Source organism: Malus domestica, chromosome 13, assembly GCF_042453785.1.
Source record: "Malus domestica chromosome 13, GDT2T_hap1".
NCBI lineage: Eukaryota > Viridiplantae > Streptophyta > Magnoliopsida > Rosales > Rosaceae > Malus > Malus domestica.
In genome coordinates, this window is record NC_091673.1 from 33269202 (window position 1) to 33341290 (window position 72089).

Below are 72089 nucleotides of genomic sequence, written 5' to 3' on the forward strand. Positions count from 1 at the left end.
ATTAAAGAGACAAAACAATTTTGTTCTCATTTTATTTGGGCCAAAAGGAAACTATGACCACAACAATTGGGCCATAATGCAAATACAAAAACTTTTGGGGTCACTTTGTAAAAACACAATAGTCCACAACTTCATGTAATTACAACTAGATCCCAAAATTTTATTAATGTAATAACATCATTAAAGGATCAAAACAATTCGTCCCTTAGCGTTTTAGGGCCTTAACGTAAAAACGTAAACTTTTGGGCCAAAGTGCAAATACACAAAAGTATCAAAACTTTATGTAATTGCATAAAAGACCCCAAAAGTACCCCCACTAGGGGGTGGCCGGTTTTTAGAGAGGTAAAGTAGTGTGAAAGGGTTTTATGCAAGTTGTGCATGCATGTGCAATATGCAAGTTGATTTTGGTGGGTGATGTGAAATTGATGGTTTGTAAGAAAATGTTTTGTAAAACATTTATGAGTTTTGACAAACATTAAATCCAATTTTAATGCTTCACCAATATCCATCACCCATCAAAATTAAACCAAAACTTTATGAAAAACATAAAACTTTTGAATCAAAACTTCAAACCTTTTTGTTCTTGGCAAGAACTTCAAGAACATTTGAAGAACACCATGAAAACTCATAATAGCTCCATGGATGTTTTCATTCACCAAAACTCAAATTTTCACCTCTCAAAAGAGGGCTAATATCCTAGGGTACTTAGGGGTTCCAAAAGTCACCTTAAAACCATTTTAACAAGACAAACATGAACCCAAAAAATCACCCTAGGGATTTGGCCGAATTTCCCAAAACTCATGGCACCAAATTTTAGTTCCAATATTCATGCTTAAATGAAATACATCTACAACATTTGAGATGCTAAATTTTCTAGCAAAATTTATATATTCAAAAGCAAGAACAAAGCTTGTAACATTTACAACATTTAAATCACAAAATATGAACATCACAAAACCCAAAAGGATTCACCATACACTAGGCCTAGGCTCTGATACCACTTGAAGGAAAAATATTGTCCTAGCTAAGAACAAGTATGAACATTTGAATACACATGCAAGCTATTAACACTTTAAAGTAGGCATGCATCCAAAAACAATTCATAAAACCCATGACTTTCAAAGCCTAGTATATGGTGAACCAAAATAAACTCTTTAACAACATTAAAGAGAAGTAAAGATTTAGTGATTCTTTACCCTTGAAGCTCATCCTTGATTACACAAGGGATTCACCCAAGTGGAGGGCCTTCAAGTCACCTCCAAGCTCCTTGAATCCTCCTTGTGTTTTCCTCCCTTTAGTGCTCCTTTGATGATTTGAGGAAAAAGGATTTGTTCTCCAAAACACCAAAAGCTTGATGTCTCTAAGTCTCTTCACCAAGGTTGTATCTTGTGAAGATGAATTGGATGACTAAGGGAAGAAAAGATTGCTAGATGTCCCTCCCCTTAGTGGCCGGCCTCCTTAGAAGAAAATGGAGAAAATGTTTCACCCAATTTCAACAAGAAAAACCCTAATTAGAAAATAGCTATAAAGTTGCTTTTATAACCTTTTCTTTGGTGAGTGGCAAACTTGTAATAAAGCAAACTTTGCCCATTCACCCTAATGGCCGGCCATCCTTTGTTATTGGGCTAATTTGCCTATTTTGTTTTAGTTGTCATACAACTTAAACATAATGGGCCTTGTGGACCAAAACGCTTTTGGGCCCCGAAACCCAAAACCAACATATAAGCCCAATACGAACCTTTCGTATAATTAATTAACTAATTAATTAATCTTGACCATTCTTCAATTAAACCATTTAATTGCTTATCCATTTCATTTGATTTCTTCACATACATCCTTACTCGGTGTACGATCCATTAGGTTCCAATTAGCGAGGCAGTGGGCGATGTTACTCTTAACTATCGATTTGTGAATTGAAACCACATTTCAATTCTCCCTTTAATGATTAGTGTTACCTAATCATTTGGGCTTCCACAAACCATGAGTGACACCTAGCAGTATGTCATGGTTACCCAAGCTAAGTAGAATTGGTTGGAGAACCTATCCAGTTACAACTACAATGCAATACGGTCCTTCTCTAATACAATACTCTTAATCACATTGTTTACGTGATAGTTTGTTTCATGTCTACTATCCAATGTGATACTTTCCTATATGATTCCCATGAATATGATTTGGAACAAACTTCCTAAGTCATATTCATTTGCTTTGGCCAAAGACATTAGAATCATATCTTAGAGTACTCTCCCTCCACCAAGGAAGGTTAGAGATCCCTTGTTGTGCATTCATATGCCTACATGACTAGATAGCTTGACCCCAACAATGTCGTGGACACTCCAAAGGAATGCCGTTGACAGGATCAAAGATCAAGGATCTAACCATTAGACATCGATGATGCCTCAGGTCAAAGGACTACTTTGCATATTGTAACTTTAGAGTTCATACATGACATGTATGTTCGAACTCTCTTTTGATCGTAGTTCAGTGTACTCGATTACTCTTTCGAGCACCTATGTGTTTGTCTTAGTGTCCAACACCAAATGACTTGAGACTAGTCATACTCACGCTTGAGTCAACACAACACATACTAACCTTAGCGGATTGTCAATGCCCAATTGGCAATCCTATGGCTAGGAACGTTTTAGGAATGAACATAAGAGAAAGGTCTCGATAATCTAACTCACTTAGATCACTTATCTCTTAGAACAAATACATTCCTTGGATTCTCTTATTGCTTAAACACATGATACAATAAATAGTGATTAACAATAAGATTTGCCCTTCATTAAACATATAAAAGTTTAATACATTAAGTATTCCAAAAAGCTATTACATCAAATGAGTGGCTTTGTGGGCATACTTCCAACACGTCAAGGGACACTGAGGCGTGTTTCTTGATCGAAGCATTTCTTCAAGGGCCGTAGAGGCTTGGTCTTGAATTGAAGTGGTGAATTTCGTCAAGGGCCGGTGAGGCGTATTTCTTGCACGGAACATTTCTTCAAGGGTTGTTGAGGCTTAGTCTTGAAAGAAATGAAAACTTTTCTGCAAGAGCCGTAGAGGCTTGATCTTGATGAAATGAGCTTCTTTTTTCAAGGGCCGTAAATGCTTGATCTTGAAGGAAAACTTGAAAATGGACAAATCAGCACGTACTTATTGTGTGTATTAATTTTCCATAATTTTTTACAAAATGCATTTGGCGCATTCTGAACTTTTCCTTATGGTTGTAGGAAAACAAACTTCTTGTGGTTGTAGGACAACAAACGAAGGTGACTTCCTTCAAAATGTTGGAAAGCTTTGGTGATTTCTTTCAAGGTTTTGGGAAGATTTAATGCTTATCCTTAAGTGAGTAGGATGTGCATTTTTACTTTCCTTTTTTTTCTCTTTTCCCACAGCAAGGGGGAATTTTTATTTTTTATTTTTTATTTATTTTATTTTTTATTTTATTTATGGTTTCTTATTTTCTTGTTTTGATTTCACATGGAATGAAGGAGGGATTTTGTCCTTTCTTCTTTTGATTCAACAGCAGGGAAGGAGTTTCTTTTTTTTTTCCTCTTGTTTTGATTTTCCACAGCAAGAAAAGAGTCTTTCTTCCTTGTTTTAGCTTTCTACAGCAAGGGGGAAGTATTTTGATTCCCCATGGCAAGGAGATATCCTACTTTCCTTTTTTTGTTTTGGGAAACATGTCATTTGATTTGTACATCCAGTTTGAGGTCGATCTCTCTTCTGGAAAATTTTGAAAAAAATATGAGAAACGTAGCTTTGTTTCTTATCTTTTCAGGCATATATTGCATGCCACTAGAAAAAATCAGGAAAGCCTTCAACTTTGCATTTTCCTACAGCTGCGCAATCCTTACGGGAAAACGACTTCTGTGAGAATGATTTTGAAAACTGGAACGTTTGGCTTTAGCAAAAATTATGAAATTTGGATACAATGATCCTCATCCACTTAGCTTCCTTCTCCAATTGACCTTGCATCAAAATGCTTTCAGAAAGTTAAATTATCACCAAAAACGTCATGCCTACATAGATTGGCTGGAACTTGCTATTTTTTCTTGGAATTTGCTTCCTTCTTTTGGTGGGAATGTACTTCCTTGTTTTTTTTATTTTCCTTTTGCTATTTGGGTATGCATTTCCCTTATAGCATTAGGAATATATATAGGACCATTGGGTGTGTATTTTTTTTCATGCTCACAATTGCTTGCAGTAGACTAGCTTGAAGCTTTTGCCGTGGGTTTGCTGCTACTACCGTGCTCAATAGCTACTGCTTGGAGCTTGTTACCATGTGTCACTTTTACCGTCTGGGGTAGTACCTTTTGGTCACTACTTTCCTTGGGTGGGGAGGGGTGACGTAGTCATGCCTCTTGCCGCTGCTTAGAGCTTGTTGACGTGCGTCACTTTTACTATATGGGGTAGTGCCTTATGGTCACGACTTTCCTCAGGAAGTGACGTAGTTGTGCCTCTTGATGCTGCTGCCACTGCTGTACCCAGCAGTTGCTGCTTTGAGCTAGTTGCATTGCGTCACTTTTACCCTATGGGGTTGTGCAAAAGACTGCAGCGTTTTTACACTGTGTAGTGCCTTTTGATCACAACTTTCCTCGGTGGTGACGTTGTCCTGCCTCTTGCCGCTGCTCACTTTGCTATGCTCGATCAAGCTTTGTGGCTAATTTCTTTCATCGCTGCGACTTCATCAACATCATCCATTGACACGTCATAAAAAAAAATTTCTTTTCTTCTTGTGCCCAACTCTTGCTTATGTTGCTTTGTTTGTTTTGTTGTAGCTATGGTATTTTTCATGTGTTTCAAGAACAATACCATCACCATTCTCGCAAAGGAAAGTGATTCACGAGATAGGGGAATGACATTGAAGCTTTGTGCGCCGTTGATTGGACCTAAGGTGCTTATTCTTCCTGTCAAAGACAACTTAATGCACATTAAGTCGTGGTCTTCTGAAGTGTCTTGGGAGCTGACAGATTTTGGTCAACCAACTCCGAAAAAGAAGGCAGTACATCAAAGATTCTTATTTTGAATCCTTTGCACCATGCTCGTGACAATTCACCAACTTTGTTTGAGCTTCTTGGCGATCGTATCTTTAGCGGAGCCATGACTTGGAGTGGTGCCTTGTCGACTACTGGCGAAGCCGCCTATGTTGAATTTTATTATAAGTAGCTTGAAGATGTCTTTATGGATCCGATTTTGGTATCGGGGTTCCATGAAGTACAAGAGACCTTTGAAGAAAGTGGCTGCAACAAAACAATGAAGCCGAAGGGAGACTTGGATCCATCAATTGTTATTAGTTCAACTAAGCATCGCCCCTTTGCCGATTGGAAAGTGTTTGACGAACTTGGCGTAGCATAAGAGCACGTGCAAGAATCTTACTTAGCTGTTTGCTTAGATTGTTGGCTTTGTAAGTTTGTTCTCCCCAAAGACGACATCAACTTTATCTGTCCTTCAAGGTGTTCTTTTGGAGCAAGAAGCCACACTTTATTAGCATCAGGAGGAGATTTCATGCCTAGAGCATGGGAGACTTTGAAGACTTTAGAAGGCATGCTTGAAGATTGTTGCCATGGTTTTAGGGACATAGCTTTCAAGTAATGTCTTCCATCCTTTGTACTTTAGGCCTTTTGTTTGCTTTTGCTCTTTTTGTAATAAGGCTTTGTAGCCCAAATTCTTCCTTTAAAGAAATAAAGTATTCACATTTTGAATTTGCTCTTTATTCTTCAAAGTGTTTATGTTTTTGTTGATGATGTGATTGTACTTGAAGTTTTTAAAGTTTCAAATTGCCTATGTACCCTCGGTTGAGGAGGGATCATGTCATGATGTAGTTCAAAGGAGTGATGGATTGTTTTTTTTATGGTTTTGATGGTGATTTTGATGGTGATTTTGCCATACAGAGTTTATGCTCTTGCGGGACAAGAGTCTTGGGTGTCGCCTTTTAAGCTTGTGAGAACAAGGAGCATTGTGCCGTGTAGTTTAGGCTCATCTAGGCGAGGAGCTTTTTCCTGTGTGCAGTTTAGGCTCATGTAGGCGAGGAGCATTAAGTGTCACCTTTTAAGCTCGTGCAAACAAGGAGCATTGTATGTCACCTATTAAGCTCATAAGAATAAGGAGCATTGTACCGTGTGTAGTTTAGGCTTATGCAGGCGAGGAGCATTGGGTGTCGCCTTTTAAACTTGTGCAAACAAGGAGTGTTGAGTGTCGCCTTTAAGCTCGTACGAACAAGAAGTGTTATGCCATGTGCAGTTTAGGCTCGTGCACGCGAGGGGCATTGGGTGTCGCCTTTTAAACTCGTGCGAACAAGGAGTGTTGAGTGTCGCCTTTTAAGCTCATGCAAACAAGAAGTGTTGTACCGTGTGCAGTTTAGGCTCGTGCACGCGAGGGGCATTGGGTGTCACCTTTTAAACTAGTGAAAACAAGGAGTGTTGAGTGTCGCCTTTTAAGCTCGTGTAAACAAGGAGCGTTGTGTCGTGTGCAATTTAGGCTAGTGCAGACGAGGAGCATTGGGTGTTGCCTTTTATGCTCGTGCGAACAAGAAATGTTGTGCTATGTGAAGGAAAAAAAAATTAGTAGCTAAGAACATGCGAGAACATTTGAACACATAAGCAAACTAATAACACTTTAAAGTAAGCATGCATTAAAAACAATTCTAAAACCCATGACTTTCAAAGCCTAGTGAATGGTGAAACACAAGACTCTTTACACAAGGGATTCACCCAAGTGGAGGGCCTTCAAGTCACCTCCTAGCTCCTTAGATCTTCCTTGTGATTTTCTTCCTTTTGATACTCCTTTGCTCCTTGAGGATGTGAGGAAAGGATCTCCAAGAACACCAAAGGTTTAGTGTCTCTAATTCTCCACACCAAGGATGTAGTGTGAAGAGAAGATGGAGGACTTAGAGAGATTTTTTATGCTACTAAAAGTCTCCCTAAGTGGTCGGCCTCTATAGAGAAAAAGGAGAGAAAATGTTTCTCTTGTTTGCCTCAAGAAAACCCTAGTGAGTAAAAGCTACAAAGATGACTTTATACTACCTCACATGTGAGTGGCAAACTTGTAATTAATCCAAGTTTGCTTCCACTCACCCTTATGCCCAGCCTTGACTTTGTTATTAGGCTAATTGCCCATTTTGTTTTAGTTGTCATACAACTTAAACATAATGGGCCTTGTGGACCAAAACACTTTTGGGCCCCTGATACTCGAAACTAAATTGAAAGCCCAATACGAACCTTTCGTATAATTAATTAACTAATTAATTAATCTTGACCATTCTCAATTAAACCATTTAATTGCTTATCCATCTCATTTATATTTCTTCACTTTTATCTTTACTCGGTGTATGATCCATTAGGTTCCAATTAGCGAGCAGTGGGCAATTGTTACTCTTAATGATCGATTGTGAATTGAAACCGCATTTCAATTCTCCCTTTGATGAAGATTAGTGTTTGCTAATCTCCAGGGCTTCCACAAACCATAAGTGACACCTAGCAGTATGTCATGGCTGCTATCCATTGTGATACTTCTCTATAAGATTCAATTGAATATCATTTGGAACAAACTTCCAAAGTCACATATTCATATGCTTTGGCCAAAGACTCCTGAATCATATCTCAGAGTATTCTCCTTCCACCATGGAAGGTTAAAGATCCTTTGTTGTGCATTCATATGCCTACATGAATAGATATCTTGACCCCAACAATGTCATGGACACTCTCGATGGAATGTCATTAACATGATCAAAGATCAAGGACCTAACCATTAGACATCTATAATGCCTCAGGTCAAAGGACTACTTTGTATATTGCAACTTACAAGTTCTTACATGACATGTATGTTCGAACTCTTTTTTGATCGTAATTCAGTGTACTCGATTACCTTTTGAGCACCTATGTGTTTGTCTTAGTGTCCAACACTAAATTACTTGAGACTAATCATACTCACGCTTGAGTTAACATAACACATACTAACCTTAGCGGATTGTCAATGCCCAATTGGCAATCCTATGGCTAGGAGCATTTTAAGAATGAACATAAGAGAAAGATCTCGTTATTCTAACTTCCTTAGATCACTTCTCTCTTAGATTAAATACATTCCTTGGATTCCCTTATTGCTTAAACACATAATATAATAAATAGTGATTAACAATAAGCTTTGCCCTTCATTAAACATATAATAGTTTAACACAATAAGTATTCGAAAAGCTATTACATCAAATGAGTGGCTTTGTGGGCACACTACCAACACTATGTGCAATTTAGGTTCATGCAGGCGAGAAGCATTGTGTTTTTGCCTTGGGGGTAGTAGCGCTTCAAGAATCTACCGTTGATGGGGCTGATCTTAAAGCCATCTTCTGCCATGATTAAGTAAGCACCGTTGGTGTAGACCTCTTGTATTACGTAAGGACCATCCAACTTTGATGTGAACTTGCTTTTTTTCTTGTGAGTTATGATGATGGGCCTTCATAATGGCAAGACAAGATCTCCAGTTTGGAAAGACCTTGGGTGGACTTTTTTGTTGAACACTTTGGATAGTTGTGCTTGGTAGCATTCCAAATGTTCTTGAGCTTCGAGCCCCCTTCGTCGAGTGCTTCCAACTCTTGAAGTCAGAGCTCTGCGTTTTCCTCTTTAGTCAAACCTTATTGTATAGCCATCCTTAGTGAAGGGATTTGATTTTCAAGTACCAGAACAGCTTCCATGCCATATATGAGAGAATAAGGCATCACTTGGGTAAGAGTCCTATGTGTCATCCTATATGCCCAAAGTCTTTTGCTTATTCTTTCGTGCCAGTTTCACTTTGTTCAACTGTTTAACTTCTTCAAGAGGTTGCACCGTGTTTCATTGAATGGTTATGCAAGACCATTGGCCGGAGCATGATACATAGAAGACTTGTGCTGCTTGAACTTGTATTTCTCGCAGAGCTTGTCCATAAATCGATTGGAGAGCTATTTTCTGTTATCGGTGATGAGGTAGCGAAGCACACCATATTGATAGATGATATGCTCTTTGATGAAACGGATGACAGTTTCCTTCTTGACTTCCCTTAAGGGTACGGCTTCAACGTACTTGGATAAGTAATCTATTGGGGCTAGGATGTAGGCCTCTCCAGCAGATATTTTTGGTGTAATTAGTCTTACGACGTCCAATCCCCATGCATCAAATGGCCATCAAGCAACTGTAGTGTGTAATGGCTCAGGCGGTTGATGTATGAAGTTGGCGTGGAATTGGTAGGCTTGGCACCTTTTGGCATGTTCCAAGCAATCCTTCACCATACTTGGCCAGTAGTAGGCCATCCTTTTGAGCTGGAAATGCAACTTTGGTCTAGGCTGATGCGATCCGCATACACCTGAGTGTGATTCTTCCATGGCTTGATTAGCTTCTTACTCACCTAGGCATCTTAGAAGTACTCCTTCAAAAGAGCATCGATAAAGTGTTCCTTTGTAGTAGAGGATGCGGGGTGCTCGTCGACGTATTTTAGAGCAGTGTCTAGGGTCATCTAGATGCTTTCCATGCTCCAAGTAGTTACTCAGCGACTGTCTCCACTCTTCAGTGTCTACTGGAAGTACTGAGATAACGTTTGTATCATCTAATAGCATTTCAGTGACTGGCGAGATCACCCATCTTTGGCAAACTGGCATGTTTACAGTTTTGCCTCTTTTTGTGTTATACTTGAGGCTAAGTTAGTGAAAGCATATACCATTTGATTTTCTTTTCTTGGCATACGTTATAACGTCACGGCCTCAAACTTTCAGAGCAGTTCAGACGATATCATGTTTCCTTACTTCATATTCAGTCAAGAGTTGTTTGATTATGAGCTTGGAGTCACCATATACTTATAGTGTTGGGATTTCCATGTCGACTGCCATTTGGAGTTCGATAATTAGCGCTTGGTATTCAGCGACATTGGTGGAGCATAGCTCGCTTAGCCGGAAGGAATAAGGTAGTATTTGTCTTTATGGTGACATGAATACTATTCCTACCCCTGCTCTGTCTGCTCGTGCGGATGCATCGAAGAACATTGTCCATGTCGAGAAAATGTCGACGTAGACCACCTCCTCGTCAAGCAAGTTATCTGAGATTTTCCAATTGGTTGGGATTGGATGATCGGTAAGGAATTCTACTAGCGCTTGTCCTTTGATGGCTTTAGTGGGAACGTAGATGATCTCGTATTGATTGAGAAACAATGCCTATTTTGCTAGTCGCCATGTTAAAACTGGCTTGGACATGACGTATTTGACTGGGTCAGTTTTGGTAACCAAGTGGATGATGTAAGCATGCATGTAGTGTCTATGCTTTTGGACAACAAAGACTAAGGCAAAACACATCTTCTCTATTAGGGTGTAGTTGAGATCGGCCCTAATAAGGGTTCTACTTAGGTAGTAGAGTGTCTTTCCTTTTGGTCTTCATTTCCTTGCGATAAGAGGTTGGAGATGAAGCGTCTTATGAAGGCAAGCCATCCTTGTAGACTTTTCAGCTCATGTAGATTCCTTGGCTCGGGCATGCTTTAAATGGCCTTAATCTTTGATTGGTCCACTTCAATGCCATGATGTTTGACACCAAATGCACATTTTAACGAGTTCATCTTGAGGTTGTAGTGTTGTAGTCTGTCAAACACTATTCGTAAATCCTTTAAGTGATCGGATCTCTTCTTGGTCTTGACAAATACATCATCTACGTAACATTCTACAATTTTGTGCAGCATGTTGTTGAAAATCCTCTACATTGCATGTTGATATGTAGCTCAAGTGTTCTTTAAGCCAAAAGGCATTACCTTGAAGCAGTAGATACCTTTTGGAGTGCTGAAGGCTGTTCATTCCTGGTCTTCGAGAGCCATGTGGATTTGATTGTACCCAGAGGAGCTGTCCATGAATGATAGCGCCTCATGGCCAGTGGTTGCGTCCACCATGATTTAGATGATTGGCAAGGGAAAGTCGTCCTTCGGGCAAACATTGTTGAGGTCTGGGAAGTCTACACAAACACGTATTTTTGCAGATTTTTTAAGGAGAAATAGCGATCCACTTAGGGTATTGTACCTTTCGAATGAAGCCTGCTTCAATTAGCTTGTCAATCTCGGCCTCAATTTGTGGGATGAGTTCGGATCGATAACGTCTTTGAGTTTGCTTTATTGGTCATATTCCAGGCTTGATTGCCAGACGATGCATAGTAATGGTAGGGTTAAGGCTGGGCATTTCCTTATAGTTCCAAGCAAAGACGTCTTTGTAATCCAATCCAATAACAATTGGTAGTAATCCTCGATATCATCTACGCTTAGTAATGCACTTACAAAGATAGGTTTTGGCTTCTTGCTTGTGCCCATGTTAAGCTCCATGAGATCATCATCCGTGGCTTGCCCCTCATCTTCGAGTTGTGGTGGCGCAGTAGTGACATCCTCCTCGAGAACTTCATCTTCCTCGTCATCTTGGATCGTGATATGGAAAACGTCTTGGACCTCCTCTTCAGTGTCGTCTACTTGGGCTTATTGTCATAAAGATTGCCCAGTGTGGATGATGGTGTGTTTCTTTACCTTCAGTTGCCCTTTTGTGTCCACTTCTAAGGTTGTTTGGCCCTTTTGTGTTTTTCCTGCTAGACCGTCGAGCTTTTCTTCCTTTGGCATTGTCTTCCTCTTCCTAGAAGTCTTCTTGGTCTCTACAAGTCTTTCCAAAGTAGACCGTCACAGAGGAGAGTTAGCCGTGTTGCTTTGTTTCTTTGGTTTTGACAACATTTCGAAGACAGAGCTTTAAGGTGTTGGCGTGTTAAGCCGTTTAAAGACAGAAGTTCGTTCTTGACCTCCAATGCAATCAAGTGCCGAAATTTTGGGTTTTGAATGATTTAACCTATTGAAGACTAATGTTCGAGATGTGAGTTTAGGCTTTTCTTGATTTTGTTCAATGCTTACGCTGATGTGTTGAGCGCTAGCGTTTTTGCTTTTCTTGAAATCTTCACGAGTGTATTTGGTGTGAAGCCAACTCCGCTTTGTTGTTGTCAACTCCGTAACCATGCATTCTCAACCTCTTTTGAGTCTCGGTGAGGTCACGTTCTTTGTCATTGACGATGTTTGCATTCTTCTTTCCAAGAGTTGAAGAGGAAATGAAATTGTACCCAGCCTTTGACATAAGTTTGTAAGCGTTTGGGTTGAAACCTTCTTCGGTCTTCTTGGTTGGAAGAGAGCTTGTTTCGTCCCTTTTGGCAGGGGTTGTACGAAGCCTTGCAATGGTATTGAGATTTTAGCGTCGCCTAGCTGTGTCAGAGGTAAAACTGCATTTGCCTTGAGCAGTTTTATATCGTCCTTGTGCAGCTGTGTGTCGGCTTTGCTTGTTTCGAACTGGGATTGCCTACTCTTTCTTCTCAACATCAGGATGTATCAAAAGACGGGTGTGTTTGATCCTTTTGAGGGTGTCACATTCCCTTTGGTTGTTGCGGGCTTAGTAGGCTTATCATTGTTTTTGGTTGAAGATGGCATGGCTTCCCTTTCTTGCTCTCTAGGCACGGCTTGCCACTCTTTCTTTTTAGGTGCAGCTTTGCCTGTGGACTTGATCCTTTTTGGAAAAGCTTCAGGCACCGTATCTTCATCCATGTAGAACTTGGCGTCCGCGAAGTGTGATTTGGCTTCAGTGAATGGCTTGGTGTCACCTTGTATCACTTTCACTCCTTCTCGGTATTTTAAGCATTGGTAGAGGGTGGACGGCACCATTCCATTCTCATTGATCCAAGGCCTTCACAAGAGCAAATTGTAGGAAGTTCTTAAGTCAATGACATGGAATATCGTGCTTGACTTGAGTTCGTCAATGGTCATTTTGACGCGGACCATGGCCATCGTTCTTTGTCCTCTTTGGTCGAAACCTTGGATTAGCAAATGGCTTCGGGTCAGTTCACCCACCTTGATGCGGATTGTAGCCATTGTTGACTTGGGCATGATGTTTATGGCTAAACCACAATCCACAATCATGCGGTTGACTTTATGCTCCTTCACATACCCAGAGATGAAGAGATGACGGTTGTGAGGCTTTGACCCTAGCAACAAGTCTTTATCAGTGAAGGTGATTACATCATGGGTGGCACAACATATGGCGTATTCATGTGGCTGAAGCTCCAAGCCTTTGTCCTTTCTTTCTTGCACTTTGTGGTCGTCAAGACTCGCTAAGACCGCTATTAGTGCTCTTCGCATCTCCTTAGGCAATCGTAGTGCCTCCTCAATGCTAATGTATGACGCCAAGCTTTCTTTAGGCGTAGGAGTTTTCTCTTCCTCGATGGTTATAGCTTGGCCCTTTGAGGTCTCTTCTATCTCTACTTCGACCATGTGACTGGCAGCGATAGTGGACTGTTGGAAGAAATCATTCGGGAAGTACTCGTGCAAGGAGATGGGAATATGTGGCTCTTGCTCTATAGGTTCCCCAGCATATGTCGGCTTAGCAACTTTTACGTTTTTCTTGGGCTTCCTATTATTGTGGCGGCGATGATTTCTCGCTTGTTCCACTTTTAGTTTGATAGCTTGTGGTCTTGGTTTCCTTGTCTTCTTGTAGGTCACCAGTGTCCCCCCCTCTTCATCGTCGGTAAATGCACTTTGGTCACTTGCTTTCCGGGATGATTGTGTAGTGGGTGCCGTGTGGCTTGAACATGGACATAAATGAGCATGCGTCACTTGGAGAGGCACGAGATCGAATGATCCAAACACAATTGCAGTAGTGTGAGTTGCAGCCGTGTCTTCAAGGTCAAATTTAATTTACTCTTGTTGTGCCAGCTTCATGATGAGCTCTTTAAGGATAAAGCATTTGCCAATAGGATGGCTCACTATACGATGGTTTTTGCAGTACCTAGGATCGTTTACCCAATTCATCTCTTCAGGATGCTTGTATTCAGGGAACTCGATCACTTTCTTTTCTAGCAAGTCGTCTAACATTGCAGCCACGTGAGAGTCTGGAAAAAGGTAGGTCTTCTGCTCCAGCTCCCTCAAGGTGTTTTTGTACGTATCTTGGGTGCGAGAAGGCTCACTCCCTTTTCTCTCCTTTACTTTGTTCTTGGAGGAGATCTTGACATGCGCAAAAGAGGTTTTGACGGGGGTAGTGTTAACGGTAAAAGCTTCCTTGGCAGGCTTCTTCCCAATCTTGTCTACCTTCAAAGTGAACACCTTTTCCTTTTTTAAGTTGGTTATTAGCTCTTTCTTCCCATGATTGGTGATGCTTAGCTCCATGTCGCAGGAACGAGTCACCAATTCCTCAAATGTCCTTGGCTTTATGCCTTGGAGGATGTAGCGTAGCCCCCAGTGCATGCCTTGAATGCACAACTCAATGACGGAAGTTTCAGAAAGCTGATCCTTGCAATCCAGACTTAATGAGCGCCATTTGTTGATGTAGTCAACGACCGGTTTCTTTTTCCATTGTTTTGTACTTGTCAGCTCTAGCATGCTTACGGTACGGTGCGTGCTTTAGAAGCGGTTGAGGAATTTCCTTTCAAGCTGGTCCTAGCTATTGATGGATTCAAGCTCGAGGTTGGTGTACCAATCAAAGGCGTTACCTTTCAGTGAGCGCACAAACTACTTGATGAGGTAGTCTCCCTCTATTCCAGTGTTGTTGCAAGTTTCGATGAAATGGGCAATATGTTGTTTGAGATTGCCTTTTCCATCGAATTGCATGAACTTTGGCAGCTAATAATCCCTTGGCATCCGTAAGGCATCAATCTTCTTGGGGTAGGGCTTTGAGTACAACATAGAGTCATGTGAGCTTCCTTGGTACTGCACCTTGATAGTGCTAGTGATCATCTGATGATACTTTACGGACATTTCACATGTTAAACTAATCTAGTTTAAATATAAAGGGTAAAGATTATTGTTTGAGCCGTCTCATATAAATGTTATATGCTTAAACGATAAGTCCAAGGAATATGTGATTGGAAGAATACGATCTAAAGAAGTTAGATTCATGAGACCATTCTTTCGTAGACACATCCTAAACGTTCCTGATCATAGGATTGCCAATTGGGCATTGACAGTCCGTTAAGATCAGTACGTCCTGTGTCTTCTCTCAGGGAGAGTGACTAGTCTCGAGTCATTGGTGTGTGTGACATCAAGACAAGTACGTAGGTGCTCAATAGAGAATGAGTTCACTGAACACGATCAACGAAGAGTTCTCATATTCATGTCACATGAGAACTCATGGTTGGGATAATGCAAAGTAGTCCTTTGACCTGAGGCATCACAGTTGTCTTGTGGTTAAGTACTTGATCTTTGATTATGTCAAAGTCACCCCATCGGGGTGTCCATGGTATCGTTGGGGTTAAGCCACTTAGCCATGGAGACAAGTGAATGTGCAACAAGGGATCTCTAACCTTCAAACCGTTTGAGGGAGAATACTCTATGATATGATTTAGAATCTCTGGCGCCAGAGTATGAATGAGATTTAGGAAGTCGTTCCAAATCACATTCAAGGTAATCATATAAGCACACGAATCACATTGGATAGTAGACATGAATAAATAAACTATCAAACCAAACAATGTGGTCAAGAGTATTGTATTAGAGAAAGACCGTATTGCATTTGTAGTCCTAAACTGAATAGGTTCTCCACCTCTTCTGATTAGCTTGGGTAACCATGATATGCTGCTAGGTGTCACTCATGGTTTGTGGAAGCCCTAAACGTGTATAATCACTAAAGGGAGAATTGAAAGTAAGTTTCAATTCACAATCGATTTGAAATGGTTTTAATCGCCCACTGCCTCGCTAAAAGGAACCTAATGGATCGTACACCGTGTAAGGTGGAGATTGAAGAAACAATGGAGATGAGTAAGAATAATTAAATGGTTTAATTATTTATGGCAAGGATTAATTAATATGTTAATTAATCAAACGAATAAGTTCGTTAAAGACCTAGGGATAGTTTTGGACCTTAAGGCACAATGGGCTTCGAACGTCAAACCCATTAACTTAAGTTGTATGACAACTTATTGAATAATGATTCACAAAGGCCCAATTAGTCCAAAAATATCCCAATGGCCGGCCATATTAGAGATGGAGTGGGTTTTGGACTTATTTACAAGTTTGCCACTCTAATGAATTAAGGTATAAATATGACTTTATAGCCAAAATTCATTTAGGGTTTCTTTTGGAGAAAATTGGAGAGAACCTGTCTCTCCCTTTCTCTCTAAAGAGGCCGGCCACCCTTGGAGGGTGTATCTAGCAATCCTACTACTCCAAGGTCACTCATTTCTTCTCCAATCTAACCTTGGTGAAGATACTTAGAGGTTCTCAATTTTGGGAACTTGGAGAAACCTTTTCATCCATCCAAATCCATAGATTTTAGATGCAAGGAATGAAGGCCCTCTCTTTGGGTGATTAGCCTTTGCTTATGCAAAGAGGAATCTACAAAGGTATGATTTCAACTCACTTTGTTTTGAGTTGAGTTTTGGTTCACCAATCTACTAGGCTTTGAATTTCATGGGTAATGTTTTGTTTTTGAGTGCATGCAAGCATGATTCCGCCTTTAATTGTTAATTGCATGCTATATGATGTTGCTCAAATGAACATGTTTTCACAAAATCTTCCTTCAAGTGGTATCAGAGCCTAGGTCTAGTAGTTGGTGAATCCTTTTGGGTTTTGTAGTTCATAGTTTGTGATTTAAAAGCTGTAATATGTTACAAGCTTTATTCTTGTTTCTTTGAATGTAAATTTTGTTAGAAAATTTGCCATCTCAAATGTTGTAGATGTAGTTCATATGAGCATGAATATTGGAGCTAAAATTTGGTGCCATGATTTTGGGGATTTTCGGCCAAATCCAAAGGGTGGATTTTTGGGTTCTTGTTTGACTTGTTAAAAGTGTTTTCAAGTGACTTTTGGAACCCCTATGTACCCTAGTTTGGTTATATGTTATTTCCCTAAAGTTTGAATGGTTTTGGGATGTTTTTGGATGAAAAATGTTCATGGAAATTTTTTGGGTTTTTCATGAATGTTCTTCATTGTTCTTGACATTTTTGCCAAGAACAAAAAGGTTTTGTGTTTTGATTCAAAGTTTTGATTTATTTCATAAAGTTTATGTTTTATGAATTTTCAAATGTTTAAATGTTTTAGATATTTGTTTAAATGGTGTAAGAATTATTGGTGGGTGTATAAGGATTAATTCCCTTTCACACACACCACTTGCACCACTTGATTGCTTTATGTCTAAACTCACAAATCAACACACACATCACTCCTTTCCTCTCCCAAAACCGGCCACCCTACATTATAGGGTACTTTTGGGGCTTTTATGCAATTATATAAAGTTTTCATACTTTTGTGTATTTGCACTTTGGCCCAAAAGTTTACGTTTTTACGTTTAGGTCCAAAAATGCTAAAGGACAAATTGTTTTGCTCCTTTAATGAAGTTTTTGCATTGTTTAAATTTTGAGTTCTAGTGTAATTACATGAAGTAGTGGACTTTTGTGTTCTTACAAAGTGACCCCAAAAGTTTATGTTTTTGCAATATTGCCCAAAAAGTTGTGGTTATTGCATGATGGCCCAAATAGTTTGAGAACAAAATTGTTTTGTCTCTTTAAATGAGAATTGGATTTTCATTTCATTTAGCTCCATTTAAATCAATTTTATGGATACAAAAACCAAATGAAAATGTTGCATTCAATTTAATTAGTTAAAGCGTTAATTAATTAAAGGGTGATTATGAACCTAAGCCTAATATAATTGAGCTATGTGATAGGCCGTTTCAAATTTGTTTGAACCATGGGAATGTGTAGATTAGATTTTGGTTGTAATTTGATTTGATCAAATGTTGTAAAAGGGCATAAGCTCTTCTTTACTTTAAAGTAATTTGTTTTATGCAAATGTTGTAATGAGCATAAGCTCACCTTTACTTTGAAGTACTTCTTTCTTGCTTTATATGATATGCATGAAAATGAAGTAGTTGGGTCCAACGCCCCTAAGACAACACGCCTTAATGTGATTAAACGCGTAACTAAAATCAATCACCATCCCTAGACCGAGATTCAACACAAGGCTCGTGTTGAATCTAAACAAAGGTTCATAATCATCCTAAGGCCCTAAAGCAACTATATAGTCCATCAATGAATGCAAACCTTATGTTCGTAGTATCATATACTCTTGCTTTAAAAACCGTTTTATAAGCATAGTGGGAGTATTATATACAACTAAAACAATCAAATGGACTAATAGTTGTAATAGGACCAAAATTGTTTTAATATAGATTAAAATGAATGTTTATATGTGATGAGATCTAAAAACCCTCAACCAAACCATTATTAAGTTGATAAGCGAGAGATGTTTGGAATATCTCTTCGTGGCCTTCCACCGTGGTAGCTCCAATCGTTTATGACTTGTACACCGCCTTCACCCTATCATGGGGAAGTACAAAGTGCATGCTTATACTCAGGAGGAGTCTATACACATACTTGATGAGGTGAGTGTAGGCAACGAGGATGGCCAACATCATATCATTGTGAGGCTATTCTTGAACCCCTTCATGAACTAAGCATGGTGGGAATGACTTAATTAAGTGCAATGGAGCCAACATCATATCATTGTGAGGTGACATTCTCTAGAGGCCAAATAAGATGGGTACTTGCATTAGATGCAAATGAGTAAGCGTACTCTCTCATTATTATTAATGCTAGCCAACATCATATCATTGTGAGGTGGGCTTGGTAGTAGTGAGTCTCCCATACCCTACTAAGAGTTTCCTCCAAAACTCTCGGATTCCAATGAGGGATATGGAATTTGCCAAAAATAGTGGGTGGTGCTATTTGATTTAAAGACCCGAATCAAATGGCTTAAAATCAATCAATTTATATTCGTTATGTATTTGTTTACCAATATATTTGCAAACGCTATCCAACACTTGACAAATAAAAGCCGAAAGCTTTAGTTTCCGGACTTGGTACTACAAAACCATAGATTGTCTTTAATGGCTTGTAAATGTACCTAAGTAGTCTCATCCTCACAATCTTCCTATTGGTAAAGTATCATTAGAATAATATGTTAGATAAAGTCTATCATAAAGAGGACAACACTTTTAATGTCATAATTCTTCAATTACAAAATGTTGTATAAAGAAATAAGAGTTGTTTTGAACAACCCTTAATCAATGCAAACATTAGTGCTTGTTTCTTTGTTACATGAACAAGGAACTTTAGAAGAAAGCACAAAGGCATGGACACTTTATGTGCCATGATTCTTCACTTACAAATTGTTGTATGAAGAAATGAGAGTTGCCTTGAACAACTCTTGAAAGTTTGTAATTATGTTTAGAACATAATGGTTGGTTGACAAAAATAGTCCATCAACATGGACTTATGATGATTTTGAATTATTGAGTGTTGAAGTGATAAACTACTTAACGAGACGGAAACTAGGCAAGGACTTCACCTTTGTTTCCCTATCCTTATAGTTCAATAAGTTTATTGTAAACTATGTAGTGAACAATAAACCACATGCTCTCCAAAATGTTTGATGTGTATAACACAATTGAAATAAGTTTCAAGAGAGATAGTGGGAGTTTAGGGACCATGACTATTGTAGTCAAAGGTGAAAGTCAAATGAAGAAGATAAAATAACTCCAAGAGAACAAACTTTCTTTATGAAAGGATGGACATTGGAAGGAGTATTTGCAAGAAATGTCTTGCAAGTGTCAAGAACACACCTTTCGAAGGTGTTGTAAATTGTTCTTGAATAGTTCAAAACAGTTGGTTCTTCTACTTGAATGCTTGATTCCGTATTAGTAACTATGTCTTACAATTGTTGTAAAAGTGTGACTAATAAGAAGTAGAAGAAATATGGGAGAAGAAAAGGTGCTTCACATTCGGAATGTGAATAAAATATAGATCTTTGCGAAAGCAGATAGTGCTTACTTCCTCATATGAATTACCAAAGAAATTGGAAAAACCAAAGATTGTCTTTACATTCCAATTTTAAGGAATTTAATTCCGTCACTATAGTAGAGATGGATGAATGTTTTGTTTGACAAAACATTGTTCTTTATTAATCAATGATTGGATTATGGTAATCTAATTGATTGTCTCTATAGTAGAGATGATATGGTAGTGTTAACTGTTTAGAATATTACGATGCTTAAAACCCAAAAGGTTGCAAAGTAGTGACTAATCCCAACTAAGTTGTGATACCTCTAAAAACATAAGTTACGAGTTGGTGAAAGATGGATGCTTTGGATCGTTAGATCCGGATCCAATACCTTCTTGTTAAAATTGTATAGAGGCGAAATGTTCGAATCTTTATTCTTTTGGAAAGAAGAAAGAATCACAAAGTTGTTGAGGTTAATTCACTTAGATGTTAGTGGCACTTGTCCACAACATAATCATACTCATGTTATATGACATTCACCGAAGATCACTCTCGGTTGGACTATAGTTTGTTTTGAATAAACACAAGTCCGAATACTTTGTAAAATCTTTCAAAGAATTCAAGCAATGTAAGTTGATGAGTAAGACATCTAAAGTAATTACCTCCTTAGATTTGATCCAAGGAAAAGTAACACTTTAGATGAGTTTCCTTGATAGATATCAAGGAAAATAGCATCATAAGATAATGAATTTCTCCATTACGAGAAGAACGAACTCGAATAAGATTTGGTTCGTTAGATGTTATCTATTACCCATATATAGGATATATATACTTCTAAAACAATATGATTGTCAATTAGAAGATCTTCCAAAATTTTCATAACTCCATAAGATGTAGTTGGAAAGAAAGACAAATCTTAAGCATGCTAAGATTTGGGGTTGTGTGCTAAAAGCAATATTTGTTTGATAACAACCTTGTGGGATATCCTTAAATTAACTTTTGGATATCACTTCTATAAACCAACTAACAAATGTTGTTTTATTGGGTAGTTCATTGTAATCCTACAATGTGATTTGCCTAAGAGCAAATGAACGAAAGATAGAACTCAAAAGAATAGGTTCTTTGTGAGACAAGAAACTAATCAACAAATATAACAACCTAGTTCCTATACCAAAAGCTCCAAGGTAGTCGAGAAGGATTTATAAACCGTCTCAGTTGAATGGTTTGAACCTTATGACTATGTCATAGAGTTACACCTCTTAATTCGAAAGAAATAAGAATGAAAATCCTTATGACTACATTGAGTGTATATATGATATATACTCAAGGAAATGGTAAAATACCATTTGACCCGAAATAATGAAACCTTCATAAGCTAATTGGTAGCTTAAGGTGACTACAATCAAAGAGAATGGTTGACTTTGAAGAAACCATCTTTGAGATAGTCTTGGTTTCAATTAATTCGAAGATTGCTGGCTACAACTAAATGGTAATTCAATGTTTGGACATAATATGGGTTTCCGAAACCATTATTAAGATAGTCTTAATAACATATGTCTAAAACTATGAATCACAAGACATGTAAGTTGTAGAGATCCATCCATCATGAATCTTAGCAAGCTAGTGGGAGCTATAAGCATCTTATGAGAAAAAGGATCAAATCGTTTGATTTCTCATAAAGATGTAAATGAATCTTTTGTTTACTAGGTTTACAAAAGATTAGTGGGAGTTAATCATGTTCCTAAAATTTAAGTATATATATATGATATATTAATTTTGGAAATGAAATGAAAACTTCTTGGTTAAAGTTATGACTTTAAAACATTATATGAAGATAGAATGTATATGGGAGTTAATCATGTTCCTAAAATATAAATATATATATGATATATTAATTTTGGAAATGAAAAGAATACTTCTTCGTTAAAGTTATGACTTTAAGCATTCTATAACGATAGAATGTATATGGGAGACATAGTCTATAAACATGGGATGGAAATCTATAATGATAGATTTTAGGATATAATTGGATTATATCAAGCCCTAAATAATAGACAAGAGATGCTAGGAAGTTTCTCATATGATGATAAACTTCAATCAAATGGACAACTCTAGTAAGACTAAGAAGTTGCTCTTCTCAAAGAGAACGTACTCTTTGACTCCCAAAGAAATAATGCGTAAATAGAATCCTTTATGCATACGCGGAAAGGTGATTTATGTATTTCATATTGTATGAAAAACATTGATATGAGTTGTACCTAGAACAGGTACAAGACGATGTCAGTGCAAGCCCAGGATCAGAACCATGGCAATTGTCAAGTGAATCCTTAAGTATTTAAGAAATACTAAAGGATAAATTCCTCAAAGATCAAGGAAGAATTAGAGTAACGTAATGGAAGCATAAATGAATTAGATTGTGAATCTAATCCATCATTGGATGTTTCTTCATTATGAATGAAGAGATAAACAGATATCTCTTTATTATGACTAAAGAGATATTTGGATGGAAACATTAAAGTAATGACTTTAGTGTGTTCCATTATGAATGCAAAATATATTGCCATATAGAAGTTTACAACAATGTTGTTTGGATGGGAAAGTTCATTTATGAACTCTCTATTCGGTTCCAACCAGAAAGTGTATGACACTAATGGAGCGATAGCTCAAGCCAGGGAATCAAGGTCTCATCAAGGTCCGAACTCAAATGAGAGACTGAACCACATGATTGAGAATCATGTATAATGGTGACGTCGTTATTCTCAAGGTTGCTTCTATGGATAACATATAGATATCCATTGTCTAGGCCTACTACTCAGCCATTTATGAAATGACTACAGAAGAGGTATCATCACAGATGATCAAGCTGATTGGCTCTAGTGTAAGTGGGAGATTGTTGGAAATGTGCCCTAAAACCAATCATGTGATGATACTTTACGGACATTTCACATGTTAAACTAATCTAGTTTAAATATAAAGGGCAAAGATTATTGTTTGAGCCGTCTCATATAAATGTTATATGCTTAAACGATAAGTCCAAGGAATATGTGATTGGAAGAATACGATCTAAAGAAGTTAGATTCATGAGACCATTCTTTCGTAGACACATCCTAAACGTTCCTGATCATAGGATTGCCAATTGGGCATTGACAGTCCGTTAAGATCAGTACGTGCTATGTCTTCTCTCAGGGAGAGTGACTAGTCTCGAGTCATTGGTGTGTGTGACATCAAGACAAGTACGTAGGTGCTCAATAGAGAATGAGTTCACTGAACATGATCAACGAAGAGTTCTCATATTCATGTCACATGAGAACTCATGGTTGGGATAATGCAAAGTAGTCCTTTGACTTGAGGCATCACAGTTGTCTTGTGGTTAAGTCCTTGATCTTTGATTATGTCAAAGTCACCCCATCGGGGTGTCCACGACATCGTTGGGGTTAAGCCACTTAGCCATGGAGACAAGTGAATGCGCAACAAGGGATCTCTAACCTTCAAACCGTTTGAGAGAGAATACTCTATGATATGATTTAGAATCTCTGGCGCCAGAGTATGAATGAGATTTAGGAAGTCGTTCCAAATCACATTCAAGGTAATCATACAAGCACACGAATCACATTGGATAGTAGACATGAATAAATAAACTATCAAACCAAACAATGTGGTCAAGAGTATTGTATTAGAGCAAGACCGTATTGCATTTGTAGTCCTAAACTGAATAGGTTCTCCACCTCTTCTGATTAGCTTGGGTAACCATCATATGCTGCTAGGTGTCACTCATGGTTTGTGGAAGCCCTAAACATGTATAATCACTAAAGGGAGAATTGAAAGTAAGTTTCAATTCACAATCGATTTGAAATGGTTTTAATCGCCCACTGCCTCGCTAAAAGGAACCTAATGGATCGTACACCGTGTAAGGTGGAGATTGAAGAAACAATGAAGATGAGTAAGAATAATTAAATGGTTTAATTATTTATGGAAAAGATTAATTAATATGTTAATTAATCAAACAAATAAGTTCGTTAAAGACCTCGGGATAGTTTTGGACCTTAAGGCACAATGGGCTTCGAACGTCAAACCCATTAACTTAAGTTGTATGACAACTTAATGAATAATGATTCACAAAGGCCCAATTAGTCCAAAAATATCCCAATGGCCGGCCATATTAGAGATGGAGTGGGTTTTGGACTTATTTACAAGTTTGCCACTCCAATGAATTAAGGTATAAATATGACTTTATAGCCAAAATTCATTTAGGGTTTCTTATGGAGAAAATTGGAGAGAACATGTCTCTCCCTTTCTCTCTAAAGAGGCCGGCCACCCTTGGAGGGTGTATCTAGCAATCCTACTACTCCGAGGTCACTCATTTCTTCTCCAATCTAACCTTGGTGAAGATACTTAGAGGTTCTCAATTTTGGGAACTTGGAGAAACCTTTTCATCCATCCAAATCCATAGATTTTAGATGCAAGGAATGAAGGCCCTCTCTTTGGGTGATTAGCCTTTGCTTATGCAAAGAGGAATCTACAAAGGTATGATTTCAACTCACTTTGTTTTGAGTTGAGTTTTGGTTCACCAATCTACTAGGCTTTGAATTTCATGGGTAATGTTTTGTTTTTGAGTGCATGCAAGTATGATTCCGCCTTTAATTGTTAATTGCATGCTATATGATGTTGCTCAAATGAACATGTTTTCACAAAATCTTCCTTCACTTTACTCATTTGAGCTAGCTACTCCTCGATGGAAGTCGTGCCAGTAGTCATGACTTGCATAGCTACGGGGCACGAGCTGCTCGAGTCGGCATCAGAAGTCAAAGACTCAAAGTACCTCCTCGGACTTTCTTCCACTGGCGCCTTTAGCAAGGATAGGGTGATCACAGGTTTGTGCCTTGGGTGCTCTTGTTCTTCGGCAAAGTTGATGGAGGGGTGGAAGGCACAACAGAGAGAGTTCTTGCCTTGCTTCGAGTTGTGATGCCCAAAGTGCCACAACTTGCGGCAAATATTCCCTTGTTCTTCGCGTTGGTAGCGAGAACAACTTGATTCTTTCTTGATGCCATTTGTACAGTTTTTAAAGACAAAGATGAGAGGCAGAGAGGTCCCATCGAGCGTGCCAATTTTGTAAACACAAAAATTCTGTATCAAATGAGACGAGAACATGTGTAGGTTACAATCTCTGTTTACAACTTTTCCTCTGATTCAGTCTTCAAATTTGATGTAGATGGTTAATTGTTGATCTAAGGGTGGTGATGACTTGATCTCGGACGAACAATTGAATGATTGCTTCAAGTTTAGAACTTGAAACAAACGTGGGGACGGTCTTCACCTCCAGGTGCGGCAAAGATAGTGTGGATGCGGGATTTCGTTGCTTTAAAGGTCTTGGAGAACTTATTTTGAAACAAACGTTGTTATAAGTTTATAAGCTTGCAACAAAGTCTTGAAGGAATCAGCACGAGCGCTTATTGATTCCTTAAGGAAGTGCTTTAGCTTTGGTTAAATGTTCTTCAAAGAAAGCCTTCGCAGCGTACTAGTCTTCAAAGGTTTGGCAGAGGTTATTCTGTGTAGAGATTTTTCGACCCCCTAAGGCTTGTGGGAGGACCTTGTATTTATAGGCTTCTCAAGGCTTGGCTTTGGGAGGATTTGGCTTTGATTTATGTCCTAATTTGTCCATGAGAAAATTTAGGCATGTTTTGTGTATTAATTTCAGCCACTTTCCTTGCTTTAGCCTAATTTATGAACCTTGTTGCCTGCTTTGTGAGCAATCTTCAATTCTTACTTGTTTTATGAAGATGCTTTAACTTTTTTTCCGATTTTGAAAGATTTTGGACCTCCTTTGCCGAATTTAAAGATGTTTCTTCTCTTAGCCGAATTTAGGGAATGTTTTATACTTCCTTTGCTTGATTTGTGCCACATGTCATTGATGACTTGTCCATTTGTGATAAGTCATATGCCACGTGGAGCTTTATGATGCATCGTTTTATATGCAACGAATTTTACATGTGTAGACAAGTGCCCACTTCAGAACAAACTTCTGAACAAACAAGCAAGGAACAGAAACAAAAAAAAAAAATCCAATTTACCACATTCACAACGCCACTCTAGTGGTCACTAGTCTAAGAAATCGAGCAATTGTTACCAATGGCTGTGACAGATTTCGATCAAAACAAGCTTAATAGACTTAGTACAGGTTTGGTACTGAGGTGCTTTTATAAAAATTTGGTATAAAAAAAAGCTGAGATCAAAAAGGTGTTTTTTAAACCCTTAAAATGAGCTTATTTTCACAACACAGCAGCAGTTTTTTTTTTTCAAAGCACAACTATACCAAACCAGCCCTTGGTGGGTCTAGATCGATAAAGGTGCGAAAACAGACCTGGTGATTGCGGTGGTGAATGCATATTAGCGTGACAAAATAGGTGTTATGCAGTGTGATGGGTTCGCTGGATCTCGTCTTTGGTGTAGAAGGAATTACATGTTGGAATTTTTTAGATCGACGACCCCAGGAAGGGGGCACTCTAACGACACCGATATTATCCCCAACTTTACCACCTAGAGTAGGGTAATCATATTTAAAGGCCCCCTTGTTGACTTTTCTCTTCGATGTGGGACTGCCAACACGCCCCCTCACATGAAACCCCATTTAGTGGTTCACACATGTAGATCCACACATCGGCAATTGAAATTCAAAGGTCAGCTTCAATGGAAATTCAGGAAGTGCCTCTTAAGAACTCAGAGGCCAGCTCTATGTTAAGAGTCCAAGCTTGTTTCCAAGACCACACTTCTTTGTAACAAGCCTTTGGCTTGCACAGGCCCGTAACCTTGGGCTCTGATACCATGTTGAAATTTTTTAGATCAGCAGGCCTGGGGGACCCTCTTAACATCTATGGAAGAACTGAAGAATGGTATAAATAAGAAACACATAAAAGCTTAAGGAAGAAGAAAACTATTCTCAATTGTATTTCTCTCTCTTTCTAGGAAAACAGTTATTACAATACCGACTCTAACTTAGAAATAGATGGAAAAGGCTATTTATACAAGGGAATTAAAACCATCTAGCTTATCCCATACGCTACAGCACATGTGGCAATGATGACATGGCAATCTAATCTACCGATATTACATGCTTATCTAATACCCCCCCCTCAATCTTAGCTAAGGTAACCAAGTCGAAGATTGAAATATTGTTTAAGAAAATCAGGACCATGAAGTCCTTTGGTAAGAACATCAGCCACTTGCTCTTGAGTTGGAATATATTGTACAACCAAATCACCCTTCTGCACTCGTTCTTAAACATAGTGAACATCCATTTCCAAATGCTTAATCTGAGAATGTTAAACAGGATTTAAACTCAAGGCAATTGGAGATTGATTATCACAGTAGATAGCAAGAGGTGTAGACAAAAACTCATGAAGATCTTTGAGTATGAGACAAATCCAGGCAATATCAGCAGTTGTATGTGCCAAAGCTCGATATTCATCCTCAGTAGAGCTCGTGGACACCGATGCTTGCTTTTTAGATTACCAAGAAATAGGATTATCCCCAAGTACACTACATAGCCAATGATGGATCTTTGAGTGTTCAAATCTGCTGCCCAGTCAAAATCACTATATGCAGTTAAAGACAAAGGAGAAACTGCAGTAAAAGTCAATCCACACTTGAATGTTCCCTGTAAATATTGTAAGATGCATTTAACCATTCCATAATGGATATCTGTTGGAGCACTCATATATTGACAAACTGTATTAATAGCAAAGGCTATATCCGGCCAAGTGAAAGTCAGGTACTGTAAACCTCCCACAATACTCCTATATGTAGTTGGATCACTCAGAAGAACACCATCAGTAGTAAGAACCGAATTATGAGGTTTACAAGAAGTTGAACAGGCTTTACTATTATCCATGGCAGCTTTGTGAAGAAGATCATTGACATATTTAGATTGATTGACAAAAATATCACCATTGGACTTATAGAAAATCTAAAGACCAAGAAAATAGGCCAATTTGCCCATATCTTTGAGATCAAAGACTTCACTCAGAGTATCTATCACAGTTTGAACCATTGGAGAAAGAGAACCTGTGATGATAATATCATCAACATAGAGCAACAAGATGACTACATGAGTTCCATCCTTTTTGACAAAAAACCTGGAATCAGAAAGAGATGCTTCAAATCCAATAGCAAGCAAATAAGTTGTAAATTTGTCATTCCAAGCTCAGGGAGCTTGTTTCAAGCCATATAAGGATTTGACTAATTTACAAACATGAGATCGACAGCTAAAATTCACAAACCCTTGAGATTGCTTTATATAGACCTCTTCTTGTAATTCACCATGAAGAAAAGAGCTTTTAACATCTAATTGCCTAAGATCCCATCTATGCATTGCAGCTAAGGCTAGAATCAACCTAACAGTAATATGCCTCACTAATGGACTCAGTATAGTCCAATCATTTTTCTTGGATAAATCCTTGAGCAACAAGCCTAGCCTTGCCTCTAGAGATGGAACCATCTGAATTTCTTTTCATTTTGAACACCCATTTACTGCCAATCACATTTTTATTAAAAGGAGAAGGAACAAGAACCCAAGTACCTTGGGTTAGAAAAGCATCAAACTCTTCTTGCATTGCAGCTTGCCATTGGGGAATCTGAGAAACTTGCTTGAAATTAGTAGGCTCAGATGAATCACTAACATCTGCAATAAATGTAAAACCTCCAGAGAAATGATCATCATCATATAAATGTTAAGATTCAACCTCAGGAAATACTGCAGTAAGAGTGGTGTAATCCTGTCTAGTTATAGCACCAGTTCTTAATTTGGTTTGTATACCCTAAAAGATAGGTACCAACTCTGAAATTGAGGAGGGGGACGCACTAATTGAAGGTGAAACAACTTCCAATTGATGAGGCTGAAGGACAGGCAACGGTGTTGAGGAAGAGGAAAAAGTAGCATGTGAACTTTTAGAAATAGCACTTGAACCTTATTCCTGTACAAAATTAGACGACCTCTGAATACTCTGATCACCAATATTTGAAGTAGAAAGACTATGACAAGATGATAAGGCAGCACAACTTAGAGATTGACTGTGAACATGATCTTGAGTCTGTACTGGAATAACTGTGGAGTCAGCACCAGAAGAAATGTGAACAATAATAGGCCTTGGAGAAACATTAGTAGGAGACTGAGATACATTGGATGAAGAAACCTTATATTTGTATGGAAAACAACTCTCATCATATATAACATGTTAGGAAACTACAATCTTCTTTGTAAGGACATTATAACACATAGCACCCTTATATCCAAGAGAATATCCAAGAAAAATGCATTGCATGGATCTAAACTACAGTTTATTTATGTTATATGGCCTAAGATATGGATAGATGGCACAACCAAACACATTAACTGTTGACAACTCAGGTTTCTTTCCAAACACTTTTTCAAAAAGAGACAACATTTGAAGAACTTTACATGGCATCCTATTAATTAAAAAGACTACATGTGCAAGTGCATGATACCAGAATCATTGAGGAAGTTTAGCAACCGATAACAAGGTAATTGCAATTTCAATAAAATGCAGATGTTTCCTTTCAGCCAAACCATTCTGCTGGGGAGTATAAGGACACGAAATATAGTGCAAAATCCCATTATTAGCCAAATAATCTTGAAACTGATCGCTCATAAACTCCCCACCACCATCTAATTGTAGAATCTTAATACGAGTATTGAATTGATTGTGAAAATAGGCACAGAACTTAAGAAAGACACTAAAAACTTCAGTTTTATTCATCAAACGATAGATCCATGCAAACCTAGTAGCTTCATCTATAAAAGAAACATAATATCGATAGCCCTCAATTGACATAGTAGGTGAGGGTCCCCAAACATCACTATGAATATTAAGAAAAGGAAGATCAATCCTATCAATCCTATCTGAAAAAGGTAACCTACTCATCTTGCCATTTAGACAGTATTCACACATGTTTACATGATCATCAGTACTACATGAGATTCTAGAATCTTTAAACATAGCTTGCAAAACCGCATTAGAAGGATGTCCAAGTCTCTGGTGCCATAAGGAATTCTTCACTGCATGTCCCACAAAAGCTGATCCCATAACTGCTGACTTCAATAATGTTGGAAAAATATGTACATGAATCTTGAACAGTTCATTATTGCTACTCTTTCCTCGATGTAGAATCACCTTTGTTTCCTTGTCCTGCACAAAAAAAATTGTTCTTCATCACAAATAAACCAACTGTGATTATCTTTACAAAGCTTTTTCACAGACAGAAAATTAACAATTAACATAGGAACATGTAAAATATTCTGAAGATGTAGAGTATGAGATTGAGTCTTTAAAGAGCCATTGCCAATATGTTCAACTGACAAACCTTCACCATTTCCAACTATAATTTTCTCAGTGCCTTCATATGGAGTAGCTCGAGTGAGAACATTAACATCTGGACTCTGATAGGAGCATATTTATGCAACTTAGTGAGCTTGTTTCTTGGCATTTACTTACTTTAATTCTAGTTATTTTAGTAGTTTAAGCTATTTTCGTCTGTTTGTAGGTTCAAATAACAAAGTTGGCAACAAAGTGCTATTTGGAGCACTTTGGAGCATTTTTGGGCCAAGATTGGATAGTGCAAGCATGGAGACATGAGGATGGACGTTTTTGAAGATTAGAAGGCTAGAAATCAGCATGTGTGTGTGCAAGTGTGTTGACCTACAACTACAAACACTCATCCACTACACCCATTACATCCACTCATTACCGAGCATCCATCCACTACACCCATTACATCCACTCATTACCAAACACTCATCCACTACACCCATTGCAACCACTCATTACCAAAACATACACCACTACCACCTTAATTAGATCGTGGTCCTCTCCCTAGCCTATAAATACATCCACCCTTCACCATAACTAAGGAGAAAAAGACCTATCAAAAGATACTACATTCACATCTCACAACTCCATACACTTACACTTTCATTCCTGGGCCGTGAGCACCATCCATTCATCCATTCATTTCCCATATACCTTAAAACACAACTCGATACTCTCCCTTCCCTTGACCGAGACAATACACCCTTCATCCAAACACATCCATTCCTCCATACAACCAACCCTTCAAACACTCACCAACACCTTGTGCCGTAGCAAAGGAAGGGAAGGAAAGTGCTTGGACGTGCTTGCTGTCCAACTTGGATCGTTGGAGCGTTTAGGTGTTTTCTTTCGTTTGTTTTCAATGTCTAAATTTGTTTATCTTTGCTTTGTAAGTATGAGGAACGAAACCCCCCTTAGCTAGGGGGAATTCGAAACCATGTTCATGCTTGCAATATGATTTGATTACCTTCAGTTGTGATTTCATAAGTTGTGAATTCAATTTGTTTAACTGCTTGATTGATAACTTATTCGTGTATGTTTATTAAGAATGCACACTTAGTTTGCATGCATGAATATCATGCTAAAGTATAAGGGAGTTTCACCTAATAGTTACAAACTTATATTCACAAGTAGTAGAGGTCGCTTATAAACGATCGCGTTAAATGAATTCTTGGCAGGAGTTTCATCCTCATCATAGTAACAAATGCCTCGTCAATACTTATAGTTTTCATAATGCTTAATGATCTTTGATTGTATCTTTATTGTGTTGTTCATGTGAAAGACTTTTGAAGAATGCTTGAATTGTTGTATGCGCCTTCCCATCCAATTCAATAACTTAAGGAGAACTTGAAGGTTAATTTAAGCGGACTTAATTAACCTGGGGTGTTGAGTTTCATGATTGATCGAAAGAACAACTGAAAATTGGTTTATGTGCAAGTATGTCATGTGTGGAGAAGAACCCTCTAGCAAGCCCATCATCCATAGTTTACCCAAATTCGTCCAAAATCTGTTTTAGTTTACAATCTGTTTGTTTTGTCTTCAAATTCGTCAAAATCAAATCCCCCTTTACTTTAAAGTGTTTTATTAGTCAAAATCTGTTTTGATTTGTGTTTTTAAGTGTCTTAAGTCAAGTTAGAACCTAATTTCATCCAAAACCATCCCTAGAGTCAGTTTAGAGTCTAATTCATTGTTTTAAGCAGTTTTGAGTCTTTTAAACTAGTTTTGAGTCTTTTTAGTTTGTATCGCATCTTTTGAGTCTAGTTTGGTGTTTTAAACTTAATTTTATGTTTTTAAGTCAGTTTCAAGTGTTTTAGAAATCCCTCCTAATCCCCGGCCTAGAACGATCCCTACTTACATTCTTTACTACAATTGACAACAAGAGGGTTTAATTTGTGTGTTATGATAATTTTCGCATCAAATTTTTGGCTCCGTTGCCAGGGATTAGCAATTTTGCTAATCCCTTGTTATTTCTTTTTGTTTATTTTCATGTGTTTTTGTTCCTAGTTGCTAACTTTATTTGTTTTCTTGTTTTAGGTGGTTTATGACTCGAAGTTCTCAACCTTTTCATCAGCACATCCGTCACTTTGACGACGATTTTGAACGAACTTCGAGACAAGCAAGGAATCAAGAAGAACCCTAACCATCTCAACCTACACCATATCTTGGAGAAGACAAAGTAGAAGAGCAAGAGGAGCCCACGGCACAGATTGTAGAGGAAGATCCCAACATGGCAGCGGACAATCAAACAATCAAGGAGCTTTCCGCTTCAGGATTGGACAATGCCGCTCCCTATGCATCAAATACCCCATGGTCGCCCTAGGGAAGACGAACGAGTTCGAATTAAAATCAAGTTTGTTGCATCACATTCCTAAGTTCCACGAAATGTCCATGGAAGATCCTAATAAACACTTGAAGGAGTTTGAGGTTGTTTGCTCAAGCATGACCCCTGTGAACGTTGATGGGAGCTTTCTGAAAATGAAGGCTTTTCCCTTTTCTCTCTTAGAAAAGGCTAAAGATTGGTTGTATGAGCTAGCCCCCAGAACTGTCACATCATGGGAGAGTATGAAACAAGCATTTTTGGAGAAGTTTTTCTCAACTTCTTGAGTCATTCTACAACGCAAAAGGATTAGTGGCATTCAGCAAAACCAAGGTGAATCATTTCCCACTTACTATGAGCATTTTAAAACCCTTGTTGCTTCATGTCCACAGTACCAGATGAAGGAGGAACTTCTTCTTCAATATTTCTACGAAGGGCTTCTACCAATTGAACGTCAAATGCTAGACGCCTCAGCGGGAGGAGCTTTGATGGACAAAACACCCATGTTTGCCAAGACCTTAATTGCTAACCGAGCATTGAATGCTCAACAATATGAAGGCGTTGGTCAAAGGGACACCCCACGGCAGCAAGTGAATGAGGTAAGTTCCACATCCGACATTCAATCATAATTAGCTAATCTTACTTCCATTGTGTCTCAGATGGCTGAAGGAATGAGGATGAAAGAACCAAGTGTATGTGGTATGTGTTCTATCCAAGGACATGCCTTTGAAAAGTGTCTGCAATTGATTGAAAATGGTGGATGGGAAAGTGCCAATGCAATTGGATTTCAAGGCTAAAACTAGCCAAGGAACGATCCATATTCTAATACGTACAATCCAGGTTGGAGAGACCATCTAAATTTCAAATGGAGGGAGCCCCAACAACAAGGAGGCTTTAGGCAGCAACCTCCGGGCTTCTATACCAAACAATACGCACCAACACAAGCCCCATAACAACCAGCCCAAAATACCTCAAGTACATCTTTAGATAATGAGCACTTCTTAAGTTACTCACCAATTTGTCTCAAGGGCAAGAAAATCAAGCCAAAGCAATGCAAAACCAAGACAAAAGGGTGGACCAAATGGAGAAGCAAATTGGGCAGATTGCGGAGTTTGTAGGACAATTCAGAGAGCAAGGTAAGTTGCCTAGTTCAACCGTTGTCAACCCGAATGGAGGATTCGAATCTTCCAAAGCCATGAGTTTACGAAGTGGAAAACAAGTTGGATCTGATCCCCAACCTTCCAAATCACATTCCAATGAGGTTGAAGAGTTGATAATTGAAGAGGAGGAGCAAAGCACCCCCACGGAAAGGGTGGAAACACCTTTGCCGCAAGCCCCAAAAGCTCCTAAACCATCCAATTCGGCCAACAAAGGTAAGGAAGTTCCAATTTTGATTAATTCTAACGTTGTTCCTCCAAATGTACCCTTTCCTCGTAGGTTTATGCAATCAAAGAATGAGGAGGCTAAAAAGGATATTTTGGAAACGTTTAGAAAAGTTCAAGTTAATATACCACTTTTGGATGCAATTAAGCAAGTTCCAAGGTATGCCAAGTTTTTAAAAGAACTTTGCACAACTAGGAAGAGAATTTCGAGCAAGGAAGTTGTCAAGGTAAGTGAAAATGTCTCAGCTGTTTTACAACGTAGACTGCCCACTAAATGCAAGGATCCGGGAAGTTTTACCATTCCTTGTGTAATCGGTAATACTCGTTTTGAATCGGCCATGTTAGACTTAGATGCATCTATAAATATAATGCCTTATTCAATCTATGCATCTATGCACTTAGGTGAATTGAAAAATGATGGTGTGATTATACAATTGGCCGATCATTCTAATGCCTATCCAAAGGGAGTTTTGGAAGATGTTTTAGTGCAGGTCAATCACTTAATCTTTCCGGCGGATTTCTACATGCTTGAAATGGACGAGTCGAACCATTCCCCTACATTGCCCATTCTCCTTGGACGGCCATTCATGAAAACGGCTCAAACCAAGATTGATGTAGCCAAAGGATCAGTAACTATGGCATTTGGTGGTGATATGATTAACTTTAATATTCTTGAATCTATTGAGAATACTAATGATGTTCGTTCTTGTTGTGCCATTGATGTAATTGAAAATATAGGGCATAAACGTTCAACACTAATAAAAAAGAAAGTACCTCGAACCACCATCGAGGAGGAAATTGGAGTGAACAACAAGGAGTGCACGGCCACACCTCTCAAAACCCCAAATCTAGCCAAGAGCAATCCTTATGCACTTATTGATAATGCTGCCACTTCATTGCAGCATATTGGTACGTCACCTAACCTAATTTCAAGTCCCATTTCAACTAATAGGTTGTTACCTTATTTGGTGCAGGTACCTAATCGAATGCAAGGTAGTAAGGAAGTTTACATCAATTGTTGGAAGCAACACACCAAAATCAGGAATGACTACTATCCCGTTCCTTTCAAGGATTCAATGTGTGAGCACTTTGAAAAGCATGTCATGGAGAATGTACCCCTCCATGCCGTGGGCCCTGTTCAAGCTTAAATGGAGGTATCGTCAGGCTGGAAGACGTTAAAGCAAGCGCTTCTTGGGAGCCAACCCATGTATTCAAATAAGGAAGATTTTTCAATTGCTCGACAATCAATTTTGGGTTTCTAAAAACCTTCCCTTTTCTGCAGTTTTATTTTTCCATGATTGTCATTTTTATTTGTTGCTTGTTTAATTGTTTTTTATGTGGGTTTATTTTTGAAACACTGACAGATATGCAAGGTATTTTTACATTCATTTTCATGAAAAAAAAAGCAACATAAGCAGAAAAATACAAGAGGGAGTCTTCACAAAGGCTGCTTAGGAGAAGTCTCAGTAGTCGACGGAGCCTCAGTAGTTAGCGGAGCCCCAGAAGGAGGAGGCATCGAAGGTTGATCATTTGGAGCTTCATTATGTGGTACAGCCCTAGAAGACGAAGGCAAATGATGTTGGAACAAACCCACAAACCTCTGATGATGAAATAAAATTTGACCATCAGATTCCTGCATCTGGTCAATATTCCTTTTCATGTTTGTAGCATAGTTATGTGTGAGCTTGTGCAACTGTTTATTTTCATGCTTGAGCCCTCTAATCTCCTGTTTGAGACTTATCACTTCAGCCGCCATTGATTCAACTTGACGGGTTCAAGCAAATAGGCGTTGGGCCATATTAGACACAAAACCTGCACACTGCACACTGAGAGCCAGAGAATCCTTAACAGCCAACTTATCAGACCGTTTGGCAAGTAATCTGTTATCTTTGGGAGTGACAAGGTTCTGGGCCACCACCACAGTGGTCATATCATTCTTTATCACCGAATCCCCGACGGTAAGAGGACCAGTAGGGGATATGAAGGATGGGCGTCATATGTTGTCTGGAGAAGGCATGGCTGCCTCTTCACCAAGGTTCATGTCAAAACGATGGTCGGAAGGGCCAGACATTTTCAAAGGTGTTGAAGGAAAAAGTGGTTGAACAAGTCAAGATCTTATAAGTACAAGAAGGGAGTTTTTACAGGCAGAAATTCAAGTGTGCTTTGAAATGTCCTGCGTACCTCTATAAAAATCAGCACTCGATGGGATTTCAGAGATCGAAAAGGCGAGCTCAGAAATTGAAGAGGCCAACTCAGAAATCGAAGAGGCGCTAGCTTTCTCAAAAGATGGGCTTGCTCAGAAACCACGGGCCAATCTTCTTTTCCAGATTTGTCCGTACTGGTCACATGCAACCTCTGCACTCGACGGAGCTCAGAACTCGAAGAGGTGAGCTCAGAACTCGAAGAGGCAAGCTCAAAAATTGAAGAGGCATCTGCTTTTCCAGACATGTCAGCATCTGTCACATGCACACTCAACTTTACGAAAATCACGGGCAGTTTGTCGAAGCGTCGATTCCAGATATCGAAGAGGCACTTGCTTTTTTAGACGTGTTAGCGCTTGTCACATGCACACTCAGCTTTCCAAAATTACGGGCAATCTGTCGAAGATTTCTGGTGAAGTATAAAGCACATGAAGTTTACTGTTAAATCATCCAACGATTGCCGACAAGAGTGAAAGAATAGTACCGGTTATTAATTCCTATAAATGTCAACCTTCACCCTTCATTGCAAGGCAGACATACATAACCCTTCTTCCTCTCCGAGAATGCCTTTCCAACAAAGCCTCTCGAGTCACTCCGTGTTCCTTATTCCTTAGGGTACCTCTGCAAACAACTCATGCAAAGCAAAAGTATTTCATATCATGAAGGTTGAAAGCAAGAGTATCTCATATCATGCTTTCTCCCTGTCCTTCTCCTTGTCGTTGTTTTGGGACAAGGAGCAAGAGAGCAATCAGCCAGCACTTGGTATCAATCTTCCGATCTGGAACTGACTGCTTGGAACCCCTTCTTGATTGCTTACCTAGCCTTGCTCTCGAGTACTCATCTTCAACATCTTATGCTTCCTCTTCGTCTACCACATCTACCTGGGGAACAGATAAGGGAAGTGAAAATGATACCTCGAAGCATGTGGAGACAATGTGCCAATTCATCCTCAGCTAAGGACAATGAGAAAGAAAGCAAATGGTCGGCACTTGGACAGATTGAACAAAGAAACAGACCAACACCTTTACCTCGTGCTTGCCTGCCGTGCAGAAGAAACAAACAGAGAAGAATGCAGATTGCACAATCAAATCAACCCAGCAAAATAAGTCTGATTTGAAACCAAGGAACTCTCAGAGTCCTCGCTCAGAATTCCAAACCAGTTTGAGATCAAAGCCGTGGAAAGTCAACAAGATCATCTATCTCCAAAACCAGATTTGTGTTCTTAAACTCTACCCTATCTGGTTTTTACTTTGCCATACTTGTCATGTTTATTCGTTGTTTGTTTTTGTGTGAGTTTATGCTTGAAACATTGAGGACAATGTTTGATTTAAGTGTGTGGGGGGGGGGGGTAACCAAGTTGTTTTGCATGAAATTCGTAGGAGCTTATCACCCATTACTTCTAGTGTTGTTCCTTGCTATTTTAAGTGTTTTTAAAGCTGTTTTGGAGTGTTTTGAAATAAAAATCCGAAAATCTCATAAAAATTTGAAAAATTGTTTTGAAAAACCCAAAAAGAGTTGTTTTTGTATGTTTATTTGTGTCTTAGGGTACCTTCCAACACAATGATCAGGATTTGGTTTTTAATTACATGACTGTTAAAGAGAGTTATAAACATGGATGAAAATTTGATTTACTCTTTGGTGCATGCTTGGTTGTGGTTATAATTTATGAATTCACATGCAATCATAAGGAAAAATCAGTTTTTGTAACATGCTTGAAAGAAGGAACTCAAATGAATGCTTCAACCTTGTGAGACTTGAGCCTAAACGTTTATTTGGAGAGTTAATAATCTGTGCATCATTGTTTTCAAAGTCGTTGCATGATCTCATTATTCTTTGCTTGGTTGCTACGTAGAAGGTGTTTCATCATTTAGTTCCAAATGCTAGAACTCATGCCTATTTCATTCAAAGCATGTTATTGATTTGCATAACACATATTCAAGATGAAGTTGTTTAGTGAGCCAAGAGCCAAAAAGCCTATCCCGTTCATTATGTGTTTAAGTTTAACCTTGTTGAGCCTTGTGTAGCCTATGTTCTTTGTTACCCACACTATCCTCACCTAGCCTAGATTAGGACCATCCATACCCTTGTTCTTGAAGCATAGTAAAGCATAATTTAGAAGGAATTCCTTTTTTTGAACTCTTGCAGAAAAACAAGTGTGGGGGAAGTGATTCTTTTGTGTGTGTGTGTGTGTGCCAAAGTCCTTAATAAGGCACGAGTAGAGAAAAGAAAAAAGAGTATGAGAAAGAGCTCTAAAGTGTTGTTTGTTAAAAAAGGGTCCAAAACATTGAATTTGGCCCTAAGTGTTGCATTAATCTTCCCTTTGTATGTAAAAGTTGATTCTGCATTCTAAAGAGAATTCCAAGTGTCTATTTCATTACTTTGCATGCTACCGCTTTAAGAACGTTTGTTATTCCTATCCTTTCTTTGTTAGCCATTACCCCCAAGCCCTGTTACAACCCTTGACTTCAATCTTGAGTGTTGTGTGTTTCAATTTGTGGAGTTCGAAATTGGTATGAGCATATGGTGTCACTGGTTCTCGCATCTAAGTAGTAGCATACCATTCATGAGATTATATCTAAACATGCTTATTAACTCCAGAAATTGATTTCTTTGTTATAACATATGTGAGTACTAGTCTTCCATGTTTACATCAATCTTCTCACATATAACTAGTGTAGGGTGTGTAGTCAGAAAATGTGTGTGAAAATAGAGAGTATCTAGTAAGGAATTGAGGGAATTCTATAAGGCATGTTACTACATTCAAAATGTTGTTTTAATTGATTAAATGTGAGCTAGTGAATGGTGACTATGATTAAGTATGCTCGAGGGTAAGGATTACTTAAATCTATGTAAGTGGTGATCTTTGGCATGTCATGTTTCATTGAAAATCCCTGAGGCAAATGTTGGAAGGTCTAGGTTATGTTTTGTTTGTTTCATTTTGTTTCTTTTGTTTTGCTCGAAGACTAGCAAAAGCTAAGTATGGGGGAATTTGATAGGAGCATATTTATGCAACTTAGTGAGCTTGTTTCTTGGCATTTACTTAGTTTAATTCTAGTTATTTTAGTACTTTAAGCTATTTTCGTGTGTTTGTAGGTTCAAATAACAAAGTTGGCAACAAAGTGCTATTTGGAGCACTTTGGAGCATTTTTGGGCCAAGATTGGATAGTGCAAGCATGGAGACATGAGGATGGACGTTTTTGAAGATTAGAAGGCTAGAAATCAGCATGTGTATGTGCAAGTGTGTTGACCTACAACTACAAACACTCATCCACTACACCCATTACATCCACTCATTACCGAATATCCATCCACTACACCCATTACATCTACTCATTACCACAACACTCACCCACTACACCTATTACATCCACTCACTACCACAACATACACCACTACCACCTTAATCAGATGGTGGTCCTCTCCCTAGCCTATAAATACATCCACCCTTCACCATAACAAAGGAGAAAAAGACCCATCAAAAGACACTACATTCACATCTCACAACTCCATACACTTACACTTTCATTCCTTGGCCGTGAGCACCATCCATGTTGGAAATGTGCCCTAAAACCAATCATATGATGATACTTTACGGACATTTCACATGTTAAACTAATCTAGTTTAATATCAAGGGCATAGATTATTGTTTTAAGCCGTCTCATATAAATGTTATATGCTTAAACGATGAGTCCAAGGAATATGTAATTAGGAGAATGTAATTTAAAGAAGTTAGATTCATGAGACCATTCTCTTTCGTATACATATCCTAAACATTCCTGATCATAGCATTGCCAATTGGGCATTGACAGTCCGTTAAGATCAGTATGTGCTATGTCTTCTCTTAGTGAGAGTGACTGGTCTCGAGTCATTGGTGTGATTGACACCAAGACAAGTACGTAGGTGCTCAACGAGGAATGAGTTCACTGAACACGATCAACGAAGAGTTCTCATACTCATGTCACATGAGAACTCATGGTTGGGATAATGCAAAGTAGTCCTTTAACCTGAGGCATCATAGTTGTCTTGTGGTTAGGTCCTTGATCTTTGATTATGTCAAAGTCACTCCATTCGCGGGTGTCCACGGCATAGTTGGGGTTAAGCCACTTAGCCATGAAGACAAGTGAATGTGCAACAAGGGATCTCTAACCTTCAAACCATTTGAGAGAGAATACTCTATGATATGATTAAGAATCTCTGGCCAGAGTATGAATGAGATTTAGGAAGTCATTCCAAATCACATTCAAGGTAATCATATAAGTAAATGAATCACATTGGATAGTAGACATGAATAAACTATCAATCCAAACAATGTGGTCAAGAGTATTGTATTAGAGAAAGACCGTATTGCATTGTAATCCTAAACTGAATAGGTTCTCCACCTCTTCTAATTAGCTTGGGTAACCATGACATACTGCTAGGTGTCACTCATGGTTTGTGGAAGTCTTAAATGTGTATAATCACTAAAGGGAGAATTGAAAGTAAGTTTCAATTCACAATCGATTTGAAAGAGTTCTAATCGCCCACTGCCTCGCTAAAAGGAACCTAATGGATCGTACACCGTGTAAGGTAGAGATTGAAGAAACAACGGAGATGAGTAAGGATAATTAAATGGTTTAATTATTTATTTATGGCTAGAATGAATTAATATGTTAATTAATCAAACGAATAAGTTCGTTATAGACCTAGGGTTAGTTTTGGGCCGCAAGGCCCAATGGGATTTGAATGTCAAGCCCATTAACTCAAGTTGTATGACAACTTGAATAAACAAAGGGCTTGAAAGCCCAATAAACCCTTATGGCCGGCCATTTAGAGGAGGGTAGTGAACTTGCTTTAATTACAAGTTTGCCACTCCAATGAAGAAAGGTATAAATATGACTTTATAGCCAAAATTCATTTAGGGTTTTTCTTTTGGGGAAAGGATGAGAACACAAGCTCTCTTTTCTCTCTAAAGAGGCCAGCCACCCTAGAGGAAAATAGCTAGCAATCTTACTTCCTCTAGGTCACTCATTTCTTCTTAAAATCTTACCTTGGTGTGGAGACTTAGAGGTTCTCAATTTTGAGAACTTGGAGAAACCTATTCTTCCATCCAAATCCATGGATCTAAGAAGCAAGGAATGAAGGCCCTATCTCTTGGGTGATTATCCTTTGCTTTTGCAAAGAGGAATCTACAAAGGTATAATTTCTCAACTCACTTTGTTTTTGAGTTGAGTCTTGGTTCACCTAACTACTAGGCTTTGAATTTAATGGGTAATGTTTTGTTTTGAGTGCATGCAAGCATGATTCCGCCTTTAATTTGTTACTTGCATGCTATAGATGTTGCTCAAATGAACATGCTTTTCACAAAATTTCCTTCAATCCATTCATCCATTCATTTCCCATATATCTCAAAACACAACTCGATACTCTCCCTTCCCTTGGCCGAGACAATACACCCTTCATCCAAACACATCCATTTATCTTCACATCCATTCCTCCACACAACCAACCCTTCAAACACTCATCAACACCTTGTGCCGTAGCAAAGGAAAGGAAGGAAAGTGCTTGGACGTGCTTGTTGTCCAACTTGGATCGTTGGAGCGTTTAGGTGTTTTCTTTCTTTTGTTTTCAATGTCTAAATTTGTTTATCTTTGCTTTGTAAGTATGAGGAACTAAACCCCTATTAGCTAGGGGGGAATTCGAAACCATGTTCATGCTTGCAATATGATTTGATTACCTTCAGTTGTGATTTCATAAGTTGTGAATTCAATTTGTTTAAAATCTTGATTGATAACTTATTCGTGTATGTTTATTAAGAGTGCACACTTAGTTTGCATGCATGAATATGATGCTGGAGTATAAGGGAGTTTCACTTAAAAGTTACAAACTTATATTCACAAGTAGTGGAGGTCGCTTTTAAACGATCGCGTTAAATGAATTCTCGGCAGGAGTTTCATGCTCATCATAGTAACAAATGCCTCGTCAATACTTATAGTTTTCATAATGCTTAATGATCTTTGATTGTGTCTTTATTGTGTTGTTCACGTAAAGGACTTTTGAAGAATGCTTGAATTGTTGTATGCGCTTTCCCATCCAATTCAATAACTTAAGGAGAACTTGAAGGTTAATTTAAGCGGACTTAATTAACCTGGGGTGTTGAGTTTCATGATTGATCGAAAGAACAACTTAAAATTGGTTTATGGGCAAGTATGTCATGTGTGGAGAAGAACCCTCTAGCTAGCCCAACATCCATAGTTTACCCAAATTCGTCCAAAATCCGTTTTAGTTTACAATCTGTTTGTTTTGTTTTCAAATTCGTCAAAATCAAATCCCCCTTTACTTTAAAGTGTTTTATTAGTCAAAATCTGTTTTGATTTGTGTTTTTAAGTGTCTTAAGTCAAGTTAGAACCTAATTTCGTCCAAAACCATCCCTAGAGTCAGTGTAGAGTCTAATTCATTGTTTTAAGCAATTTTGAGTCTTTTAAACTAGTTTTGAGTCTTTTTAGTTTGTATTGCATCTTTTGAGTCTAGTTTGGTGTTTTAAACTTAATTTTACGTTTTTAAGTCAGTTTCAAGTGTTTTAGCAGTCCCTCCTAATCCCCGGCCTAGAACGATCCCTACTTACATTCTTTACTACAATTGACAACAAGAGGGTTTAATTTGTGTGTTAAGATAATTTTTGCATCAGACTCATGTGATGAGATGCTCCAATATCAAGGATCCAAGAATCACCTCCTGGAAAGTCTTGAGAGTTGTGAGCAGATATGGCAGGAAATCCTCTTTGAGATGGATTATAAAATGAGGCAACATTGCCCTGAACAATCTATGAAGGATATGGAAAGCCAGATGGCTATGGTTGATATGAAAAATTAGCTGCCAATGAAGATGGTGGTTGATTGCCTTGATACACATAGTTACCCCGATGTCTGCAATTAAAAGCAATATGTCCTCTTTGCCAACAAATTTGACACTCTTGAACACCTTGACTAGTATCATTCCTATAGAGACATGTCACTGTTATATGGCCCTTTCGAGAATAAATCTAACACTGAGGGATCGTCTCAAACCTGTTAAAAGAATTGCCTAACCAAGACAGCCAAGAATTACCAAACTTGGAACCATTATACCTAGGTTTATATCCCCTATTTCCTCTAGGTCAAATTGTTACCATTGTATCGATGTGACTGAAAATTGTTACCATGAGACTGAAAATTATTCCCAATAGAGTGAAAAGTATTCCCATTTGACTGGAAATTATTCCTATTGGACTGAAAACCTCCTGACGATGAAGACCGATTACCCTATGAAGAGGAAGATGTAGTACCAGCAAAGCCATAACTAAAACCCTGTTAAGATTGAGAAGATGCAAGTGCATACGAAGAACCAAAAGAACTAGTGTAACCAAGAGAAACATATGCACTTGAAGAATCATGAACATACATAGCAGCCATGCTATGAACTAAAGACTTAACTCTAGCCTCAATTGTCTTTTCTGCACCCATAAACTGAGCTCTAAATTCCTTAAGAGTAATAAGAGTATCCTTTGCCAAAATAACTGTTCAAATCATATCATAATCTGCAGGTAAGCCAGTCAATGCAGTAATGACAAGATCATTATCAGAAATTTTTTCTCCAGTTACTTGAAGTTGATCTTTGATACCTTTTAACCGCAGCAAGTATTTATCAATACTATCACCACCCTTTTGCATAGTATGAAGTTCAGCTTTTAAATGATTCACACTAGCACTTGAAACAGCCATATAACGATCTTGTAAAGCATGCCAAGCATCATATGAGGTCTAACACCCAACAACATGTTCTATGGCATCATCACCCAAAGTAGCAATTAACAAACTTAACAGAGCCATATCTTCTTTAATCCATTCTTTATATGTAGTACTAACTTCTTTAGTAACACCAGATTCAGGAGTAAGAACAAATTTAGGAGGACAAACAGAATCCCCAGTGAAATGATCAAGAAGATCATATCCACGAAGTACAGAACAAAATTGAAAACTCCACTTAATAAAGTTACCATCATTGAGCTTGATGGTAAGCATACCCAATAGACGTTCAATTTTCACAGTAGTAGACATGATTATCAAGAGGAATAGACAACTTAGAGGAAAGCCCAGATCAAGAAATCAACCCAGATTAAGAAAAATGATACAGAATAATACAATTCAATAGTATACACTAATCTTTATGCAAGAGACAATTCTAAACATACATGGCATCGGCCTTGAGTCATGTCGAAAAACCCAGAACAATCAATGTATCTATCTTGGCATTGGCCTTGAATTAACATCAAACAATTTGCACGAAGTATGGCATCGGCTTTCAATCAAACAAGGATGGCATCGGCCTTCATATATCTTTCTAAAAAAAAAAACTCCTAAATCTTCAAGAATACACAATTGTATAGTAAATTGCAAAAAGTGAAGAATAATGTCACCTCAAGAAAAATCAAAGCAGTAGAAAGATGCCACCAGAAATAGCCGCGTAAGCGATTCCTTCTCTGGATACCATCTTAACATCCATTGAAGAACTGAAGAATGGCAGAAATAAGAAACACAGAAAAGCTTAAGGAAGAAGAAAACTATTCTCAATTGTATTTCTCTCTCTCTAAGAAAACAGTTATTACAATACCGACTCTGACATAGAAATAGATGGGAAAGGCTATTTATACAAGTGAATTAAAATCATCTAGCTTATCTCATACGCTACAGAACATGTGGCAATGCTGACATGGCAATCTAATCTACCGATATTACATGCTTATCTAATAGACCCCACTCTAACGACACCGATATTGTCTCCACCACCTGCCCAATCCATCAGGTGTGGAGTTTTACCATAAAAGGCCTCGGTATTAGTTAGAGTAGGGTAATCATATTTAAAGCCACCCTTGTTGACTTCTTCACCGATGTGGGACTGCCTACATTACAGGCGAGGTGTGTAGTAGCAGATAGTGGTTCAATGGTTGCACCAGTCAAGTGCGGTGCAGTAGAGTTGGATTCAGGTGCGGGTACATATTGAGGTGATCCAACATGGAGACAAACTCGATCCAAGTTTGTGGTTCTCAGGTCTCGGTTTCATCAAAACCAATGGCAGGTATAAGAATGCTAGGGATGCAGGTCAGACGCTGGAGTACCGGACAAGAACGAACGACGAACAATGAACAACGACAACTTTTTTTTTTTGGGTCTACACCCAATTTTCACGATTGATCTAAACTGGAACAATCAAACAATGGAAGGCAACACAAACTGATATAGGACATGCAAGAGCAGATTAAATCCCGAGGGATCAAACCTGCTATAATACTAAAATGCGCGATGAACAAGACTACAAAATAACAAGAATATTATTAAATAAAGAATAATGCCGAAACAGCTACAAAACCCTAAAAGACTACATCGTCACTAACTTGTTATATTAAACAGTTACAAAGTACCATATATTTAGAAAACTAAGGGCTTTCTAGCCAAATAGTGCTTGAGATTTGCATAACTCATCACTTTGGTCCCTGAGATTTGAAATGAATTGAAGTGGTCCCTAAGTTTGTTCACCATCAATCATTTTGATCATTTCTTGAAAAATTATGTTAAATAAGGACCAAATGGCAAAAATAGCCTCAATGTAATAAGCAATGAGCCAAAAAAATTTGACAAAATTGAGGGTATTTTTGTCTATTACCTTTATTTAATGGAAATATTTCTAGGAATGACCAAAATGATTAATGGTGGACAAACTTAGGAACCAATTCTATTGATTTCATCTCAAGGACCAAAGTGAGAATTATACAAATCTCAGGGACTATTTTGGCCAAAAAGCCAAAACTAACATCACCCTAACTGGCAAAGAAACGAAAGTCTAATACTAATGGGCTAGGCCCAAAAAACCAAACATTAATAAACCTAAACACTAATATTTCCAACAGTTGGTCCTTGGCATTCCTCGTTTGTTATATTTCTTATGCTGATTAACCTGCTTACCAAAGCTATCCATCAGCCTCGTCATGGTGTTTTTTGCTCCAACTCAGCCAATCAGGCTCGTTCAGTTTGTGGGTGGGTGTGGGTGGGGTTGGGGTGTTAGAATAGATTTGGTTAATCTAAAATCTTGTCCGTAATTATAGGAATGTAATTTTCTATTGTAATTCTTTAGAATTCCTTCAACATATGAGTTTTGTCAGACCCTTATATATTGTAAATATTGTATCAGAATAATTGAAGGAGTCATAATTCTTTAGAATTCCTTCAACGTATGAGTTTTGTCATACCTTATATATATTGTATCAGAATAATTAAAGGAGTCATATTTGTACAATAAATCTAAATCTCCAAGCTTTGTTTCGCACTAGCAAGGAATTAATTATTTTGTGTAAATGAAAGTTGGTATGATCCAAGGGGAAAATGGTGGCAGCATCACTGTGCGTAAATCAGGAGAGTTCCATGTACAAAAGAATACTTCTAATATGAAGAGTCAATGAAAGCGAAATGACATAGAGGAACTCCAAAAATATTTGGTCAATGATCAAACAAATGCAAAGGCCATTGTAAATGTGGGATTGCAAAATCTAAAAATATAGGTGTAGACATCGAAATTTCGGTAAATAAATGTTGATCGATAAATCAAAGTTTCAACGCTCATGTATTACATAAATTTTACACGTAGCGTGTGACTCGACGAAAAATTGAAATGAGTTGGAAAAGTCATCAAACAGGACACGTGTCAACACCTGGCAAAAACGACTTATTTCATCTGGAATATTATATTCAAAATTAGGCCTTGGAAATTTCTATAAATAGAAGGCTAATTCATTCATTTGAGGGGAACCAATTCATATTACACCTCGAAGCTCTGAAGCTCTGAAACTCCGAAGCTCTCAAGCATCCAGGTTCCAGAAGAATCAAGAAAGCCTTCTTCGTTCTTTGTTCATCGTTCTTCCAAGATCAAGCCCCGACGGCCCTTGAAGAAAGTGTTCTTCGTTCCTCGTTTATCGTTCTTCCAAGATCAAGCCCCGACGGCCCTTGGATCAACAATCACCAACTCAAGATCAAGCCCCAACGGCCCTTTGGATCAACAATCATCCACCAATTCAAGATCAAGCCCCAAAGCCCTCTTGAAGAACTTCCACCAATTCAAGATCAAGCCCCGACGACCCTTGAAGAAAGCACCATCGTTCATCATCCGTTCATCTTAAGATCAAGCCCCAACAGCCCTTTGGATCAACAACGTTGACAAATCCACACATCCAACCGTTCTTCAAAATTAAGCCCAAAAGCCCTTGAAGATCCGTTCATCACTGTTCTTCAAGATCAAGCCCAAAAGCCCTTGAAGATCCGTTCATCACCGTTATTCAAGATCAAGCTTTAACGGCCCTTGAAGAAACATTCATCCTCAAGATCAAGCCCCAACGACTCCTTGAAGATCCGCTCAAATCCACCTTCAAAGATCAAGCCCACAGCCCCTTGAAGAAACTTCCAACAGTTCATCCAAGATCAAGCCTCAACGGCCCTTAGATCAACAAAACATCCACAAATCAACACCTTACGGAGATCGAATCAGAGGATCAAATTTGAGAGAGATTGTAACCCAAAATCATCAAATACAAATATTTGTTTGTGCACGTTGTTCTTGTCTCTTTCGTTTCAGGAATTTTCCATGTTCACAAATTGGCACGCCCGGTGGGACAATCTCTACCTCTCATATCTTTCTCCGTTCAAGAAATTCAAGCACACTTCCAAAATCAATGGCATCAAGCAAAGGATAAGCTGTTCTCACAAAGGGAAGATGCCTGAGCACTTCCACCATGAACGGAGCATCCATTGGCGCCACAACCGCTCCTCAACATGCCACTTCAAAGTTGGTGCCGCTAAAGGAGCAAGGGGAGCATCAAAGACGCGAGTCCGTCATCAACCTGACCTCGCTGGGGGCACCGAAGCATGATGCTGAGGCACACAAGATGACGTCCCAAAGCAGCCAACGACGTTCTTCGTCAGCATCCTGGATGTCTAAAGGAAAGTCACGTCTATTGGTTGCACAAGTCATGACTATCGGCGTTACCTCCATCGGCGAAAGCCTCAAACCAGAAGATGATCCACCAAAAAGAGGAGCTGGCGAAGAAGATGAGCCTCCGGTGGAGAGAATCGATGTGAAGCCGGAGCCAGACCAAGCAGAGGCACTCATGGGATCTCTTTCTATCCAGCAGCTGCAGGAGTTGATCACCAACACTATCAAGGTACAGTACGAAGGGAGCTCAAATACCTCCGGGTTGTACTCGAAGCCGTATTCAAAGAAGATTGATGCCTTAAGGATGCCGAGGGGTTATTAACCGCCAAAGTTCATGCAATTCGATGGAAAGGGAAACCCGAAACAGCACGTTGCCCACTTTGTTGAAACTTGCAACAACGCATGGACCGAAGGGGACTACCTCGCCAAGCAGTTTGTGCGCTCGCTGAAAGGAAACGCATTTGAGTGGTACACGGACTTAGAGCCTGAGTCCATTAACAACTGGGAGCAATTGGAGCGGGAATTCCTCAATCGCTTCTACAGCACCCGCCGCACTATGAGCATGCTAGTGCTAACGAGCACAAAGCAGTGGAAGGACGAGCCAGTCATTGACTACATCAACAGATGGCGCACTCTAAGCCTCGACTGTAAAGACAGGCTATCAGAAACCTCTTCAATCGAGATGTGCATCCAAGGCATGCAATGGGGTTTGCAATACATCATTCAAGGCATTAAACCACGGACCTTCGAGGAATTGGCCACTCGTGCCCATGACATGGAGTTAAGCATCGCCCATCATGGGAAGAAGGAACCGATCGCCGACTACAAGAACGACAAAGTTCTTGAGACAAAGGTGGAAAAGGCTGTATGGAAACCCACCAAGGAAGCGATGACGGTCAACACATCTCCCGTCAAAATCTCCATACGAGGCAAGGTGATTCAAACTGAAGCTTTTCGTGATCAAGAGATGCGTAGACGCACTTTGAAGGAGCTTGAGGAAAAGGCTTATCCATTCCCCGACTTTGATGTGGTTGCCATGCTGGATGACCTGTTGGACAAGAAGGTGATCGGTTTGCCAGAGAGCAGACGGCCGGAAGAGATGAATCATACCGATAGTCTAAGATACTATAAATTCCACCGCTTCATCAGTCATCCGACAGAAAAGTGCTTCGTGCTGAAAGATCTCATCATGAAGCTGGCTCAGAAAGGAATCATCGAGCTAGATCTTGACGATGTGGTGAAGTCAAACTATACCACCATCACTTCTGGCTCTTTCGACTCAAGGTTTTTACCTCAGCCGCTGGGGGCATCCTCCAAGACAAGCAAAGTTAAAGGATGGACTTAAGTCACTCCTAAGAAATTGCACAAGAAGCATACGTCTCCTCCACAAGTCCGCCAATCAGAAAGGGGGCAAAGAAGCTCTTGTCAACCTTCAAAGCAAAGTCAACATGTTGAAGATGATGAAATTTCGACACATAGATCGTCCATCCCCATCACGATGCGCGATTTCTTTCCTGAAGACTTCTTCAATCACTCGGTCAAGGCTCCTTGCTATGAAGATTGTGAGGAATGCCTCTCCAAAATTTCTTGACAAATTCACCAATTCTCCTCGCCCGTACGAGTCAAAACTGCATGGCACAAAGCTCCTGGTCTGCACGAGCATAAAAGGCAACACCAACGCTCCTGGTCTGCACGAGCATAAAAGGCGACAACCTAAGCTCCTTGTCTGCATGAGTTGAAACTGTAAATGGCACCAAATGCTCCTTGTTCGCACGAGCCTAAACTGCACGAACCAAAGCTCCTGGCCCGCAAGAGCATAAACTGTGTACGGCAAAATCATCATCAAAATCATTGTTGAATTCATCGCTCATTTGAACTACGTTTTGACTTGATCTCTTTCTTTGGAAGGGTACATAGGCAACTCGAATATTCAAAATTTGAGTTCAGTCACACCAAAATAAGGAATAAAGATTTAATTAAAAGTTTTTACAATTTCTTTGTACAAAAAAAAAAGAAAAAGATAGAGAGATACATGTTTTATGTATTTACAAAAAAAAAGAAAAGAAAAAAAATAAAATACATATGTTTTATGTATTAAAAAAAAAAAATTAAATAAATAAATAAAAGGGAACATATTCCTTATACATACATATATATATATATATATGTATGTATGTCCTCTATCTAGCAGCAATAAGCCCATCAAAAGGAGGTTGTCCAAGCCCAAGCCTATTATCCAAATCCAGCTCCAAAAAGAAGAAATCCAAATCAAATCAGGCCCACACTGCATTAGGCTCGCTGCCCAGGATGTCGCAGAGGACCCTGCAATACTGGGCTAAATACAAAAAGCCACAACCACCTCAGCTCTCCCCTGTCGGTGGCATTCATCAGGTACCGTGTGTTAGGCTGCGACACATCCATGGCATCAACACCTGCCATGACACACGCACCGTCTCCGTACACCTGGGCCGCAGTGAATCAAAACTCATCTTCGTTAACTACGAATTGCAATCCCTGATCTGCGAAGCCATCTCTCCCTCCCCTCGACTCGTCCTCATCACCAACGATTCGAGCGCGCCGTCACGCACAACACCACTCGATCACTTTCTGTGGACGTACAATGACCTTGTGGACAAAGGCGACGAAGGGTTCGAGTCGGTCCTGCCATCGAACAAGTGAGAGCTGATGATGTTTAATTATATGTAGGGAACCACAGATGTCAGTCTCGAAACCATTGGCAAGGGATGCACAAATTTGAAGCAGATTCTGGAGCTCAAGAGCTCTTTGTAAAGCCCAGAAACACCACAACATAACTGGCACGTCGTCCTCCTCCTCCATCTTCTTCCCAGTCGTCTTCCTGGCCTTGATGTCGCTCTGCGCGACGACCGTCAAACCTCCGTCAACAAATTGATGACGACGATGACCAAATCGAAGCTTTGAAGTCCCTGCCAGAGCCACTTCGTGAATTCGCTCCGAAGTTTCCTGTTGAATCGGCTTTAAAAGCTGCATCATCCAATCTGATGTTTGCGGAGCTTGTTAAATGCTTCTCGAAGATGGTCCTGTCGTAATTAATTCCAGATGCCCAGGTTCAGACCGCTAGAGATTCGGGCAAGCAAAGCAGTGGTTCATCTACGACAACAACAGTGACGATGACGTTCAAGAGCTCGATTCGCAGGACTACAATATCAGCAGGCAACGCTGGCCGTGGATCAAAACCCAAGAAGTAGGCTTGTCCCACTGCGCTTTGAGAGCAAAATACGAATGCAATTGGGTCAGATTCTTTGATGTGAACGAGTTCTTTTACTTCCCGAGCGCTTTCCACCGTCACGGAGGAGATTATGGTGTTCCGGGGCTGAGGACGGAGGCGTTTGAGCCGCCCCAAATTAGCGGCTGAGGTTCTGTGAAGAGTGGGACACCGGATTGAAGGACTTTGTTTTGGGAGTAAGTCACACAAAGCTGCCAGTCCTCTCCGTCCATGCTTGTCTCCTTCAACGGCCGTGGTCTGGAGAGCGTGGAGCACATGATTCGCGCTAGTGTGTGCTCGATGTTTGCCAAAATCCTCAAAGAAAGTCCAATGAAGGTGCAAGCAATGGTGGCCCAGGCAGTGTTGGAGCTTGCAGGAAAACAGCAACGGCGAAGAACTTCAATGACCGCCGTCAAACGACTAGCCGGTCATGAAGCCTCGACTGTAGCTCTCCGTCCGTGGCAAACAGCAATGGCGAAGAATTTCAATAACCACCGTTAAACGACTAGCCGGTCATGAAGCCTCTACTGCAGCTCTCTGTCCGTCTTCTCCTTTCCTACAAATTCCCCATCCCGTCATCCAAATTTATACAAAATAAAAAAAAATAAAAAATATATGGTGGAACACTGCACCATGATTAAAGAAAAATAAAATAAAACAATAAAATAATAAAAATTATGATGAGGGAACATGGTGCGTCTGGCACCATATGAAAAAAGAATAGCAGTGCATGATTAAAAATAAAAAAAATAAGAAAATGATGATGGTGCATCTGGCACCATGTGACAAAAGAAAAAGAAAAAAAAAGAAGTGGTAGGTGCATCCAGCACCTGAAAAAAAAAAAAAAAAATGGTGGAGCATCTGGCACCATGAGAAACATATACAAATATATATATATATATATATATATATAATGCATTTAGTAAAGTCCATCTTTTATTTATTTCTCTAAAAATTTACATAAATTCGCATTCCACATGTCATAAAAAAAAAAAAAAAAAGACAAATCAAATTTACAGGAGGGGATCTTCAAGGTTGATCAGATGGCGCCTCAGTACTCGGCGGAGCCTCAGATCGGAGAGGCACCAGAGGGTGATTATTCAAAGCCTCATCACTCGGTGGAACCCCAGGAGGAGGAGGCACCGAAGGTTGATCATTTGGAGCTTCATTACGCGGTACAGCCCTAGAAGACGAAGGCAAATGCTGTTGGAACAAACCCACGAACCTCTGATGATCAAGTAAAATCTGACCATCAGATTCCTACATCTGGTCAATCTTCCTCTTCATGTTTGAGGCATAGTTATGTGCGAGCCTGTGCAACTGTTTATTCTCATACTTGAGCCCTCTAATCTCCTGTTTGAGACTCATCACTTCAGCTGCCAATGATTCAACTTGACGGGTTCGAGCAAATAGACGTTAGGCCATATTAGACACAGAACCTGCACACTGCACATTGAGGGCCAGAGAATCCTTAACAGCCAACTCATCAGACCGTTTGGAAAGTAGTCTGTTATCTCTAGGAGTGACAAGGTTCCGGGCCACCACCGCAGCAGTCATATCATTCTTCATCATCGAATCCCCAACGGTAAGAGGACTAGTAGGGGATATGAAGGATGGGCGCCATATGTTGTCTAGAGAAGGCGGGATTGCCTCTTCACCAAGATTTAAGTCAGAACGACAGTCGAAGGGTCCAGACATTTTCAAAATGTTGAAGAAAGAAGAGGTCGGACGAACCAAGATCTTAGAAGTGCAAGAAGGGAGTTTCTACAAGCAAAAAATTCAAGTGTGCTTTGAAACGAACTGCATGCCTCTATAAAAATCAGCATTCGACGGGATTTCAGAGATCGAAGAGGCGAGCTCAGAATTCGAAGAGGCCAATTCAAAAATCGAAGAGGCAAGCTCAGAAATCGGAGAAGCATCTTGCTTTTCCAGATGCGCCAGCACCCGTCACACGCAAACTTAGCTTTGCGGAAATCACGGGCAATTTGTCGAAGAGCCAATCCCAGATATCGAAGAGGTGCCAGTCTTTTTCAGCCTCGTCAACACCTGTCACATGCACACTCAGCTTGGCGGAAATTACGGACAATTTGTCGAAGATTTCTATTGAAGAAGAAAACACGTGAAGCCATACTGATCAATCACTCAATGGTTGCCGACACGAGTGAAAGAATAGTACCTCTACAGGTATTAAAAAAAAAAAAAACTTCCTATAACTGTCCACCTTCACCCTCCATAGCAAGGCAGACATACAGAACCTTTCTTCATCTCCGAGAATGCCTTCCCAAAGAAACCTCTCAAGTCACTCAGTGTTCCTTATTCCTTGGGGTACCTCTGCAAGCAAATGACTCCAAAGCAAAAATATCTCATATCACTAGGGTAGAAAGCAAGAGTATCTCATATCATGCTTTTTTCCTGTCATTTCCTTTGTCCTTGTTCTTACCTACAAAGATAAGGATAAAGAAAACAATATGCCGGAACCTTCACTCAAACTCGGGTAAGGAACCGACTGCTTGGAACCCTTCCCTGATTGCCTACTTAGCATTGCTCTCGAGTACTCGTCTCCCACTACTGCTGTACTTGCAAAGAAACTGCCACATCTGCCTGAAGAACAGATAAGGCAAGTGAAAATGATACCTTGCAGCATGTGGAAACAACGTGCAGAAGAAACAAGCAGAGAAGAATGCAACCTGCACAGTCAACTCAGCAGAAGGAGTCTGAGATGAGGAACTTGAGAAGATGCCACATCTGCCTGAGGAACAGATAAAGGAAATGAAAATGATACCTTGAAGCATGTGGAAACAAGTGCAACAAAGCACGTGCTGATTCATCCGCTACTTCTTCAAAATCAAAAGTATCTCATATCATCAGGGTTGCAATCACTCTGGACGGCGAACTCGTTTTGACCCTCAAATTCTTGGGTCGACTTACTAGGCATTGTGGACTGCATGTGTCGTTTCACCACCCTTGAATCAAATCTTTAAAGATGAAGTCACCAACTGGAAGAAGAGCCCATCAATCTTGAAGATCATACCGTTGACCAAACTGCTCAGGTGTGAATTAGAAAGATTGAACAGAGCAACAAGTCGTCACCTTCACCTCGTGCCTGCTTGTCATGTGTTCGAGTCAACCTTCAAGAATCAAGCCTCAATGGCCTTTGAAGAAGTTTCCAGCCAAATTCAAGATCAAGCCTCGACGGTCCTTGAGGAAATCACAAGTCCGATTCAAGATCAAGTATCTACCACTCTTGAATCAAAACCTAGTTCAAGAATAAGCTGTGGAAAATCAACAATTGGAGGAATCCAGAAAATCCTCCAACCCAGTTCAAGATCAAAGCTGTGGAAAGTCAACAAAGCGCAAAAACAAATACGTGCCGATTCATCCACTACCAAAGCCAAAGATCATCTACCACATGAAGCTCCTTGTGGTCCAATTTCAACCTTCAAGATCAAGCCTCGACGACCCTTGCAGAAATTTCAAACAAAAGTTCAAGAACAAGCCTCAAACGGCCCTTGAAGAAATCTCAAACAAAGTCCAAGAACAAGCCTCAACGGCCCTTGAAGAAATCTCCAGCCCAATTCAAGATCAAGCCTCGACGGCCCTTGGATTGACATCTACATTAAGGGACTTCAAAAAGCATCTCCTACACGTGACAAGCACATGTATACGATGCGCCTTGAAGTGGGGGTATTTGTAGACATCGAAATTTCGGTAAATAAATGTTGATCGATAAATCAAAGTTTCAACGCTCATGTATTACATAAATTTTACAAGTAGCATGTGACTCGACGAAAAATTTAAATGAGTTGGAAAAGTCATCAAACAGGACACGTGTCAACACCTGGCAGAAACGACTTATTTCATCTGGAATATTATATTCAAAATTAGGCCTTGGAAATTTCTATAAATAGAAGGCTAATTCATTCATTTGAGGGGAACCAATTCATATTACACCTTGAAGCTCTGAAGCTCTGAAACTCCGAAGCTCTCAAGCATCCAGGTTCCCGAAGAATCAAGAAAGCCTTCTTCGTTCTTCGTTCATCGTTCTTCCAAGATCAAGCCCCGACGGCCCTTGAAGAAAGTGTTCTTCATTCCTCGTTCATCGTTCTTCCAAGATCAAGCCCCGACGGCCCTTGGATCAACAATCACCAACTCAAGATCAAGCCCCAACGGCCCTTTGGATCAACAATCATCCACCAATTCAAGATCAAGCCCCAAAGCCCCCTTGAAGAACTTCCACCAATTCAAGATCAAGCCCCGACGGCCTTTGAAGAAAGCACCATCGTTCATCATCCGTTCATCTTAAGATCAAGCCCCAACGGCCCTTTGGATCAACAACGTTGACAAATCCACACATCCAACCATTCTTCAAAATTAAGCCCAAAAGCCCTTGAAGATCCGTTCATCACTATTCTTCAAGATCAAGCCCAAAAGCCCTTGAAGATCCGTTCATCACCGTTATTCAAGATCAAGCTTTAACGGCCCTTGAAGAAACATTAATCCTCAAGATCAAGCCCCAACGGCTCCTTGAAGATCCGCTCAAATCCACCTTCAAAGATCAAGCCCACGGCCCCTTGAAGAAACTTCTAACAGTTCATCCAAGATCAAGCCTCAACGGCCTTTGGATCAACGAAACATCCACAAATCAACACCTTACGGAGATCGAATCAGAGGATCAAATTTGAGAGAAATTGTAACCCAAAATCATCAAATACAAATATTTGTTTGTGCACGTTGTTCTTGTCTCTTTCGTTTCAGGAATTTTCCGTGTTCACAATAGGCATGCATAATATTCAACGGACCACATGTAAAGGACCGAAGAAATTTTGGATCTCTCACTTGGAATGTCGTTTATTTTTTAAAACTTGATTTGAATTCAAATTTCAAATACAATATGAGACAAGTTCGTTTTATATAGCTTCGGGTGACTAGTGTTGACCATATTTTAGCGTGTTCTTTCTCCATCTGGAGAGATGCCCTAGGTCCCAATTCATATTTTAGAGAAGGCACTCAGATTAAGTTTAGTGGTTTTTTATTTTATTTCATATTTATTTATTTATTTTTAAGCTCGACCCTGAATTTCTCTCTCTCAATTGAAGGAAATAGGGTTTTAGCTAACCTCCATATTTGTACAAAAGAAAACGAATGATAAAAGTTCATGACAAAAATGCACACTTAATTCAACCGATCAATCAGCCAATATTTTCTAATGAATAATATTAGGTAGACTAAATTTGCAAATTAAATAATGTGTCACCAATAAAAAATAAGTACGTTAATTGACAGTTAAGAAATAATCTAATCATCAACTTTTATGTCATTTAATTAATTTTTAAAATCTAATCTACAAATTTAATCTTCCTAACATTAACCTTTTTCTAATTGAAGATGCCACGAACTTATGCTTGTGTCTTTGTTTGTTTTATCTTTTTCTCTTTCTCTTTTTCTTTTTTGTTGGTAGAGAGCTAAACCAGATCAGTGCCTGCTTTGAGTAAAGCAACTTGTGCAATTGCACAGGACCCCCACCTCCAAAGGGCTCCTAGATTAATTAACTTTGCGATCTTATTACTTTGTTTCCTTTTTGGGATGAGAGATAAAGAGATTCATGAAAGAATATGTGGATTTTCTATTTCAAATTTTTAATATCGAAGACTAATTTTTGATTTAATGTTTTATTGTTAGAAATTTTATTTGAACCCATACAAACTCTCTTTACAACCAGCCTACTCTTTACACCTATATTATTTTTAGGAGAAATTAGGTTCTCATCCTTCCTTTTGCTACTTCATTGATTAAAGGCAAATTTTACTAAAACCCATTTCATTCAACCTCTTTTTACACCCAATTCTAAAAATATTTTATTCAAATTCCTAATTCACCCTTGTATAAAATTGAAAAACAAAAAAGAAAATCAAAATGTCTTTTTACACCCACTGTCACTTCCATCTCAAACCCCACCAGAGATTTGCTGGTGATTTTTCAGGGCAACTTCTGCCTTCATTGACAGCCCATTTACCTTTCACAAGCTTTGACATCTAACGCCTTCCATCGGGAGAGGATCCTCTCCGAACCCAAACCCACCGGATCCTCCGGATCCTTCTTCTTCGATCCTCTCCTAGATGGTTCACAATGAGTTAAAGACCATGAAGAACTCAAGTCTCTCTCTTTCTACTATCTGCACACTTCATCATCTTCTGTTCTTTAAATGCTGCAGAAAAGCACAGGAAAAATGTACCACCATCAAAGTTACTGTTAGTATTCACCACCAGTCTGTATGGAAAGATACAAACATGGGAAGCTTGAGAAGAAGCTTGATCACGAAGCCAACTCAGGAAAAGCACGACACCGACTTGGCCTTCAAAGAAGAAGGATCCGGAGGATCCGGTGGGTTTGGTTTCGGAGAGGTACCCTTGGTCGTGATTCTCCATGTTGTTAAGCTATATCAAATGATTGTACATATACTATAATCTTGTATATTGAATCAAGAACAGAGGAGATAGAGAGAGAGACTAGAGAGAAGCTAGAGAGAGAAGAAGAACAATCTGATATATTTCTTAATGAGTAAGTAATTACATGATGAGTTCTTATATATATAGTTACATATAACAGCTAACTAACTAACTACAGTAAGATTATGACAAGTGTCACAATCTTAAAGCACTATACTCTAACATCCCCCCTCAAGATCATGCTTTGAGGAACCAAGCATGAGATTGCTGCAATGAGTTCTGAAAAGAGGACCACTCAAGCCCTTTGTAAGAATATCGGCAAACTGCTCTCGAGAATGTGGAGCCTAAAATAATCACAAGGCGACAAGTGGATTCTTGGGTAAAAGAGGACAAAAATACCCTTGAGGCATACTGGGATTCCTACGCGCGAGCAGCGGGCAATCATCCCTAAACCAAGTCAAAAGTGCCCAAAATAGGTATCAACTTAAAACCTATTTCATTCCATATATTTCTTACCTCTTTTTCCCCCTTTTAGCTAATCAATTAGCTATTTATTTTATTCTTTCCATAACTTCTAAAACCTTCCTTCTAAAAATCATGATAAATGGCCAATTAAGGACTTAATTGCCTATTTAATCCCTTAAATTGTCAATTAAGTGATTCCTTTTACCCATAAAACACCACATGGTCGGCCATCCCCTTAGCTTTCTACCTTTCCTATCTTTTCCCACTTTACTACCCCAATTAAGCTAGCTAATTGATTCTATAACCATCCATTTATTCCCTTTATGTTTAATTAGCCAATTAATCATAATAAATTGGCTAATCAAACCTAAAATTCAACCACAAAACCCACTTAATGGCCGGCCAATTTCTCTAAAAAATGGACCGGCCAAACCCTATAAAAAGGCTCCTATTTTCACAAAACTTTCATTCCAACACTTTGGCAAAAATCCCAAAATTCTCTAAACACTCTTTCTCTCTAAATTCTAACTTTGGCATCGGAGGTTCTTCGGCCAAAGCCCCCCCATTCATCGGGGGCGCGTGAGGCTCCTGGCCTTAACCTAAGGTGTTAATTGTTTTTTAGGTACAAAATTGTCCAAGATCAAGGAGGAAGAAATTTGCCTCCACAAATTGGTGCTTTCATTGAGAGTTGAAATCCATACTCGTAGAAGACTCTCGCACAAAAAGGTTTTTTCTTTATTTTCTAGTCCATTTGAATATTTTTCATACGTTCTTATTATTAGATTTTTTTACTTGCAAAAGTTCTTTGATAAAACGTATAAGCAAAATATAATGGCTAGAAATTTAGAAAATTCCATAAGTGAAAATTCTAATGTTTAAGAAATGTGATTGCGGAGATCCGTGAGGCTAAATGCGACAATAAGTGGAGCAGCACCACCACCACGAGTTTCCACCATGGGAACCACCGCAGTGGCTACCTCGGTAGCCACCCGTGGCGAGGTCCATGGTGCCTTCACCACGGCCCGAACCGTGCCATCTAAGGCTCACGACACCAAGGCCACGGCCCAAGCCGTGCCATCCAAGTTTGCACGGGCCCGAGCCCAAGCCTCGCATTCGCATGCATCACATACTAAGCAGCCTGCTTCCATCGAGCAGCCCATTCCCGTGGCCCAGCCTGCTCCCGCCAAGCAACTTGCTCTCGCGGCCCAGCCTGCTCCCATTGAGCAACCTGCTTTCGCGGCCCAGCCTGCTCCTGCCGAGTAGCCTACTCTCGTGACCCAGCCTGCTCCCGACGAGCAGCCTACTCCCATGGCCCAGCCTGTTCCTGTCGAGCAGCCCACTCTCACGGCCCAACCTGCTCCTGCCGAGCAGCCTACTCTTGTGACCCAGCTTACTCCAGACGAGCAGCCCACTCCCGTGGCCCAGCCTACTCCTGTCGAGCAGCCCACTCTCACGACCCAACCTGCTCTTGCCGAGCAGCCTACTCTCATGACCCATCAAGCTCCTGACGAGCAGCCCATTCCCGTGGCCCAGCCTGTTCCTGTCGAGCAGCCCACTCTCACGGCCCAACCTATTTCTGCCGAGCAGCCCACTTTCGTGACCCAGCCTGCTCCCGATGAGCAGTTCACTCCCGTGGCCCAGCCTACTCTAGTCGAGCAGCCCACTCTCACCGCCCAGCCTGCTCTCGTGGCCCAGCCTGCTCCGATGGCTTTCCAAGCAGCATAAGTCGGCCCATGACTATCTCAACCATTTGGACCTATCATCGAGTCGGGGGTATTCTCACCATATTTTTTCTCGGATTTGACATTTCCCAACTCAAATCTTGCGCCTGGAGTCTTCCACCCTTTCACTGCCCAATGAGGCGCATTCCTTCCAAGCTCTTCCAATCCAAATGGCGAACAACACTTGTCTCGACAAGTCATAGAGTTGATGAGCACCCTTGCACAACAGACAACCTTGGTGAATCAACTTTTGCAATGCATCGGGATCCAACGTGCCCTGGACGAGGTATCCCGAAGTAGGACAAGGGCAGACGAACCTTTCCAGTAGGGTCCCGGCAAGCAGCCACTCGACCAGCCACGAGCTAAACGTTCGGGCAGTGTACATTCCCGATTGGGCCCCCGAGACAGTGTGTACTCCCGTCTTAGCATGCGGAGGAACGTGCACTCTCGACTAGGCCCACGGATGAGCACACATTCATGGTTGGGGTCATATTCCGATAGACAACATGAGCAACCTTCCAGGTAAAGTGTTCATTAGCGGTTAAGCCCGCAAGGAGCATCATCCACCTCACATCAGAGTAGGCAGCACGACGGACGGAGAGAAGCAGTCACTCAATCCAGCTGAAGTTCAACCAGCAGCCTGCGAAGAACTCGCTCGCCTGCTAGGAACACACCACATGCACTGCATCCGCGACATAGACGAGCTAAACATATGGAAGAGCAGCCTAGACCAGCAAGCCATGGCTGAGGGCAGCCGAGATCTCAGCTACCTCAACAAAGGCAAATTCAGGAAGAAGTAGAGAGACTCTTGACCAAGCGATTGCATGATTTCCAACGCAACGAGGTCACCGACGAGGCACTACGACGGAACATGACCAACATAAGTAGGTCACCCTTCACGGACGAGATCGAGCAGGCAAAGCCTCCATGCGAGTTCAGCATGCCACATTTCACATCTTTCAAAGGGGATGAAGAACCAGAGAGACACTTAAAGGGCTACCGAAGTGCAATGATCCTTTATCGAAACAACGATGATCTCATGTGCAAGATATTCGCCACCACTCTACAAGACGAGGCGCAAGATTGGTTCTACACCCTGCCACCATAATCCATCCGAAATTTCTACGAACTTTCTTTGGTTTTCACCAAAGAATATTCATCCTATCGCTGGATCAAAAAGAAGTCTGACCATTTGTTCGATGTCAAGAAGAACCCAAAGGAGTCGTTTCGCGACTATGTGAGGAGATTCAAAGCAGAGAAGGTAAGGATAGTCGGATGCAACGACTTGATAGCTAGAGCATCCTTCCAAAAAGGCCTTCCAACAGACCACCCGCTATTCGAAAAATTGATCATGAAAGAAAATCTAACTCTGGCAGACTCTTTTGCTTTGGTGGAGAAGCATGCGCTTTGGGATGAGGCTCGTCAATGCACATTCACGGACTTGAAGAAGTACCCGACATCACCTCCTTAGAAGCAGCGGAGGACTTATTCGCATGTTTGACGGTATCTAAAGTAGCAATAAGCTCTACCATTATGCGAGAAGAGCTGGGGGCCCAACTACCTGTATTCTACAATTCAAAAGCTCTCCTCGATGCTATTAAAACCCAAAAGCTTAAGTTTTACTTTCAAACGCATGCAGTCTTCCTCATGACGTACTATTCTGCCCAATCCAGACGCGCGATGATAAAGGCGTAAGCCCTGACGAACACAACACTAGAAGGACATACTTGGAAGCAAGTTTTGTCCTCGTCACCCTAAAAGATTCTACATAGGAACAACATGTACCGGCAGTTGAGTACCACTTCTTGCTACGCACCACACGGCCCTAGTCGACCCTTGCTCAATGATTCAACTATAGAGTGGCCCAATACCGGCAGTTGAGCATCTCCTGCTGCGTATGACATGGCCCCATCTCCATAGCTCCCTACTACGCCTTCACACCGAGCCTAGGTGATGCAACAGAACGGCCCAACGATGCCTCAGAAGTAGCCGAGCACACTTTAGCCGTGCCTACTCAACCCAATGGAGACTTCTGGCATTTGCATGTCGACGGTGCAGAAAAGCCTTCATCACTACTCGTAGAGAAGGCTAAAAAAAGATGGATCGCATCTGGGAAGGTCCGTACAAGATCAGCAGAGTAGGTGGTAAGAGTAATTACACCCTCGCCACCATGAAACGGCAAAAAGATTGAAAAGCAGTGGATGGCCTACAATTTGAAAAAGTACCATGTGTGACCTCCCACTACAGCAAAACCCGAAGACTTAAGAAGCTCGATGGGCACCACCTCATAAGCTGAGAACTATCCAGTTGTTATGCAGTTCCTACCTTACAGCTAAGTTCTCGTTCGTTTCACTCGTTTTTTTAATGAGGAATTCAGAAGTAATCACAACTTGGCTCGGCTGCATGCTTACAACAACTGATCACTCCTGCACTTCAAAAGAAAATTGCGCCCTACTTAGGGACTCATCGCAGGAATTGTGCCCCCTAGGGACCAACCATGCTCTCTAGTGCGAGAGGGTAAACTAATTGCTCTCCAGTGCAAGAGGGTAAACCAATTCCCCGACACCCATATGGGTCAGCTCTCCAAGACGGGAGGATAAACTTTACATTTCGAATATCCAGATGTGGATGAGCCTGGCTGCCCTAGTATAACTAGATGCACGATGGCTTACGCCGGGATTCCTAAAAGTAGCCACAATGGTCTTTTTCAAGGCTTAGCTAACTGAAGGATTTTGGGTCTCTTGGCCTAATCCCTAGGGAACCGGACCCCAGAGACGAAGGGGGCACATTATGCAGTATGCCCTACAGACGGCTGCCCTGGAACCCTAAAGCTGCTACCGAGTGCACTAAGGTAGCCTACGGATTCTGGAAGACTACCTACGGCTTGCCCTTCGAGCAGTAAAATCGCGCTAAACTTATACAACCGCACATTCTTGTGAAAGGTTAAACAAGCTAGCATGCATATATGAAATTTTATCCACTGCCGACATGCTACGTAGTCGATAAGCTTCACCTCTGCCAAGCGCGGAACAACCTACATCAAGTCCTAAAGTGTTGTGATACTTGCTACGCAACCTACGGAATTGGAGAAAGCCAAGGTTAGCAGCCTAGTGGTTACTCGGACTTGTCTGCTTCTGTAAGTAAGGCATCCGGCTGCCAACCCTATGGCTAACAACTTTGCAAAGTTCTACACCAAGACCTACGGCTACATAGGCTATGCGGGCTTGTCTGCTTATAAAAAAGTAGCATGCCTGCGGTCTATCAAGTCTAAAGGTTAGGGCATGAACAAAAGAAGCGAAGATGAAGAAAAGTGAAGGAAAACATGTTTATAAACAACTAGCAAAGGTCAAAGGAGTTCAAGCAAAACAAGAGCTACAAGGAAAAACAAATAAAATCCTAAAGGCTACCTAGAAGACTATAGCAGCTTGGACATCCCACGACTACTCGGTCGCCACACCTTCAGTAGCCGCGACGCTCTTAGCAGCGGTATCATCCGGCGTTTCACCCCCGGCTGCCCTAGCCTGGGCACTAACTGCTCCAACTACTTCACCAATAGAAGCCACAAAAGTAAAATCAAGCAAGTCTTTCGAAGAAATAGAGAAGGTCTCGAAACCCCAAGCCCAGCCTTTTCACCTTTCAATTGTTCATCCTCCTCGAGCAGACCAACGTAGATGCTCTGCAGCTCATCCACTTCCTTCTTCAGACTTTCGTTGATCTTTAGTACGCCTTGAAGTTCCAACACTTGGGGTTCAAGCCTATCGACGATTCTCTTGAAGTGGATCACTTGGTTATAAGCAGCAATCAACTCTTTATCTTTTGCAGCAGAATGAAGCTCAGAAACGACATGCTTAAGATCTTGAATCTACTGCAGGGAACATCTCTTCTTTCCACCTTTAACAATGCCATTTACGATACTCAGCATGAGAGCTCAACCTATACTGGCTTATCCCTCATTTTTTCCTCTCGGACCAGCAAGCAGGAAGCCTACATACCCAACATTCCAGCAGCCCATGAGACCCACAATCTCCTCATTTCTCTCAATTGCCAGCCTGGCCCGAGTCAGGTCTAGGAGCCCAAAGGACATGAGCCATGCGGCTCGCCTAGCATTGCGCCTCAACGCCACAATCTGCGACCCCAGCCGCACAAGCTGCCCTTGGCTCAAGCCAAGCCAAGCTGCCCAAGCAGTGGTCCCTACCACAACATCTCCTCGGCCCATGCCAAGCCAGCTCCTGGCCCTTGCCAGCCGACGTGCCGCACCATCCCAACAGCTGCCCCGCGGTAGCATCATCCAAGAAGAAGACAAGGAAAATTAATTTTTTCTTACCTCAATGTGACACGAAGAAGACGAAGAAAGCAATGAAAGACAGTCCTTTGCATGGGCAAGATATAGAAGATTGCTAGAGGAGGGGGAACAAATATCCTCTAAGCTATCTCTCTCTTGTAGGGTAGAATAAATCGCTCTCCAAAGTTGATTTAATAACCCACTTAAGGTGGACGTAAATAGGCTTTGAGAGAAATTTATTTCCCTTTCCTAGAAGGATCTAATTTCCTATTAAAGAGAGAATCAACATCAAAATAGGAAGCAGTCTTAAGTTTCCTAAAGCAAGAAGATCTCTACACCTGCTGCCCTTTCTTGCGAGCAGCCCAACATGTGTGGGGGCATTTGTTGAGCCTAAAATAATCACAAGGCGACAAGTGGATTCTTGGGTAAAAGAGGACAAAAATACCCTTGAGGCATACTGGGATTCCTACGCGTGAGCAGCGGGCAATCATCCCTAAACCAAGTCAAAAGTGCCCAAAATAGGTATCAACTTAAAACCTATTTCATTCCATATATTTCTTACCTCTTTTTCCCTCTTTTAGCTAATCAATTAGCTATTTATTTTATTCTTTCCATAACTTCTAAAACCTTCCTTCTAAAAATCATGATAAATGGCCAATTAAGGACTTAATTGCCTATTTAATCCCTTAAATTGTCAATTAAGTGATTCCTTTTACCCATAAAACACCACATGGCCGGCCATCCCCTTAGCTTTCTACCTTTCCTATCTTTTCCCACTTTACTACCCCAATTAAGCTAGCTAATTGATTCTATAACCATCCATTTATTCCCTTTATGTTTAATTAGCCAATTAATCATAATAAATTGTCTAATCAAAACTAAAGTTCAACCACAAAACCCACTTAATGGCCGGCCAATTTCTCTAAAAAATGGACCGGCCAAACCCTATAAAAAGGCTCCCATTTTCACAAAACTTTCATTCCAACACATTGGCAAAAATCCTAAAATTCTCTAAACACTCTTTCTCTCTAAATTCTAACTTTGGCATCGGAGGTTCTTTAGCCAAAGCCCCCCATTCATCGTGGGCGCGTGAGGCTCTTGGCCTTAACCTAATGTGTTAATTGTTTTGTAGGTGCAAAATTGTCCAAGATCAAGGAGGAAGAAATTTGCCTTCACAGAGAAGACACAAACTGCACGGATAGTTATTTCTGTGATACCCTTTCTCGAACAAAATGCACGTCGACTTCGATGTGCTTGGTCTTTTGATGCTGAACAGGGTTGAAATACAAGGAAATTGCTAACAGATTATCACAAAAGAGTACAGGCACACTAGGTAAGGGAATGTGCAGAAAAGCTAATAATTGTTTAATCCAATCCAACTCAGCGGATATAAACGATAAAGCTCGGTATTCAGCTTCTGTTTAGGATCGAGAAATAGTTTGTTGCTTCTTAAAGGACCAGGAAATCAGACTATTACCCAAAAAGACCACCAAACCAGTAGTAGATCTCATGTCATTAGGGTCCCCTGCCCAATTAGCATCACTAAAAGCCTTCAACTACAAATCTCCTCTAGTATATGATATACCAAACTGCAGTGTGCCCTTCAGATATCGTAAGATGCATTTAACTGCAGTAAAATGGGACACCATTGGAGTCTGCATAAACTAACAAACTTGGTGCATAGAAAAGGCAATGTCGGGCCGTGTGAAAGTCAAGTAGTGTAGAGCCCCTACAATACTTCTATACAACTTAGGATTGGAATAAGGTTCCTCATCCTTCTTGAGTAACCTGTTGTAAGGAAGACATGGTGTATCACAAGGTTTGGTTTCAAACATTTTAGATTTAACAAACATATCCTCAACATATTTGGTTTATAGAAACAAACCAGTTGCAGTTTTAGTGATTTGAATCCCTAAGAAATAGTGGAGTAAGCCTAAGTCCTTGATATCAAACTCAGTGGTGAGAGCACTAATAACCTATGTAATTGCACCAGAAGCATTGTCAATTATAATGATGTCATCCACATAGAGAAGCAACACCACAATTTCATGACCAACATGCTTAACAAACAGAGATAAGTCAAAATATGTGTTCTCAAATCCTAAAGAAGGAAGAAACTGAGTAAATCATTCATTCTAGGCCCTAAGAGCCTGTTTTAGACCATATAGAGATTTATGCAGCTTACACACGAGATGAGGATGATTTGGATCTTTAAAACCCGGAGGTTGAGACATGTAGACCTCCTCTTGTACGATGCCATGCAGGAATGCTTTTTTAACATCCAATTGGTGAATAGACCAATTAAAATGTGCAGCAAGAGCAAGAACTAACCGTACTATAATAGGTTTCACTACAGGGCTAAAAGTCTCCCCATAATCCAATCCAAGTTCTTGACTGAAGCCTTTAGCAACTAACCGAGCTTTGTGTCTGGCAATAGACCTATCTGAGTGTCTCTTAATCTTGAAAATCCATTTACATCCAACCAGGTACTTGTGTGCTGGTAATTGAACTAGACTCCAAGTGCATTGAGCATGTAAGGCAGTAACTTCTTCTTTCATGGCTGCTAACCACACAGGTACTTTGATCGTAGACTTATAGCTAGTTGGTTCAACCAAGGATAGATCAGTTCCCCCAGAGTCCTGAACACTGGCTAAGAGAGCCTTGTTTTTAAAAATCCCACTTTTGCTTCTGGTTTGCATGGGATGTAAATTAAGTGGACAAATGGACAAAACTACTTGCAAAGTATCAGGATTAAAATCAGGTATTCCTAATCTAGAATTGGAACTTATGTCAGGTACCATAAGGATCTGAGAAGAGACTTGAATTGGAGCAGTAATGGACTGAGAAATCGGAGAGATTTCAGGTAAATCCAAGGCAGAAGGTGTTACTGATGATGATGCAGTAATAGAGATACTAGAAGGTTGATAAGGGGAATTTGGGATAAATGAGACAAATCTATTTTCTGGAGTAACTATAGGCACATGACAGTTGAAACTAGGACAAACTTGTGGTGATGAAACTGTGTTGTAAGATGTAGTCAATAATTCTGTGTAGGGAAAATGTTGTTCATAAAAAATAACATGCCTAGAAACAAACACTTTATTTGTAGACACATGATAGCACAGATAGCCTTTATATTTTGTGGCATACCCAAGACACACACACTTTGTGGTTTTAGCTTGTAATTTGGTACTATTATTGTTGGAAGTATGCCCACAAAGCCACTCATTTGATGTAATAGCTTTTTGGAATACTTAATGTATTAAACTTTTATATGTTTAATGAAGGGCAAAGCTTATTGTTAATCACTATTTATTGTATCATGTGCTTAAGTAATAAGGGAATCCAAGGGATGTATTTGATCTAAGAGACAAGTGATCTAAGTGAGTTAGATTATCGAGACCATTCTCTTATGTTCATTCCTAAAACGTTCCTAGCCATAGGATTGCCAATTGGGTATTAACAATCCGCTAAGGTTAGTATGTGTTATGTCGACTCAAGCTTGAGTATGACTAGTCTCAAGTCATTTGGTGTTGGACACTAAGACAAACACATAGGTGCTCGAAAGAGTAATCAAGTACACTGAACAACGATCGAAAGAGAGTTCGAACATACATGTCATGTAAGAACTCGAAAGTTGCAATATGCAAAGTAGTCCTTTGACCTGAGGCATCATAGATGTCTAATGGTTAGGTCCTTGATCTTTGATCATGTCAACGGCATTCCATCAGAGTGTCCACGGCATTGTTAGGGTCAAGCTATCTAGTCATGTAGGCATATGAATGCACAACAAGGGATCTCTAACCTTCCATGGTGGAAGGAGAATACTCTAAGATATGATTCGTAAGTCTTTGGCCAAAGCAAATGAATATGACTTAGGAAGTTTGTTCCAATTCATATTCAAAGGAATCATATAGAAAAGTATCACATTGGATAGTAGACATGAAACAAACTATCACTTAAACAATGTGATTAAGAGTATTGTATTAGAGAAGGACCGTATTGCATTGTAGTTGTAACTGGATAGGTTCTCCAACCAATTCTACTTAGCTTGGGTAACCATGACATACTGCTAGGTGTCACTCATGGTTTGTGGAAGCCCTAATGACTAGCAAACACTAATCATAAAGGGAGAATTGAAATGTGGTTTCAATTCACAATCGATCGTTAAGAGTAACAATCGCCCACTACCTCGCTAATTGGAACCTAATGGATCGTACACCGAGTAAGGGCGATAGTGAAAAAATTAAATGAAATGGATATGCAATTAAATGGTTTAATTGAAGAATGGTCAAGATTAATTAATTAGTTAATTAATTATACGAAAGGTTCGTATTGGGCTTTTAAGTTGGTTTTGGGTTTCGGGGCCCAAAAGTGTTTTGGTCCATAAGGCCCATTATGTTTAAGTTGTATGACAACTAAAACAAAATGGGCAATAAGCCCAATCACAACATATAGGCCGGCCATGGTGAGGAGATGGTGAAAGTTTGCTTAATTGCAAGTTTGCCACTCACCAAAGAAAAGTGTTATAAAAGCAACTTTATAGCTATTTTCTCATTAGGGTTTTCTTTGAGGCAAAGAGGTGAAACATTTTCTCTCTTTCTCTCTACAAAGAGGCCGGCCACTTAGGGAGATTAATCTAGCAATCTCTTCTTCCCTAAGTCATCCATTTCATCTTCACACTTAACCCTTGGTGTGGAGACTTAGAGACACCAAACTTTTGGTGTTTTGGAGATCCTTTCCTTACATCCACAAAGTCCAAAGGAGCACTAAAAGAGAAGGAAATCACAAGCAATATCCAAGGAGCTAGGAGGTGACTTGAAGGCCCTCCACTTGGGTGAATCCCTTGTGTAAACAAGGATGAGCTTCAAGGGTAAAGAAACTCTAAATCTTTACTTCTCTTTAATGTTGTTAAAGAGTTTATTGGTCCACCATATACTAGGCTTTGAAAGTCATGGGTTTTATGAACTGTTTATGAATGCATGCCTACTTTAAAGTGTTAATAGTTTGCATATGTATTCAAATGTTCTTAGCTAGGACAAATTTTTTCCTTCAAGTGGTATCAGAGCCTAGGCCTAGTTTATGGTGAATCCTTTTGGGTTTTTTGATTTTCATGATTTGTGATTTAAATGTTGTAAATGTTACAAGCTTTGTTCTTGCTTTGAATATAAATTTTGCTAGAAAATTTAGCATCTCAAATGTTGTAGATGTGTTTCATTTAAGCATGAATATTGGAACTAAAATTTGGTGCCATGTGTTTTGGGAAATTCGGCCAAATCCAAAGGGTGATTTTTTGGGTTCATGTTTGTCTTGTTAAAATGGTTTTAAGGTGACTTTTGGAACCCCTAAGTACCCTAGGATATTAGCCCTCTTTTGAGTGGTGAAAAATCAATATGAAATGACATATTGGCCGGATCCACCTATAGTGGCCTGTACGGCTGAATTAATAGCTCATCAACATGCTAGCCGAAGTTACCTCACGTGACCTGTATGACTTATCCATATCTCATCAATCAAGGCTAGTTCATAAGTCGGAGTCACCTCTAGTGACCTGTACAACTTATTCATATCTCATCACATATCTCATCATTTATGCTATCTCATCACATACTTTATCATATATGCTAGCTCATCACATATTTCATCATATATGCTAGCTCATAAGTCGGAGTCACCTCTAATGACCTATACGACTTATCCATAGATCAATAAGTATACCTGCACACGAGTCAAAATCACCTAAAATGGTCTGTATGACAAGATTGGGTGTAAATAAATACGCTCAAGTGCTACGATCATGTGAAGACTGTGCGAATAATTGCAAGTCACCTACGAGTCGGAACCACCTAAAGTGGTCTGTACGACAAGCTTGTGCACCTACCTTGGATCCAAGGTGAGCATAAGGTGCGGGAGGTGAACATCATGTGAAGGACTATGCCCTGGCCATGGGCGGAAGCACTAACATCGGGGTGCAGGTTTATGAGCTCTAACTGTATCTATTGTCACATATACGATTCATGGGCAACATGTACGACAATGTTGGAGTTGCCTATCATTGCAACCTACACGACAAGGTTGGAGTTGCCTAAACATACATGTAGTCATACCATAACCCCATCATTTCAACTAATACTATAAACTCACCTGAACTTACGTGGATGTCCTGCGTTCACCTTTGCACTTCCAAGCATTCATAAAAATTGTCTGCAGGTAATATACATATAGATAAACCACGATGAAATCTGATATTAAACCACGTTATAGTATTTTCAATTATATATATATATAATGTGGCATAAAAATGCATAAACTATAACGCCCTACTCCCGAATTATTTATTCTCGGGAATAATTATTGGTGACAAGCCCAACTAGACACTAGTTTAATTAATTATCATTACTTACGCTTCCTTACTTCAAATTCTTGATTCTTTACATATTGATTTATGACCAACATTTAACCACCAAATCATAAGGTTAAATCTCATATTTTTCCACTAATGTCTCTCACGTTGCTCGACTCCCTAAACAAGGCTATTGTCTCAATTATTGTATGGTTGCATCTAATGTCTCATTAGACTACCTACGTACCCTGAACTAGGATAATGCAAGAAAACAAGCTAACTAAGTCGCATAAATATGCTTGTATCACACTTTTGTATGTAGAACACGGCTATCCAAGACAATTAAAAACCCAACCTTGAAAAAACCGTGAAGCCATAAATGATGTAACCAAAATATCCCAAAACTTTTTCAATAAAAATGCCTTATTTAAAGCTTAAAAATTACAAATGCCAAGACCTCCTTCATTTAAAGGAACACAACATTTTTTCCATGCCACAAAAGAAAATCCATAAGAATCAGCACATCTCGTCCAAATGAAATTTCGAGTCCAACTACGAACATGATTTAATACCATAGGTGGCCAAAAATAAATCGAGAAAGTATGAGACAACATGCTTACCACAACATATTTGACCAAAGTAACTCGACCAGCCATTGAGAGAGAGTGACCTTGCGATTGAGAAAGACGAGAACGTATTCTATTTGCTAACGCTTGAAAATATGCCCTCTTAGGTTTGCCTTTAAAAATAGGAGCCCCCAAATAAGTAAATGGAAGCTCACCTTCAGAGACATTGAGCCAGGATAAAATACACAAACGATGCACAGAAGCCGATTTCCCAATATAAATACGCAAACAATGCACATAATTCACACTATATTCTTCAATAAAATGCATAAGGTTCAAAAGGCTGCGCTTGTCACCTCTATAAAAAACCATTATGTCATCCGCATAGAGAATATGAGAAGGAGCAGTCGCTCCCCGAGGGGAAGAAATGGGTTTAACCTTTCTAGAATTTACAAGATCCACTAGACCTCGACTAAAAACCTCTTCAGCAAGACAAAAAAAGATAGGGGATAGAGGATCCCCTTGACAAACACCCCTACTACATTTGAAAAATCCAACAGGTGAACCATTGAATAATATAGATAGCCGGGCGGAGGAAAGGATTACACGAACCCATTGAACAAAAGTGTCATGGAAACCAAAAGCTCTAAGCAACCGATCTAGAGAGTCCCAATTGAGAGTATCAAAAGCTTTAGCAATATCAAACTTAATAGGGACATTACCCCCAAAACACTTATTGTCCAATAAATTAACAGACTCTGAGGCCAACAAAATGCAATCTAAAATATGCCTGCCCTTAACAAATGCGTATTGATTCGACAAAATAATTCGAGTAGCCACAAGAGCAAGCCTATCTACAAGAATCTTTGTAATGACTTTGAATATAAAATTAGCCATGACTATCGACCGAAATTGAGAGATAGAATCTGCCTCTTGGACTTTAGGAATTAGAGCCACAAAACTAGAATTCAA

The 72089-nt window shown here is 39.8% G+C and overlaps 1 protein-coding gene and 1 long non-coding RNA gene across 2 annotated transcripts; one reads left to right on the forward strand and one right to left on the reverse strand.

Moving 5' to 3' along the window:
- Positions 1 to 29514: 29514 nt before the first annotated feature.
- LOC139190745 (uncharacterized) lies at positions 29515 to 44852 on the reverse strand. The gene is made up of 2 exons (XR_011575109.1): positions 44491 to 44852; positions 29515 to 29978 (listed from the first exon to the last, which is right to left on the reverse strand). It is a non-coding gene; the product is annotated as an uncharacterized lncRNA (long non-coding RNA).
- A 14661-nt stretch (positions 44853 to 59513) lies between these two features.
- Positions 59514 to 59930, forward strand: LOC139190943 (uncharacterized). Its single transcript, XM_070811435.1, has one exon. It carries the CDS (start codon positions 59514 to 59516, stop codon positions 59928 to 59930), a length of 417 nt encoding a protein of 138 aa, XP_070667536.1.
- Positions 59931 to 72089: the final 12159 nt, after the last annotated feature.

Coding starts and splice junctions, on each gene's coding strand:
- LOC139190943 (XM_070811435.1), top strand. CDS start 59,514: ATGGCCCAGCCTGTTCCTGTCGAGCAGCCCACTCTCACGGCCCAACCT.